Source organism: Haemaphysalis longicornis, unplaced genomic scaffold, assembly GCF_048455015.1.
Source record: "Haemaphysalis longicornis isolate Haplotype H1 unplaced genomic scaffold, Haemaphysalis longicornis Haplotype H1 scaffold_5, whole genome shotgun sequence".
Classification (NCBI taxonomy): Eukaryota; Metazoa; Arthropoda; class Arachnida; order Ixodida; family Ixodidae; genus Haemaphysalis; species Haemaphysalis longicornis.
Window position 1 is genome coordinate 14,531,869 of NW_027526385.1, and position 72,089 is coordinate 14,603,957.

The 72,089-nt window shown below is 48.8% G+C and overlaps 2 protein-coding genes across 2 annotated transcripts; both read left to right on the forward strand.

Moving 5' to 3' along the window:
• Positions 1–25,264: 25,264 nt before the first annotated feature.
• On the forward strand, positions 25,265–35,463 carry LOC144138999 (uncharacterized). Its single transcript, XM_077671500.1, has 4 exons — positions 25,265–26,160; positions 26,275–27,678; positions 34,370–34,469; positions 35,443–35,463. The coding sequence occupies exons 1-4, from the start codon at positions 25,265–25,267 to the stop codon at positions 35,461–35,463; spliced, it is 2,421 nt and encodes an 806-aa protein (XP_077527626.1).
• A 420-nt stretch (positions 35,464–35,883) lies between these two features.
• On the forward strand, positions 35,884–37,495 carry LOC144137898 (ubiquitin carboxyl-terminal hydrolase 22-like). The gene has a single exon (XM_077669915.1). The coding sequence runs from the start codon at positions 36,032–36,034 to the stop codon at positions 37,217–37,219; it is 1,188 nt and encodes a 395-aa protein (XP_077526041.1). The 5' UTR covers positions 35,884–36,031; the 3' UTR covers positions 37,220–37,495.
• The last annotated feature ends 34,594 nt before the right edge of the window (positions 37,496–72,089 follow it).

Genomic DNA, 72,089 nt, shown 5'->3' on the forward strand with positions numbered 1-72,089 from the left:
ATGAACCACCCAGTGGCTATGTGAAAATACTAGAATAAGTGTTACTTCAAAAGTAAGCGAAGCTTTGTGGGGGAGTTCATGGAATTTCATATTTGTCCGCCAGTTGCCCTGAATGTCTTCTCTCTCCACTTTGCTTCAGTGAAGATATAAGAGGTGAGAGAAGAGCAAAAAGACTGAGGAGAGTACAGACACATCCCCGTTATATATTGGAAGTACTTTTTGTTGTATACCATTGCAAGGGTACTAATCTTGACTCGGTTAATCTACTGACTCTGTTGACATTTTTAAACAATTGGAGTTTTAGCTCATGACCTTTCAAGCCATTTTGACCTTCTGGCATGGCTGAGGAAAGACAAAAGGTTCAATTGTGTAGTCGATTGCTGATGTGAGACTTCACGACTCACTGGACATCCGAACACGAATACCTGACAACACAAAATCAAGCAAAGGCTTTTTTTGCGTCACGGAATTGCGCCTTTTTTTATTGTGGTCAGAATCGTTTAATTGTTATATCGTTATCTTCCATTTTAAGGAGTGTGCTTAATCCTGCCGAGCAGCAAGAGAAAGTTTCGAGCCATATATTAGATGGTTTTTGAAGTATATCACTCCCGCAGAAGACTTTGTTCAAGTTATGTGCATATAACGTTATTTCAGAACTAATGCGTGAAACGTTCTAAAACGACAAACGCTTTAAAACTCTATAAAACCACGAACGAGTAAAACGACGAACGTTTGCGTAATTAAACGTCGTGAAACGCTGCAGAGTATCAGACAGGCGCTAAGATTTTCTGTGATAAATACCGTGTCTTGTCAGCTGTCTGATAAATGCATGCTGTTTTGTTAGTTGGAGAAAAATTATCCGTGCCTTATTCTGCACAGTTGGACCGCTCGTGGATCTCGAGTTTTTTGTGCTGGGAGCGAGACTATCTGTACCTTACTCTGCATAGTTGGGCCTGATGCCTTTGTTGATGCCTTCGATTTGCAGTGGATCTGAGTAGGCTGTTGTTGATAAAGATGATGCATGTAGTATCCACTCGGTTATTCAAAGATCTCATCTCTTCACAGAGCACGAAGGTTCTTCTCCCGAAGGATCTCGGGGTGAGTATATCAATCTCTGGTGGAAATAAAAGCCCTTGCTTTGAACTGTGTAAATGCAGTTCAAATGTCCTACTGGTGTGGTTGACAAATAGTATTATACCAAAATAATTCATCCCGATAGAAAGAAGGACAGAAAATAATGCAGAGATGGTGTAATGGGCCCTGCCAATTGGAAGGCAACCGTAGTCCGGGATTTCTTTGCTTAACATGGATATCCTCGCTTGGGGCACTAGGTATTCTGGTATTGGGGTCCTACCGGTCTAGTAAATCTTTCCGGTGCTGAGAGTAGGGATTGAGAGATGGATGAAATCTGGGGTGCGTTGGAACGCCAATACTTCATTCTATAGCGAGGCACGCTGGGGACAGTGGGTAAAAAAGTAATATTGTTAGGTTGGAAAGGGGAAGTGAAAACGGATGGCAACTGGGGTAGATGTTCTTAACCAGTCGCCGCCAAGTAGTAGGTTTCTGTTAACAGAGGCGCCAGTGTGGTGGTGGAAGGCTTCAGCGAATTCTTCGGTTACGCGAGTACCTTTGCTAAGGCACTCACGGATATCGTTGGTCCAATGAGGATGCAGATTCTTCTGCATCGGCATTGCCTCCATGCACCACGCAACGCCAACTGCAGCGTAAGCTGCTTCACCGTCGGGGATGGCGGCGCGTTTGAGAATGGCCAGATGATGCGGATGTCGGAGGTGGAGAGCTGCGATTGTGAATGCGGATGTCTAATGCGGAGATGAGGCCAGTGTGGTAGTTTCGGAAGGGATGAGATACAGTGAAAGTTTAGGAGCTCCTTGTGGGCGGTGATGGTCGCGTTCATGTAGCGTGAGCCAGCCACTGCACCACAGCCAATATGTAGTGTTTTCGCCCGATTCATGAAAAGGCGGCATAAGCATTGTAACGAATGCAGAACAGCTATCATTAAAGAACTGAGGAAAGTGCCGTTTATTTTACTTGTGAAATTTGGCTGATGTGGCTGTAATGTGAACAAGGACTGTGGAACGTTATAGCTAAAGTCTCTCTGTTTCTCTCGCTCAATGTTTTCACCTGCGCTTTTATTTACTTGTCTCATGTACATTACAAAGGGTAACTTCAAACCTGATAACCATAACGATAGCACTTTTTGGCTAAGACGACACAAACATAACTCTCTATGGATATGTAGTCGTGGTAAGCCTGGGGAGCGTTACAACGGATAATTTATGGACGCGGTAGCCAATCAGTTGCGCACTCAACCTTCGGGGGCAGATATCGGTTAGCACTCCTGCGTCGACGTTATGAAGGTGTTTGCACTTCGCTAAGGGCCCATGGCCTGAGGAAAATGTGTTTGAAACTGACCAGTGCATGACGATCAACCGGCAGTGCGTCAAGGGGTTTCATACAAACTCCCCATAGAAACGACTGTATGCCGGAGGTGTTGGTGCCCGTGGGCGAGCCGCTGGACGCAGTGTGGAGAAAGATGACAATTTTTTAGGCTATCTAATCACCTTAAAATTGCGGCATCTCTGTCTGTCTGGATGGCTGACTGAATGTCGCTCACTCAGTTCAACCACAACCCCCAAGAAAGAGATTATGTATCGCGAAGTAGACACAGGCAAGGCCACTCAAAATAAGTAAAACTCATGGTATAGGTCATGCAAGTCCTCTTTGTTTTGCTCAGATCAAACGTAAGGCACACATGACGTGAAGTGTCAGTTAATTACCACAGCAACCGCGTTCTTTTAATGGAGAATACACGTACGACTGGTTTTTTAAGATAACAAATAAAAAACGGGTTATAAAGGCCTCAGTACGGCGAAATGAACGGAACGTCAAAAAACAGGGTTAATAATTGGGTTGTTTCATGCAGAGCAAGGAGCAATAGATAAATTGATACATGCTGTCCCAACACATCTTCACCTCTTCTGTTTTCCATAAACGAGTGGAACGCACTAACCTCAATCATTGTCGTTATTACAGAACCCACCATTTTCCAATCTTTATTACCAACTTACTTAGAAGTCGGCAATAATTTGTAGCCACAATTGACATTTATTGTGTAACCTATGCGTAGAGAATGTTTATTGCTATTTCTTGAAATATGTTTCCTGTAATGGTGTACTGCTTACTGTGTTATTGATTGTGGGCTTTAACGCTCCCACGCAACGGAGGCGATGAGGTGCGCCGTAGTGGAGGGCCCCGGATTAATTTGGCCGCCTGGAGATCTTTGACGTGCGCCGAAATCTCGTACGCACAGGCGCTTTTTGCTTTTCGCCTCCCTCAGAAACACGGCCGCCACGGCCGGGAACAGAGCTCGCGACCTCGTGCTCAGCAGCGCAACGCCTTAGCCATTGAGCCACCGCGGCGGGTACTGTGTTATTAGTTATGTTGCTTAGTTGATAGTAATTACTTACTGTGTTATTAGTAATGTTGCTTGTGCTACAGGCCACTTAGATAACAAGTATTACTTCCTGATTCTTTACTGATGCTGCAGTAACCTCCTGTATGTATCCCCCTTATGTAATGCCTTCTGGTCTCTTAAGGTATTTAAATAAATAAATAAAAATTTATTTTTCCTAGAATGCGAAGGCAAGTAAATTCAACATGTGAAGAGGCAAGGAGGAGTTACGTAGCAGGGGCGGCGGATGGCGATCGCATTTCTACATTTGCAGCGAGGCGAGCCGAGATGCGGGAAATTTTCTTCATTTTGCGACAGATAATCCAGCGTGCATGCTAAAATAAAAGATTGAGAGAAATGACGGTTACGCAGTTTTGTATTCCGCCTTAAACACGTTCGAACATTCTTTTCGACTAAATGATGTGGACACACTTGGCAATGCCAGCACTTTTAGCAGGTCTGAGTGATGCTGCCGATATATGCTTTCGCTCAAGTACTTCTCTCCTTTTGAACGCGTTGGTAGTCGAAGCATGAACAGCCTCTAAAAGCACGTTGCACAGGTCAGAACAGACGGCATCACTTCAACAGATATCGTAGGAGATTTTATTGTTGTCATGGGAAACATGACATGAAGGATTGGTTCTGGAACTTCGTCAAAAGAGCTTTTGACTGGCGTGCTATAATGACAGATTGGTTCTTGAAATTTGTTAAAAAGAACTTTTTACTCGCGTGCTTTAACGACAGGAATTAAGCAAGCCTGGGTACATATATGGTTTGAATGTGGCTTTTTGGAAAGGGCCTTGATGGAGTCGTTTCAGAATTAATCACACAGTTTAATAGCGAGTACATTATTCTTAAGTGAGGGAATATTGCTGCCCTTATCAGCCGTTGTAGTGAATTTCAACCGCTTCGTTGAACATTTTCTTTGTTCTGGTATGGTGACTCAATTTTAACGCGGTAGCGTATTAGGCTTATTTTTCTATTTTGCCGTGCCTGGTAGCCGTCCGCTTCAGCTGTGCCCATCCAGTGTTCGTAGAAATACGTCATCGCTGCTATCCGCAAGACGCGAGGGAAACAGGCAGATGCGAAGGGTCGCCTCAATGTGGAATACGCGCAGCGCCAGCTGAAATGTTGAAAGAAGGAGTGATATAATCGCCAGCACCAACAAAAGGAACGGAATTGAGGAGGCGCCGCGCATGAGCAGTGAAAATAATTCTAAGCCCTGTCTGATTTTGGGATGCTCGGTAGGCTCTCGCCAGCCGCGCCCGCAATTGACGCTATTGCGCCAAAGCGGCTTTCCCATCGTATCTACTACCGGCAGCAATATTGTGTCACATAAAAAACATGGGCACAAGATCATCGAAAGGATCTGAAAAACCAAGGAAGGTCTAGATTATCAGCAGAAACGAACTAAAAGGCCTTGTAGTTATAATTAAAACTCAGTGCATAGCGCTTATTTACACTAATTTTAATTTATTTCTCGAATTTTCTATTGCTCTGTGACCGCTCCGAAGTGTGTAGGCCAAGGGAATTGTTGCACCACGTGGTGGAGATAAAAACACACTCAAAATATTTCAGCATGTCTTCCCAGAGAACACCAAAGTGAGAATCCATGGCATGGCTCTACTGTGAAGCTTCTGAGCTGGTCTCGCAGTCGCAAAAATACCGAACATGTGCAGATTTCCGGCTCATTGCAATTATTTCAGAAGTAGTTACTATGCTGTTATTTAGCGTAAATTAAAGAACTTTCGGACAGCTCATTCTGAGGGCGAAAGCATGCATTGTGCGGAGTTTGAAGTTCTGCGCTTACCTATTCAGTTACAGAGCAATGAAACTATCCCATTGAAATATATGGGCGGTAACCTTTGACTGCAAGTAAGATAAAACTATTTAGAGTCCTCGAAAGTTCTTTCACAGTGTTCATGTCCAAGTCGACTCTCTGCTCCATGGGAAATATTACTTTCCTCCTTGGTTTCAGTAGGTTTTTCTGCTTGGTTCAGTAGGTTCCAGTAGCGACGAAGCTGGGGATGTAACCTTTGACAAATTGGGCCAAATTGTAAAATGCATAACCAGAGAAACAGAGAGAGGGAAATAGTGAACGATAAGGCTCATGCAGGCACTGATTATGAGGCGTATATTGTGCAACCGGGCGTACCACAAACTTATCTTCACAAGAGAAAACCAAACTAACGTGTTCAGCGGGTCAGCATATACGGCAGCCCTCAACCTCCCAAATTTTTACGGTAGTCTAAAAAGTCCTGATATCAGGTCTTTAAAACACATTTGTGGACATTACGGAAGCGACACTCCTAGTGCCAAGAAAGCAGGTGTAAAAAAACAAATGTCGGGACGGGCTGTGGAACGCAAGCTATCCTTCCATCTAGCATGACGGCCATGTCAGCGATAAAGCGATTCCTCACAAAAACTTCCCAACCAAAATTTTTGTGTCCAAACCTAAACAAGCACAAGTGAGAAGCCAAGATCAAATTGAATTACAAAACCTTAAAAACCAGTCTGCACCTACCTTGAACGTACCAAAGTATTGAGGAGACAATCATCGCAGTGGACTACCCTGGAAATCTTTGTGGCTGCATGACCCTTTTTCGAATGCAAGAACGGAAGAAGCGGAGCTAGGAGACACGCTCCTCGCATTCGAACTAGCGAAGTTATCAAAGCGGAGCATAAATCTTATTAGGGACTTACTACAGCATTTCAAATATCATTAAAAACAGCTTACCTAAACGTTCCAGAAAGTTTCTCCTATCACCAAGCATAGATGTTTAAATACATGAACAACCGGACGCAAAGGTCTTGAAGGGACCGAAGTTGCAGACCAAGAAGCACGCGAACTCACATGCCACACTCTTTGAAACCACGGACCACGTCTGCAACAATCTACTCGCCTAAAAATACGGGAACGTTTCCTCGTTCTATACCTACGAACACAATGCTTCGCGTGCCACAGAAAGCCTCTAATGCTGAAAAATCGCGAACTCGGCGAAGGACAGAAACATATTCACAAATTCATTTGGGTGAAGATGCTTGGTAGGCAACATCCGACGGGAAATGAAAACCGTGCTGAATGCGTAGACATTCACCATATTCCACGCTACCCAGTTATTTCCATAGAAGATAAAAAATACAGATTGCACATTCAATTTCCTTGGAGAAATGGGAGGCTATCTGGGCCTGCTCGCCACCTCAAGATCAACTAAGGGTGCAGAGAATAAGCCATTTCATCGTGGACTGTGGACATCGGGTGCCCCTCTGCACAAAATCCCACTTTTGAAGAGCGAAGCTGTTTAGGAAATCGTAATTTTTTGTGTCCGCAGTTAAAATTACCAAAAAATTGTAGTGAGCGCGCACATTAGGCCGGGCCTCAAGGCTAACGCCCAGGTGTCAAAGCCCCGCAGCATTTTTGTCACGCCAAACATACCCACTTAGAGAGATTGGCCAAGATTGCCCCTACAAAAAAACAAAAAAAAAAACAACACGCGTAAACTTTCACGTCGCAGTCACACTGCTCAAGGCACTGGCTAGTTCCGGCCCAGGCTCACGTTCGTAACGTCGAACATACCCACTCAGAGAGATTGGCTGAGCCTGGTCCATAAAATTCCAGCGTAATTGCGGCAGCTCTTTCGCTAGCACTTACACTGCTTGCGTCACTAGATGGCTCCGCTCACTATATAGGGCTGTGCGTAAGTCATTCGCATGCGTCTGACAAGTGAGCCGGCTTAGGCACATGGACGGCTTACCCACGGGTTGTCTTCACCCCCAATGACAAGACCGCTCGTCTCGAGGCTCATAGCATTGATGATAGAAGACAGAAACGAGTCTAGAAAGTCAACACGGGCCATGTTGCAACAGAGAATGCTGCAAAGAGACGTCGGTGGTTCGAAAACACTCAATCCGTTTAACGCAAGTTGCCGAAGGAGCGTGAGCGGTGCTCTGCCGGCGACGTCTAGCCGATACCGCTCGTCAACAGCAGGAACGACCGTCTGCAACGGGAGCCGAGACTTGGTTCAACCATGATTGGTAAAACATGCTAATGCCCACACAAAGTTTAATGACCTATGATTATAACTTACAAAAATGGAGGAAGCAAACGCTTATGCCAACAAAGATTGAGCGAAGGTCGTTGCAGCAATGAACAAGCAAATCAGCTGCAATGCTGGACTTGACCATGATCGTCGTTATGGTGATGAAGGTTGCCAGAGCTCGCTACCTTCAAGACTTGCGCTTTAGTGTGAACTTCGCTGAATTTTTCTTACTGCAGAAAGGTGTTCTTTGAAACTCTTTCTAAGCAAAAACAAGAAATTTCAGATTGGCATGACATGAAAGATAACCATAAGCACTTTGAACTACTGATTGAACAGCGTCGCCTTTTGGCTGAAATTGTCCAACACCAAGCAGCCGCTGACTTCACGCCGACATATTGAAGCCCAGAAGCGTAGGTGGCGTTTGTCTCTCCAGTGCCACGGCGATTAAAAACACTTGAACCTAGTCTATCCCTCATGGTTGACCTTAGTGCTTGAAAAGTAGAGATCGTAAACGTAGCAAGTCCGTTCCTAAACGATCCTTCCGCGTCGGTGTAAGGCTATCCCATCGTACGTCATAAGATTTAATCTTACATTTCGTGCAACGTTTTTTCACGTCGTATCTGTCCAAACTGCCGCGGAAATGTTTCATCCAAAACAAACAGGGACTAAACCTCTATCTGGTACAGTTGTGGTTCCTCGAAGTGCCAGGGAAAAAAAAGTGCATGCCGCATTGACCGCTAATTCACTTAAATTTTGCAGTGGACCAGTCCGTGGATGAGACGGCCTCAGGTGAGTTTTCCGCTACAGCCGTAGTTCGAAATAAGATGGTTTGAATTCTGCTGGTTAGGGTATAGCTGAATGCTGTCGTCGGCGTGCTGTTTCGGTTAAAAGTGAAAAGAAAAAAGTAAGCTGCCGCCTGTGTGTTTTCTCCAAATGAGCTGAGGGAAGCTACGATGGCTACAGATCCGTTGACGCAGATCCAGCGGCGTTTTACTGTAGAACCTGTCTATCTTTCCTTGCTAACTTGCTGATGAAGTCAAACGCAACTTCGAATAGTTTTCTCAGACACGCCTCACTGGGTTACGATCCGGTAAGACGAGAACGGCACCTGATCGCAGATTACGCTACTCTACTAGAACAACGTCCTTGAGCTTTTTGCCGACCAAACACATCACGACACGCATCTGGAGTGTTTTGTCGACATTTTAAATTTCTATATCACCTGAGCTTCGGAGTTTCCGAATGCTGTAATAACGGTATGGGCTTTGTTTGTAGGGGAAACCAACGGGAACAAAACGGCAAATAACTATTGATCGGCATTGTTCGAGAAGAGCAGCTTGTCAGCGGTATCGCAAACCAGAGAATAAGTGTCTGTTGATTTTGGGCAACAGATGTCTGCGGAAGCTCGCCAACAATCGAGTGTTTCTGGTCAGACGTACGCTCTAACCGCGGTTTCTCTATTCTTTCAGATGACAGGAGTGACGAGTAAGCATTTTCTATTGCTAAGCGCTGTGCGCATACTTAATGTGTCTCGCTACTCGAAAAGACTAAAAGTACGAAGTTTCTACTATTTTGGGGATGATCGTCACTGACGCCGGCGATACCGTGAAGCTGCTTGACGAAGTAGATGGCCAAAAATGTAGTAAGCTTATACCAAGCTTATCGTGACACATGAAGGTAACGAAGTTGGGCACAACACTCAGGACCATGAAGACGGTTTAAGTCCACAATTGCAGCCCATTTGGTTTTTCTTCGGTGCCGCTATGGCCTTTACTTGATCATTAATGCTATGTGTGAGCTTTTTTGTGGAAGTGATAATTATTGGACATCCCCTTCGAGGGGCGTACGCTATGACGTATCTATCTTGTTTTAAGCGAGCGTTGCCACGGTTACGGCGAACGGTGGACTTTTTTGGCCAATCTTAGCCAATGGGGGTAATCTTGGCTTGAGACACGTTCACCGGGGACACTTGGCTGTGGCCGGGAGCTACTTACACACGAGCGCTCAGACATTTCGTGGGTTTTTTTAATTGCCGGTCGGTCGTGCGAGGCACGCACTCGCGTGCGCTCGCTCACGTGCGCTAGAAATTTCTTGGTATTTCAACTGTGGTCACGAAAGCCTAACAATTTGCTGAGCAGCTTGGTTGTTAAAAAGAGGGAAAACAAAAAAGCATGGAATTCTTGCGCAAGCATCAGGACAAGTTCAGGCGCAGTGCAGACTCTCTGTGAAGGTACTTTCAGCCACTCGCTTCCTATTCACACAGGCAGCTAACGCTATTGGCTACTGCGCGGGTATATGATGGTTGCTAAGGTGAATGGAAACGGGTTAAGATTGACTGGCGTGAAGACGAGGTTAAACAAGAGAACCCAAAGCCAACGCCGCTCTTTAAGCGCCTCTTTCTCGACTATTTTGTAATGATGATGATTCCGTTGGCGCGCAGTCTTTGTACTTTGACACCAAGATATCGCCCGGGACAATGATTCTGACGGAAAGACACAGAGAACGCTTGCGGAGGAAACGGTTGAAAGAAATGAAAGGACAATTCTACCGGCAGTCTCGTCCAATTCTGTCAAGGCGGTCACGCGCAGATCGGGAGCCAGTTTTCCCTATAACGGTGCTTCCAGGACCGATGTCGCTCAATAATACGGTCTTCTGTCGTAGACGCGACGATGGTTTAGCAGGAATGTTTTTGAGGAAGGTGTTGAACAGCATGCCAATCGAGGTGCTTCATTTTATCAATGTGATTGGGTTTGCTGGTGCCTCGACTGCCCCTTCCGTGCAGATCTGGACTTGGAACCATGTAATACCCAGAGGCGATCATCCAGAATGATTTAGATTGTAGTAGACGGGTGAAATCTGTAACTGCAGCTCCCACATTTAGCCTTATAAGTGCAATTCATACACTGAGATTCCCGATACCGCGGTTTTTGAGTCGGCTTGAAGTGTTGGTCTTCGCGTCGCGGTTTGACGTTAGAGGCACTTTAAAATACTGTTATTGTAGCGGTTGTAGGTGTCCATGAATATTGTTCCTCGTCACGTGATAACCTCTGAACTTGTCAAGCTCTTTTAGTTACCTTCGCAAGGTGCACGAACTTCGCGCAAAAAAACATTTATAAGTATTTGTGTGACTCTTGATAATTCAATTCAAATTATTCGAGTGCTAGGAGATCTCGGATTTGTCAGTAACCCTTAATTATGTTGTCGAGTTCTGGGTGAGAGATTTATGAATGATTTCAAGCGTACGTATTCTTGAAGTTTTTTAGTCCACAATGTTGTCTGTTGTTTTCATGACTGATTTATCTGCCCGGAATAGTTCCTCAGCTCTTTCAGTTGGCCCATGATCTTGAATTCTGTGTAAACTGAATATCGGCATGGATTGGGTTCTGGACGCGGTGTTGCAGCTGGACATATCCGGGATCCAGCTGATCGGATCGATGAGTCGAGCAGCCAACCGTGGCGGCGCCGTTCGAGGGCAAGGCTAGGAGCAGGGGAAGCAGTACGTTCCCACACGCAGCGTTAGAGGGTGCAATGATGTCTGCTCCGGCTACCTCGTAGTAACCAGATACAAGACCCACCGATAAAGGGTACATTGGTCTTGCCCCAGGAGGATTCACAGAAACTGGTTCTCTGAACCACCGATGGGGCTGGAGCGCTCTCATAGGGGCGGGTTTCTGTTCCGCTCGCGAGGGTGTGGAGACAGGAAGAATCTTTCCGCCCCTGAAAGTTAGCAGCGGATTCGTTTTAGCCAAGCGCAGTACTTGCGCGGCAGCCGCGCTGCCGTTTTTTGGTCGAGCGCCAACTCAACCTCAAGCCTACACAAGGGAGCCACAATTTGATGTTTCAGATTTCACTCTGGAAGGAACTTTTTGGAGTCTTTAGCGTAAGAGCTGGAGGTTTTCTCTTTTGCATGCGCGGTTGCGCTTGACGATAGCGCTGTAGTTTTGTTTCCTTGCTAAAGTCACTGCCCGAGCCGAGACCCGGCGGTCGCCGCGAGGCACGCACTCACGAGTGCTAACCATTTCCTCGCTACTCGGGGTCTTTGGCAGTTTTTGTAGCGTGAGCTACACTGGCCGAGGTTGAACAGTTTCACGTGGCTTCCGGAGAGCCGTAGTGCGCATGTGCGAGGAGCAGTGACGTCACACGGCGCATAGCACGTTGCTCTCTGCCCGGCGTCTCACACACCCCACACGCCAAACGTGTTCCCCGACCTCCGTTCCGCAGGTGGCGGCCCGGTCCGCTTGATGATCATGCGAGGGGTGGTCGGATGTGGAACCGATGGCTCGTGCGTCGCAGCAACACCGGCGTGCGCCTGTGGCACCAGCTTAGATATGGGGCCACTGGCGACGCTGCGACTGACGCGCTTGATAAATATAGACGTGCCACATGAAGCGTATACCGTACGTGTGTCACTGAAGCAGCCGTAAGCACCATAATCAAGCTAATCCTAGACAACCAGGAAAGCTAAGAATAACCAGCTGAATCTTAGCTCACGCTACGTATATTCTGGCATAGCCGAGCTAAGACACTGCTAATTTTTTTGCTAAAGCCACTGCGCGTGTAGCTTCGCTATTAAAAATGCTAAAAATGAATGCTGTCTTAAAAGCCTATAAAAAGTTGCGCCGCAACTTTACATTGGTTCGTGAGCCCGGTACAGTTTTTACTGTGATGCTGCGGACCTCACTTCGTTAACAAAACCTCTGAGGCGAGTGGCTCCGGAAGAGGAACCTAGCGTACTATCTTCGGTGTCGCCGATTTAGGACCTCATGGTCAGCGTCCAAAAATCCCGACGAGTCTGCGGCAACGAAGTGCACTGTTGAATTGCAGGTCGCCGGGGTGGATCCAGGAGATCCATGTCTTTATCCTGGTCGGAATCCTGGTCATCGGCGCTTTGATCAGCGTTTCTCTCATCCTACTGTTCGTTGGAGACGGTAAGGAGAATATAGGTCCTGCGATCTTGCCATGCCCGCACTGCACAGCCCTGTAAAAAAATCATAAGAAATTTCTTTCTTTCTTGGCGCGATAACGAGGTGCGACAGAATTTAGGTGGAAGGTATAAGCAGATTTATCCTGCCTTGAGTGTTGACCCTGGTCATCCCTAAGAAAGACGCCCACAGTCGCAGCAGTTTTCTGCTGAGTGTTCGCGGCAAGGTTGGCTTGGCCAGAAGGTTTGTTTGCAGACGCTGAAACAAAATACACGAAACCCTAGCCTATGTTTATATTGAACCCGCAGCACTTCATCCAGGAAGTTAGCTAGCCTGTATTGAAGAATTCTTGGTTTAGGTGTACCCTGCGGCGTCCCGACACTGCCCAGCGTCTTGGTAGGTAGCTGTATATCCCCGACGTTGATTGCCGTCGTGCGCTCGGTGAGGAAATCCCTGATGTAGGCGAACGTTCTCTGCCCCATGTCGAGGCGGGACACTTGCTCAAGGATAGCTGCATGCTTGACGCGATCAAATGCACTTTGTAAATCTAGGCCCAGGACCGCTCGGTTGTCTAGAGAGTGGGTCGCTTGGTCGATCACCTCCTGCTTAAGCAACAACATGGCGTCCTGAGTGCTAAGCTTAGCCCGGAAGCCCAGGATCGTATCGGGGTAGAGTCCTTCTTCCTCCAGGTACGACTGCCATCGGTTGAGAAGCACATGCTCTAGCACCTTGCCCACGCACGACGTAAGCGATATCGGACGCAAGTTGTCGATGTGAGGGGGCTTACCCGGTTTGGGGATGAGCACCGTCCTCGCCTCCTTCCATCGCTTGGGTAGCTTGCCGTTGCGCCAGCACTCGTTGTAGTACAGTGTGAGAGCCGAGATGGCCGCGTCGTTCAGGTTGCGGAGCGCCTTGTTCGTCGTTTTGTCGGGGATCGGTGATATCGCCTATTCTGTTCAACATGGTGATGATCGGGGTGGCCAACAGGCTCGCCGGCCTCCCGGACGTCAAGCACACGATCTACGCCGACGACATCACCCTGTGGATGACGGGAGGCAGTGACGGCCACATTGAGGCCGCACTGCAGCAGGCGATCGACGTTATCGAGAACCAGTTGCAGGGAACCGGGCTGATCTGCTCGCCTGCAAAGTCGGAGCTCCTAATTCTGCCACCCAACGGAAGGTGCAAGGGTACAACACCGGACATCACCCTGAGAACGCGGGACGGCACGGCCATCCCACACGTTAAGACCCTGAGGGTCCTCGGCCTCCACATAGACGCGCTCAGGCACAACGGCCTCGCAATCAGGAAGCTGGAAACTAAGATGGAAACGGCCACTAGACTCATCCGGAGAGTGTCCACCAGGCATGCGGGGATGAAGGAAGCAAGTCTGCTCCGGCTCGTCCAGTCATTCGCAGTCAGTCACGTAGCCTATGTAGCGGCTTTCCACAACTGGAAGGCGGCGGAGCGCAAAAAGCTTGACGCCATCATCCGCAAGGCGTATTAGGCGGCACTCGGGCTATACACGCACACCAGCACGGACAAGCTCCTCGAGCTGGGAGTTCACAACACTCTCGACGAGATAGCCGAGGCCCAGCGCACGGCACAGCTAACAAGACTAAGGCAAACGAGAGCGGGACGCGCGATCCTACAGCGGCTCGGGCACCAGGGACAAGGAACGCAGGACGGCGCGGAACGAGCCTCGCTCCCGCGGGACCTGCTCCGCAACCTCCACGTGCCACCCATCCCCCGGCACATGCATCCTGAGCACAATCAGGAACGACGGCTTGCCAGAGCCAAGGCACTCACGGCGACACACGCGATGGACACCGGAGCATACTACGTGGACGTAGCCAAGTACCCGGACCGGCCCAACACGTACGCCGCGGCGGTGGTAGCAGCCACCACCGGGGCGCTGTACACGGCTGGCAGCGTCAGGGCCAAGAGCACGGACCAGGCCGAAGAGATGGCGATCGCCTTAGCCCTTACGAACCCAGAGTGCACCACAGTCATCAGTGACGCTAGACAGGCGATCTCGCACTACGCTACGAATAGTGTCTCCCTCAGTGTTGTGAGGGTGTGCGGGGCCCTACTCCCCAGACGATCATCGGTGACTATTAAGTGGTTCCCGGCGCACGCCGGCCCGTTGAGCACGGGCGAGAACCGCAACGAGGAGGCGGACCGGGCGGCACGCGCGTTCACCAGCCGCGGCGCGAGCCCGAGCCCCCAACTTGCGGTGGAGGAAGACGACGAGGTGGTGCCACTCACCACCTACAAGGACACCCTGGAGTGGTACCGGACTAACCGCCGGACGCTACCCCCACCCCACCCTAAGCTGACGCGACGCGAAGCAGTGGTGTTTAGGCAGCTGCAAACACGTGCGCTGATGACTCCAGTAATAGCTAAACACATATGCCCGGAGGTGTACCCCAGTGATGTGTGTGTGATGTGCAAGAAGGACAGGGCCACGGCGGCCCACATCCTGTGGGACTGCAGAAGACACCCGAGCGAGGCCAGTGCAGCAGAGACGTTCCCGCCGTACCTTGTCAGTGCGGCGGCGTGCAAAGACTACGTCATACAACACATGGCCGTCCAGCAAGTGTCGGACGCCCTCGAGCTTCAACGCCCGAAAGTGTCACCCCCACCCGGGGGTAGGCATGAGTAGGTGACGGAAGCCGATTGGCCGGCTGACACGACGTGAGGCCGCGTCACGTTTGCAGGACAAATAAAGATGTTTTCTCTCTCTCTCTCTTGGTTTAGGTGTATACGGCATGTGTTCCTCGCGAGCCCAGCTCTACAGCTCCTTTTATGCAGAATACAAGCATTCTGGTGTGTTCAATGGCTGTTCGCATTTACATCATATGGCCTTTGTAACAGCAGAGAACAAATACCGGCATGTGCGTTCTTAAAGCGAAGCCTTCTGTGTGACACAATGGTGGCGTATATTGCGTCGAGAATGCACTGCAGGAAAGGCAACTTTTTTAGACGATGATGATAATTGTGGGGGACCTAAAAGAAACAAACGCTTCCCTTGGTTGTAATAGAACCTGGGTGCTCCACATTGTGAAGCCGATGGTAATCTAATTGCGTCATTGTTGCTCGGTCGAAGCAGTTTGGGTTTGAAGCAGGGTTTATGGACGAGCACAAAAGACAAAAATGATGCATCGTCCGTCTAACGACGGCAATAGATGAACGCCGACTATTCTTTGTGCGAAAAGTAATGGCGGAAGGTCAAAGTTCATGCCGCGGCGATCAAAAATCCAAATTGCGTGTGAGTCAAAGTCAATGCTCACCGTGACAAAACCCAAAGAGTCTGCGAGTGAAAGTCCAGACTCAGATGACAGCCAGGGAATTGCTGAAGGGAAAGCTTCGCGTCCAACCATTGTCTTCGTCAGAGGAAGGGTTGCACGTTTTTTTATCGCTTTTCGTGATATAGCCTGCTACGCGATTTTAAACGACTGACGCCTCGAAGACACGTGATGCATCGGAAGTTCTTGTTCGCAGATGCAAAATATACCCGAAATCGTAGCCGTATGAACTTTGCTCAATACGGGAATGTAAACTGACCCAATGTATTGGGTCTGTGTGCGTGCTCATGACCTGCGCAGTCTTTGACTTCCAGTGTCGGTCATTTTAGAGACGATAGGGTTTCTTGGGCCACTTCAACTGGAAAAATTTGGTCTGTCTGTCTGTATGTTTGTCTGCCTGTGTCTATCACTCGATTCACCCAGGTGGAAAAACTGAGCACATGCTGCACAACGTTCTTGTGTACTCACAGCCAAATCTGAACGTCTGAGTCCGGTGTAACTTTGTTGAACAAGAACAAGACATTACGCAAATATTCGGCAGAAAATGAAAACACGAGTAATATTTACAGTGTTCCTTTATCAAAAAATAAGGAGTGCTTGCTTGTGCGATATAAAAATAAAATACTACATCAACTGCAGAAAACCGTCGTCTGCTGATGCCTGGCGGAACTAAAAAAATCAAACGGCGACAGCACGAAAGGTTCCACTAGACGTTCCGCGTTCCCCTTGAACTGCTCGTGTAGTTAGGCAATGTTGTTCTAACTTTTTAGTCGGGTGCCTCGATTCATGCGGGTCTCCACCATACGGCAGGGCTGGCATCTTTGGCACATAACTTTTAGCAGTGGAACGCGGTAAATGAAAATTCACTTGAGCAGACCTGCAGCGTGTTGTCTTGGAAGGAACGAGACCGGAGAGGAACAGCATGAGAGGGTATCGGGAAAGAGAAGGAATGCATTTACTTTCCAGGGGCGCCAGTCGACTATCGTCTTGCGTCGACATTTGCAACAAAAGGAGCAGATCCCCGGCCAGTTTTTTAACTTGAATGATGATAGCCATTGTTGCGCTACTCAACCAAAAGTGTTTGGCCTGTCTATCTGCCTGCCAGTTAGTCTGTCCCTCGATTCAGCCGCCCCGACAGAAGCGAAAATGAATTTTTGAGCCAAGTGTTTTTACTGGTGACACGTTTTAAATTCAGTACATCTAGGAATATTCCTTATATTTGATGACACTGTGAGAAAAAAAGATGCGTGCTTGATTTTATGCGAGAGCAACTAAGAACATTAAAGTAGTTCTCAACATGAAAGCTGTCCGAAGTCCAAAGCAGTGATACTCCATACGGGCTGTTGCGCCTTTTTTTGCTGTTTTCTACCAATCCTCACACTCTTTCGCTCACTGCCTCAGTCTTCTATTGATGAATTGATTAATTGATTGTAGGGTTTAAGGCGCCGATGCAACGCAGGTGATGAGGCGTGCCATAGTGGAGGGCTACGGATTAATTTTGATCACCTGGGGATGTTTAACGTGCCCCGAAATCTCGTATACACGGGCGAGATTTCGGGGCACGTTGCTTTTCTCCTCTATCAAAAAAGCGGCCTCTGCGGCTGGGAATCTAACCCGCGACCTCGTGCTCAGCAGCGCTACGCCTTAGCCACTGAGCCACTGGGGCGGGTAATTGACGAATTCAATAGAAATTTGTTGGACTAATTTAATTTTCGCGGCTTCGCAGTGCTTCCGCACTTTCTTCTGGGACAGCTCGAATCCTTTTAGGCACGGAGTACCTTAGAACTGTACAATGTCCGCCCGCGTCCGTGCGCATAGCATTTACAATAGCAAAAAATCACACAGGCACTGGCACAGGCACAGGCACAGGCACGGGCAGGATTCGAGCCTGTGTCGGGTGACCAGACAGAGTTCGCGTCAATCGTTTTACCCATTGGGCTACGACCGAGAGTTAGTACCCGAGAGTTGAATGGTGTAATCCCTCGCCTATAATGGTGCGGAGTACCTCAGGACCTCCCAATGTCCGTCCGCGTCCATCCGTGCGCACACCACCATCAAGGGAAAATCAAGCGAAATTCGATTTTAGCCGTGCGTTGCAGTTTCATTGAGAGAATAATCAAGGTGGAACTCACGACTCAAATCGAATGACGGTCGGGGCGCGAATAGGATGTCAGTCGGGGCGCAACTTGGATGTCATTTCGGCAACCCGTACTCCGCACCGTCGCCATCATCCACGGAGTGGAGATTCTGCCATTTTTTTATATTTTTGTTTCTTCTGCCTGCAGCGGCACAAGCGGAGGTTCTGTTCTTGCGCTTTCTTTTATCTCGCCCGTGCAGGAGACTTTGCGCGCCATTTTCAACGCGTGTTTTTTTTTCTGGGGCCTATTTTTTTCCTTTCTGTCGCAAAAACCAACCCAGCCGGCATTCCTGACTAAATGAACGAAAGGACTGCCTGTTATTTAAATATATTATGCATGAGAGGTTCCTGCGCTTTGCGCTAAATAATGGGGGCATGTACGACAAGTTATAGTGGTTCCAAGAGTTTCTAATGGGTATGCTTATGTAAGCACCTTGATAAAGTATTCTTTTTTGTCTTGCTCAGAAGGATGAATCGAGGCACAAGCGGGTGTCTTTTCGAAGCCCCTGTTTGGGTGCAAGACGCTCTTTGTTTGGGTCCGCCCCGCGGCGTGACTGCGGTGGCTAGATAGCCTGGCCATGGACTAGCTACGTCGAAAAGCTGGGTTTTACAGTGCACTGTACTGAAAGCGCATTGAAAAGAATATTTTAACTGCAAAACACAAACGAGGTTGGTGACCAAGGCTCGCCCACTATCCTCGTGCTCTAATTTCAAACCGCCCGAAAAGATGGCGCAGCAGCATGCGAACACGATAAAATTGAATTCCTCGAGTCTTCAATGGGTGGACACAGGGAGGGACGGCAACAGCATGAAGAGTGTGCTGATGTGACCAGAGCGACACTTACGTGGCTGACGCGATCAAAGACTATCCGCCTTTGCAGGAAAGCCGACTTGCTTTGGCAAGTAAATGCATCTCTTCTCTTTCCCGCCCACCTCTCGTGCTGTTCTTGACCGTTCTCGTTCTTTCCAAAAGAACCCTCGAGATGTTTGCTCAAGTCAATTTAAATTTACCGCGTTCCACTGCTCCAGGTCGGGTGCCTCGATGCCAGCGCTGCCGTACGGTGGATACGCGCTTGAATCGAGGCATCCGACAGCAATGTTTATAAAACCACGTTGCCCTACTCCACGAGCGCTCCAGTTTGGTAGTGAGCAGGGTTACATACAGTATGCCCTATCAGAACATGAACCTTTCCGACGAGCAACAGGCCCAAATAATTAAAAAAGCGTACAAAACGGCGTTAAGGCTACCGATATTCACGTCAACCGAAAAGCTACTGGACTTGGGGTTCCCAACACATTCCAAGAACACAAACAAGCCCAGCTCAAAGCCCAGACTGAGAGGCTGATGCAGACCCTGACGGGTAGGACGCTCCTGCTTCAGGTGGGCTGCACCAAACAAACCAGAGAAGTGTACAAGACAACAGACATTCCTGATGACATCCGCTGGAAATTCCACGTGGCCCCCATATCTAGAAACATGGGCCCCAATCTGATCAAGGTAGGCGCAGAGCACGAGTGGATTACATACGCCGTACGTTCTCCCACAAGAACAACACAGTGTACGTTGACGCCGCCACACAAGATCCAAGGAAGGGACGAAGGGCGGCTGTAGTCACTGACCCAGACCTCGGTATCATCACCTGTGGGTCGCTACGTCATTGTACCGTGACAGACGCCGAGCAGCTAGCTGTCGCTCTGGCTGCGGCGGAAGGCTTCTTGACGGGCCGGTCATTTAGAATAACTTTCTACTCGCAAGAGGCCGGTCGGAACTTTTTTAAGGAACGAGTAAGCCACTACGCACTCCGTGTACTCCTCCAGGCTCAAGGTGACGCACCTGAACACCCTGAGCTGCCACCAAAGATTCAACGCATGATCCTGTGGGCCCCGGCGAGCTCGGGAATAGAGGAAAACACAGAGACGTACAGGGTAGCTCGAGGCTATACCACCAACCGAGCACCCGATGATTTCGATCTCGAAGAACCCACCACGCCACTCCCCCCGAAATACTCGGCCATATTGGCATACTACAGGGTTATCAGGAAGAGGTACCCTCCGCCACACGAATATCTGACGAGGGCAGAAGCCGCCGACTGGAGACAGCTGCAGACAGGCACTTTCCGGAACCTGAACCTGCTGAGTAAAATTTATCCAACTCCATATGCAGACTCATGACCATTGTGCCATCAAGAAAAACGCACCCTCGTTCACACCACATGAGAATGCCAAAGCACAACGGCTGTCCCCAAAATCAGAAACCCTGATGCGGAACAATGGTTGGCACTTGCGGCGAGCGCCTGCTGTAAAGACCAGATCGGTCTGAATTAGTGGGCACGCAAAGCAGCAGAGGCCGTTGGAGCCCTGAACCAAGAGTACCACCCCTGCTGACCCCGTTGGGAACTGTCGCTAGTGGCACGAGCCCTCGGTGGAGTGCCGCCCAACCACTAAAAAATGCAAATAAACGTTTTTCCTCCTCCGCGGAATGTCTAGTGGAACCTTTCGTTGCTGCTGCCATCTGATTGTTTTGAATTCCGCCAGGTAGCGCGGGCAACAGCAGGCGACGCTTTTCTGCAGTTAATGTAGCATTTTATTTGCTATCGCAAAAAGCAAGCACTCGTAATTTTTTAATAAAGGAACAATGAAAAGAATACGTATGTATTGACTTTCTGCCCTATATTTGCGTCAGCAATGTTTACAAGTTTGAACATTAACACCGCACATAGAAGTGTTTGATTTGGCTGTGGGTATACAAGACAATTCCGGAGCACTTGCGTCACTTTGGCCAGCTGACTGAATCGAGTAACACAAATTCATACAGAGCGACAGACCAACATTTTGTTGTTCAAGCAGCCCAAGAAAGACTGTCGTGTTTAAAAACCCTTCCTGTGGCTGCAATCGAACCTGAGGCGCCCGCGTTATGCAGCCGACGTCTATCCGATTCCTCCCATTCGAAATGGCCGAAGTGGTGGGCAAGCAGCCGGTACTGATTCGTGCCGTACACCCCAAACCCAAGCGTTGTGCCTATCGAGTGCACACCAGAGAGATGCTGCCGGTATTCGAGAAACGTGGTGCGTACCTACAGGGTAGCACATACTGGAGGAGTGGGATTAGCCACCAAACGAATCCGAAACGAGAAAGCTCCGCGTTTAACCATGGTCGTCATTAGACGGAGGGAGCATGATTTTTCTTTGTCTCTCGCCGTTTGTGTAACGAACAAGCCAGAAATGTAATAAACCTGCTCACTACTGTCTAACTGACACACTGAAAACAGGTGGGTTTTTGTTGAGGGGTGAGAAAGATAGAAGCCGAAAAGGAGGAGTGCAAGTGTGATAAAGACAGTGAGGGGATTGAAAGAGGATTCGAAGAGAGGGAAGTAGAAGGAAGCCGGGAGAGAAGGACTCTGAAGGAAATGGTGAAAGGGAGGAGAAGGGGGATTGGAGGGGGAGAATATATTGTAAAAAGGAAGAAGGGGCGGAAAAAGGAGAAGCGGCATTGTTGATGTAATTAGAGGAGGGTTCAGTGAAGAGCACAGGAGAGAAAGAGGAAAAGAAACCGGAATTGTGGGTGCAAGGACAACAGAGAAGGGATGTAAAACTCGCCCTAAGTCGATGACGGAAAGGAAGAAAGGGGTTAAGAAATGGTGTGTCACGGGGTGGGGGGTAGAGAAATTCCGGGATGGAAGTCTTGGTGGTATTGAATGGAATGAAGTGGTAGGGGAGGATCGCAATTTGAGGGGCGGAATGAGGGCAAGGGGAGACGTGAAGAGGAAATGGTGATGGTGAAAGGACGAAAAATTAGACTGGAGAGCGAGGAGTGTAGCGGAAAGGGGAATGGGAGGATAAAGAAGGGGATGGGCACAGAAGCAGAGACGACAAATGTACAGCAGAGAAATGAGAAAAAGGGGGTAGCAAAATGAACGTGAAAAGGGTTAGAGCCGGGTACCAGAACGTTGAGGTAGGGTTGTCGTAGTGCAAATGGGACTTGCCCGCTAGGTGGCCGACCGATGTGGGCCTGCTTCACATCGGCTCCGTCAAAGACCGCCCCAAAGACCCACCAACGGCCTGCACTGCGACGAAACTATCACCGGTCGACAGAGCATCGTCAGCGCGTTCCCCGGATACCAAGCATACGTCAGGCAAGCCACTAATTTTCATCTGACAACGCCGAGAAATTTCGAAGCGGCGACCGCCACGCTAACCCTAAATGGAGGGTTAGCTGCGCTGACGTGGTGGCTCGCCTCGGCAAGCTTGCCACCTCGCTCGAGCTTGCTCGCAACAAAGCCGCCGCTGCTACCGGCACAACGAACAAGTAGCTGCGGTCGCCTCCCTACCCTTCTTCACGTGCTCTTCGTTCACCACTCGCTCCGAAGACGGGGCACACGCTCACGCGACGCACTGAACTGCTCTTGAACTGCTTCGGGCCGTCGTCACACATCTTGAGATAGCAGCGGAGCGGACCAGCCAGGCCTGCGTTAGGCCTAGCCCGTCCCCGACCCCGCGCGCACGCCATGGCGGCTGCGCCCGTGGTACCTCACGACGAGATGAACACCCACGGAGAGGCCCCAGCGATTATGGACTACGAGGGCGACGACGTCACCACCGAATTCGAGACCAACGAACGGACTCTACCTCAACAACGCGAGCACGACCGGACGCACGAGACGGAGACGGAGAACGACGACGGCTGGATCACCGCCGGCAGAAGGCTTCGACGCCGCGCCGCAGCACCCCTCGGTAAGCCGGCTCCTCCTTCTTCTCCTGCAGCCTCGCAGCCTCGAGGCAGCGATAGCTTCGCTAAGAAAGTGACTGCCAGACTTAGCAGAGCGGCGCGCATGCCCGTGGCGCTACCGAGACACGAGACCAAAATTATCATACGTCCGCGCGGCGGGCTTAACGTAGCGAAAACGGAGGCCACGCGCCTCATGTCAGCCATTTTCGCAGCAGCCGGGGTTACCATGCACGAATCCAGAATGGACACTATTTGTACGAATCCGACTCAGAACATCATAGTGATCAGCACGCCCGACGAGGGTCGCGCTCGTAGCTACGTGCAAATTAGGCAGCTTCGCATAGGCAATGCCGAGTACGAGACCTTCGCGTACGTGTCCGCCCCGGACGGCACAGTAAAGGGAATCATTAGAGGCATAGACACTACGGAGACGCATCAGGATCTACAGAACAACATCGTAAACCAAACCAACCCCTTGGCACTAGAGGCCCACCGAATGGGAAACACCACCACGGTTATCGTGGCGTTCGAGGGATCTAGAGTACCTAATTCGATCAAGTACGGGGCCATGATAGTGCGGTGTAGCCTGTACAGGCAGCACCACGAGTTCTGTCGGTGCTGCGGGAAACTAGGGCATCGCGCGGACGTTTGTCCGAACCCGGAGACTAAAGTGTGCCTTGCGTGTGGGAGACGCGAGCCGGAGCCAAACCACGAGGCCACGTGTAAGCCTCGTTGCAAGCTCTGCAACGGGGCTCACGCAACGGGAGCCACGGGCTGCCTCAACCGATTCAAGGTGCCCCACGTGGTACTCCAAAGGCGAGGGGCAAAAGAGCAACAGCCGAAAGAGGCCAAGCAGCAGCCGCCTCAAAAGACAGTGGAAACCTTCCCACAGCTGCAATCGAGAGTACACGCCCCCGTTGCGGCGCCGCGGACGAAAGTAGGCGGGTCCGTTAAGGCGCCGGCGTCAGCGGCAGTGGGCGGGGCAAAGAACAACAGAAACGGCCAGGCGCAGCCAGCGACGGGCGTGACGTGGGCCAGGGTGACAGCTGGCGCGACGAGACGCGGCAACCCCGCACTCGAGCGAGAGCTGCAAGACGTTCGCCACGAAAACATGCATCTGAGAGCGCAAATGGAGAGGCAAGAAGAGATAATACTCGCGCTAAATCGCAAGCTGGACTTGCTACTCGCAGGCAAGATACCGCAAGAGCTCCCACCGCGAACCCCAACGGTTTCAAGGGACTCGCCACAATCGCCGCCCCCTCCACCGATTCGGATCCCGCTAGAGCCCGAGGAGGTTGAAGAGACCTCCGAAAGCAACAACCCAACGCCTGAAAACGTCGCGGCGAATTGCAGCGACGCTCCACGGGAAGAAATGGACACGGACAGCGAACCGACCAAGAAGAGACGGGCACTGAAGTCAAAGATCCGCGAGCAACAATACGTGACCAAAGAAGAATTCCACAGTTTTCAAGACGCGTGCGCCAAGCAATTCGAGACGGTCAACACGCGCCTATCGGCCCTCGAGGCCACGCAGGCAGACATGTCGGCTAGACTGGCCAACCTAGAGACCCGCTTCACCAACATGGAGCAAATGATGACAACAATCTACAAGAAGCTCACGGCGAAGCCGCAGCCAATACCGCTTCCTGAAGCACAGCCGTAATGACAATAAAGACAGCGGAGAAGACACACGAACTCATCATCTGGCAGTGGAACGCGAACGGGTTCCGGGGAAGGAGAGCGACATTCTTGCAGCACATTGCACGCGCGGAGAAGAGACCGGACATCATCCTCGTCCAAGAAACGCACTGTGAGCACGCCCCGAAAATCCCGGGATACCGCTCCTACGCCTTTGCACTTCCCAAGACTCCAGAGAAGGGGGCCCGCGTGCGCGGCGGCATCTGCACTTTCGTGAAGAAGGGCATGGTCAGCCTCGAACACAGCCTCCTGCACGCCACGAACGTGGAACACCTTACGATAGAAGTGGTGATCGGAGCCAAGACCCGAGCCAGAAAGGAGCACGTGTACATCATGAACGCGTACAGGAAACCCAAATACGCGAAACAACGCTACGGCACGCTGATCAGCAAGATCAAGCGGCTGGCAGGGGACCAAACAACGCTGCTCTGCGGTGATTTCAACGCCCCGCACACGGCGTGGGGCTACCAATACGACACGGCGAAGGGTCGCAGCCTCCTGGCAGAGACTCAGGCGGCAGGGTACCACCTCGCCAACGACATCATGGTCCCCACCAGACAGGACATATCGACGGTGCGCCGAGATAACAACCCGGACCTCACCTTCAGCAACAACGAGAAGGTGAGGTGGCGAAACACCCTGGAGACGCTCGGCAGCGATCACTGTATCCTAGAGGTCACCGTTCCCCTCAGAAGTCGAGCGAGCCCGCATCGCAAACAAAGAATCACGGACTGGGACAAGTTTCGTGCCAACCTCGGCACCGTGCCCGAGAACATCGAGAACATTGAGGCATGGACGGCGCGGTGCTACAAGAATCGAAGCGGGCCACCACCGAGTTCGAGACGGAGGAGGACGCACCCGACGTCGACAGCAGGCTAGCACACCTCATCGAGGCGCGCAACTCCCTCAAACGCCGGTGGAACGGCCAGCGGCACAAGCGCACGCTGCGCAAGAGGGTGGCGATGCTAAACAGAGAAATCGAGAAGCACTGCGAGACGCTGAATCGCCAGCGCTGGCACGCCGTCTGCCAGGAGGCCGACGGGCAAATCCACAAGAGCCGAACTTGGAAGTTGCTCCGACACCTGCTCGACGACACCAAGACCAAGAGCACGCAACAGCACGTCTTGGCGCGAACCCTCCTCAAGGCCCGCCGAGAGCTCGGCGACGACGAAGTCCGGCGCCGGCTCGACGCCAAGTACCTACCGGCCACGCCACCCTCGCCCCTTCCGAGCTACGAGGGCGACGTCAACCCAGAACTCGACGCGGACATCGAGGAGTGGGAAGTTCGCGCGGTTCTGCAAAAGATCAACGGAAAGTCGGCGGCCGGCCCCGACGGCGTGTCGAACAAGGAGCTGCGCAACCTCAGCGACGGCGCAATCGCGTCTCTCACGCGGTACTACAACAACTGCTGGCGCAGTGGCGTCCTGCCCCGCAAGTGGAAGGAGACGCGCACGGTGCTCATCCCGAAGCCCGGGAAACTGCCAGACATCGAAAACCTGCGCCCGATATCGCTGACGTCGTGTGTGGGCAAGGTCCTAGAACACGTGCTTCTAAATCGGTGGCAACGGTATCTGGAGGAGAACGAGCTATACCCCAACACCATGCTCGGATTTCGGGCGGGACTGAGCACCCAGGACGCGATGCTCCTCCTAAGGCACGAAATTATAGACCGGACGACCAAGAGATCCGGAGACACAGCGGCCATCCTCGGCCTCGACTTATTAGGAGCGTTCGACAACGTACAGCACTCGGCAATACTGCGGCAGATGTCGCGCCTGAACATGGGCGAGCGATCCTTCCAATACGTCAAGGATTTCCTCACGGAGCGAACCGCGACCATCGTGGCGGGAGACCTGGAGTTACCGATGAAGACGCTTGGCAGTAGGGGCACGCCGCAGGGAGCGGTGATCTCGCCGACGCTGTTCAACCTCGTTATGATCGGGGTGGCCGAACGCCTCGGCTCCCTCCCAAGGGTACGACACACCATATACGCCGATGACGTCACCATCTGGACCACGGGCGGCAGCGACGACGAGATCGAAGAATCGCTCCAGCAGGCCGTCGAAGCGGTCGAAGAACAACTTCAAGGAACAGGCCTCCAATGCTCCCCGGCCAAGTCGGAGCTGCTGCTGCTGCGGCCGCCTCGAAGTAACAAGACCGACAACGACGAGCCGAACATCAACGTGCGCACGAGCGACGGTATCACCATTCCCAAGGTCGACACCCTGCGCGTCTTGGGACTGCACATCGAGAGCACGCGCCGTAACGGTTACACGATACAACAGCTCCAAACCAAGGTACACAGGGCGATGGGGCTCATCAAGAAGATATCCACCAAGTACGCCGGCATGCGCGAGCGCAACACACTCAAACTGACACAATCCTTCGCCGTCAGTCACCTGGCCTACGTCGCCGCCTTCCACACCTGGAACGCCGCCGAGCGTAACAAGCTGAACGCTCTCATACGCAAGGCACACAAGGTCGCGCTAGGTCTATACACGCACACTAACACGGAAAGGATGTTAGAGCTAGGAATACATAACACTATAGAAGAGATCGCAGAAGCGCAGCAAACAGCGCAGACGGCTCGCCTCGAGCAAACGCGCACGGGCAGGGCGATCCTAGAACGATTAGGACACAGGCCGCGGCTGCAGGAGGGTAGGGACCGGCTGCCGCTTCCGCGGGTCCTGCTCGAGAAACTGCAGGTCCCACCGCTCCCGCAGCACATGGACCCACAAGAGAACAAGGAACGACGGCTGGCCAGAGCCCGAGCGCTCACCGGCACGTACTCCAACCACACCGGCGCCGTGTACGCGGACGTGGCCCGATACCCGGGCCGACGACACGCGTATGTGGCCGCAGCAGTCAGAGCAACGACGGGCGAGCTCGTCACGGCCGGCAGTGTGCGGGCCAGGTCGGCGGAGCAGGCGGAGGAGTTGGCCATCGCGCTGGCCCTCTCGATCCCGGAATGCACGACAGTACTGAGCGACTCCCGAGCGGCAGTCACCAACTTTGCAAGAAATCAAGTGTGCGCGAGTGCGGTGAGGGCGTGCGGGGCCCCAGACCCAATGCGCGCGCCGATAACGGTACGGTGGTTCCCGGCCCACATGGGCGCAGTGGGACCCGAGCCCAACCGGAACGAGGACGCGGACAGGGCGGCGAAAGCGCTGACAGGACGCCCAGCCGACCCGCGACCCGCTGTGCCTCGAACGACCGAAACCGGCAACGACGGAATCGACGACGACGACGGCGAGGACGTCGACGGCGACGATACGGAGGCGGAGGAGCCCGCCCCGGTGACCACGTACGGAGGGGTCCTGGAGTGGTACCGGGAGCGTCGCAGACGCTACCCGGGGCCGCACCCCGACCTCACCAGGCAGGAGGCGGTGCTCCTCCGCCAACTGCAAGTGAGAGCAACGTGGACTCCCGTGTGGGCCGTACACGCGAGCCCGGAGCTCTACGAAACCGATGTGTGTGCGGTGTGCGGGGCCGCGAGGGCCACCCTAGCCCACATGATGTGGAACTGCGACGTGAACCCTGACTCATCCGAGGCGCTCCCGCCTCACCTCGCCCGTGCGGTGGGCGAAAGAGATCTGGACTCACAACGGGCCGCCGCGCAGTTTGCGCTGAGGGCGGTCCAACGCCAGCAAGCGCGGGTAGTTGCCCCCTCCTAAGAGGGGGATAGCTCCTGCAGCCGAAAAGCAGGCAAATAAAGATGTTACACCCCCCCCGTAGTGCAAATGGACCATCTGAATACATGAAGGGAGGAGGAAGATGGAAGGAAATGTGTGGTTGGCATGGGAATTTCAATGGAGAACAGAAGGAAGGGAAGAAAGGAGAGGAAGTAGGAAGGTGGGGCGAGAATTAAAAAAAAAGAGAATAAATTATTTTATAAGAAGGTGAGGGGATGATCCAAGACAGGGGAACGGAAATACAAGAGCAGAATGGGGATGGAAGAGGGAGTAAATTATATAAGTCAAAATCGTCGTCATCATCAGCCTGGTTGTGTCCACTGCAGCACACAAGATATGAGTGGTATGTATTAAATCTCCGAAAGATTATGCGGTACGCTTCCCGGCTATTTGTGAGAGAAAATGAAAATCAAAGACAATGTGGGTAGGGCGTCGCTCCCGTAAGGTTTTTGCGGCGATCCAGAGTTTTAGCGTAGCGGCTAACGTAAGCTACGCTACCCCCATGGCGTGCCTGGACTCGACTGGGCATGTGCGCATTAGTTCCGGTTTCCGACCCCCGTGCCACTGCAATTCGTTTTGGCAAGAGGCGGCTTTCCTCGCCGGGGCCGCGCGTGCATGCGCAGTCTGGTTCCCGCAGGTAGAGCAGCGTAGGCTAGCCGCTATGCTATAACTAATGATGCGAAAGTGAAACTACCGCCTATGAGGCAGTCGGAAAGATTCAGTGCTGTGTCAGCTCTCCTCTCAGTAGTATACAATGTAAGAGGGTAGTTCTTACAAACAAGGCACGTTTGTATATAGAGTGACACAGCCGGGGTTTTTGGTTTCGGGATCTATGAAATATCCCCAGCGAGGGGAAACTCATCTTGCGGAAATCTGCGCGTGGCTTTCTGTGTGCGTGTGCGTATGCGCGTGCGTGTGTGCGTGCGTGTGATGCGTGGGCGTGTGCGTGTGTGTGCGTGCATGCGTGTGTGTGTGTGCATGTGCATGTGAGTGTATGTGTGTGTGTGTGCTGCAGACGTTTCGCGTTCTATTGTCCAATGAAAAAAATAATTTGTGGGCAACTATTTGTGAGAGTGTACGTTACCGGAGAAAGTGACGCTTTTCTGGCAACACGTTCACGGGTGGCGAAAGGTTAAAGCCATCTAAAAGCCATCCTTTTGTCGTGATCTCAATTGCTCCAGGCGCGGATGATCCAACTACTGCGCAAGTTCCCGCCAAGGACGAGGCGGACAATGCGACGGCGCTTGCCAAAACAACGGAGGAGGTGGAGATCACGCGTACAACAGCCCCACCGACTGTCGGTGCCACTCCCATCCAGCCGTCCTCCCAAGGCATTTCACCGACAAAAACACCGCCGTCTACAAGGATGTCTTCAACGTCCCAAACAACCACCCCTGATACGTCACGTACGTGTTTTTTGCAACACGCTTCACCGACAAAAAAATACAAGCCTAATAATAGAAACACACATGAAATCACCTGATTATCAGCCGAAGGTAATGCGGAATAAGGTTGTAATATCACTGTATACAAGCCACATTAGCTATACCGAACGTGAATATCATTTTCCCATTTGCTTTTTACGTCACTCGTTTCCAAACTAAGTGTACAAAAAGTCTCCATTCAAGCGAGGGACATACTCTGTAAACGAAGTGTCGGCTGTGCATATTGTAGTAAAGGGTTATAATGCAAGGTTTAGAGCGCGGCGCAACAACGTTGGCACAGGTCTAAATAGCATCTCAGGGACGTAGAGCAGTGATATATAAATAAATAAATAAATAAATAAATAAATACATAAATAAATATATATATATACGTCAGAAGATGATGCAATGGGCCCGGTGAAAATACCGTAGAGCGAACAGACGAACGGGTAACAAACAAACTTTATTGACGTTTCGGCCTGGGACAGACCTTCGACAGACCTTCGACCTTCGTCTGACGAAGGTCTGTCCCAGGCCGAAACGTCAATAAAGTTTGTTTGTTACCCGTTCGTCTGTTCGCGCTACGGTATATATATATATATATATATATATATATATATATATATATATATATATATATATATATATATATATATAGGAGAAGGGCTGTCTTTGGTTGCCGTAGCAAATAGTAAAAAATGGGTATAGCTTCTAACAAAACTGTTTATTGGTCGACGTTTCGATCGGATGCCGATCTTTCTCAAGATCGGCATCCGATCGCAACGTCGACCAATAGACAGTTTGGTTAGAAGTTATACCCATTTTTTACTATATATATATATATCTAGCGAATCAGAATAGGAAATGAGGGACTCGTAGAAATAACACGGAACTAAGGGTTGGTAGTCAAGAAAACCTCGCGAAGCAAAGGGGAGGTTGTGGTAGCTCATTGAAACAGATAAAGAATTTGCAAAGAAATGAAGAAAGCGAAGAAAAAACGCCCGCCAGGTGGGATCCGAACCCACGACCTCCAGAATACCGGTCTGGTGCGATAACCACTACGCTACCGGCGGAGCGATTTTCTCCCCCGCTTTCCGGGGTATTTATGTCAATGTAATTTTGTTCTGGGAGTGGTAGCCAGCGCCACTCTGACTTCCCGGGGTGAAGGGGACCTTCTTTTAATTCCCCGCTCCGTGACTCGAGTGTCTACGACATGTCGAGAGTGGTCAACCAGCGTTGAATCCTCTTAAGCTCCCTATGGCACCAAGACTGCCAGAACAGAGGCCCTCGTTATGCATGTAGCGAATCAGAATAGGAAATGAGGGACTCGTAGAAATAACACAGAACTAAGGGTTGGCAGTCAAGAAAATTTCGGAAAGCAAAGGGGAGGTTGTGGTAGCTCACTGAAACAAATAAAGAATTTGGAAAGAAAGAAAGAAAGCAAAGAAAAAATACCCGCCAGGTGGGATCCGAACCCACGACCTCCGGAATACCGGTCTGGTGCGATAACCACTACGCTACCGGAGGGGCGATTTTCTCCCCCGCTTTCTGGGGTATTTATCTCAATGTAATTTTGTTCCTGTGCTTGGGGGTGGTAGCCAGCGCCACTCTGATTTATCGGGGTGAAGGGGACCTTCTTTGTAATACCCGCGCCGTGACTCGAGTGTCTACGACATGTCGAGAGTGGTCAACCAGCGTTGAACCCTCTTAAGCTCCATATGGCACCAAGACTGCCAGAAAAGAGGCCCTCGCTATGTATGTAGCGAATCAGAATAGGAAATGAGGGACTCGTAGAAATTACACAGAAATAAGGGTTGGCAGTCAAGAAAACCTCGGAAAGCAAAGGGGAGGTTGTGGTAGCTCATTGAAACAGATAAAGAATTTGGAATTCTGTGTTATTTCTACGAGTCCCTCATTTACTATTCTGATTCGCTACATGCATAGCGAGGGCCTCTGTTCTGGCAGTCTTGGTGCCATAGGGAGCTTAAGAGGGTTCAACGCTGGTTGACCACTCTCGACATGTCGTAGACACTCGAGTCACGGCGCGGGGATTAAAAAGGTCCCCTTCACCCCGAGAAGTCAGAGTGGCGCTGGCTACCACCCCCAAGCACAGGAACAAAATTACATTGACATAAATACCCCAGAAAGGGGGGGAGAAAATCGCCCCGCCGGTAGCGTAGTGGTTATCGCACTAGACCGGTATTCTGGAGGTCGTGGGTTAAGATCCCACCTGGCGGGCATTTTTTCTTTGCTTTCTTTCTTTCTTTCCAAATTCTTTATCTGTTTCAATGAGCTACCACAACCTGCCCTTTGCTTTCCGAGGTTTTCTTGACTGCCAACCCGTATTTCTGTATATATATATATATATATATATATATATTTATAGCGAATCAGTATAGGAAATGAGGGGCTCGTAGAACTAACACAGAAATAAGGGTTGGCAGCCAACAAAACCTCGGGAAGCAAAGGGGAGGTTGTGGTAGGTATTGAAACAGATAAAGAATTTGTAAAGAAAGAAAGAAAGCGGAAAAAAAATGCCCGCCAGGTGGGATCGGAACCCACGGCCTCCAGAATACCAGTCATGGGTTCGGATCCCTCCTGGCGGGCATTTTTTCTCCGCTTTCTTTCTTTCTTTCCAAATTCTTTATCTGTTTCAATGACCTACCACAACGTTTCCTTTGCTTTCCGAGGTTTTCTTGGTTGCCAACCCTTATTTCTGTGTTATATATATATATATATATATATATATATATATATATATATACGGGGTGTTCCAGCTATCATGCACCAAGATTTAAAAAAAGAGTAATGGCGTATCTCGAAGAAAACCTAGTGCATAATGTTTGCGGTACTGTGGAGATGCGGGCAGCATTTTTTCGTTAATGAGACTTAACCAATTAATTGTATTTAATTATCTAACTCGAGGAGTACTGTCCTAATAACTAAAGGGCCAATGAGGCACTTGTAGTTACCCACGAGGGGCATTTAACTGCGGTATTTTCAGCGACGAACTAATTGCGTACTCATTTATTCTGACTGATACAGAAAACCCGCGAAATATGAAAAATACCACGTCACGGCGCTTCCGCGCGCGTGAGCGCGCTTCGTAAAGCAATGCCCTCAAACAGGCTGAGTCTGTGTTAGCCAGAACGAAATAAACAAAAGAAAGAAAGAAGAAATCACGACCGCGTTTGTGCCTTATCTGCACACGCGACCCGCGAATCTTGCTGTTGCTGCTCCTTCCATGCATGCCATTATCAAGTTGATACGCTGTCTCTTCGGGCGGGTGATAAGTGAAGTAGTTGTTTTCAACCAACTTATTTGGGGGCGCTGCTTTACGATACGCGCGGGAGCGTCGTCACTTGGTATTTTTCATATTTCGCGGGTTTTATTTATCAGCCAGAATAAATGAGTACGCAAATAGTTCTTCGCTGAAAATACCGCAGTTAGATGCCCCTCGCGGGTACCTACAAGTGCCTCATTGACCCTTTGGGGATCAGGACAGTAATTACCGAGTTAGATAATTAATTACAATTATTTAATTAACTATATTTAACGAAAAAATACTGTACACTTCTCCACAGAACCGCAAACATTATGCACTAGGTTTTCTTCGAGTAAGTCCATCGCTCTTTTTTTAAATCTTGGTGCATGATAGCTGGGACACCCTGTATATATACATCAAGGTTGCAGTCGTCATTGCCAGTGCTATTCGGCATTTTCCGTAACACATAGTAGTGCCGAATAACGTGTGTTTGTCATGTTTTTTTGATACCGTGATAAATAAGCGAAAATATAAGTCGAGAAAAATCTGCCGTTTTTTTTCGGGAGCGGTAGTCGAACCCACATCTCCGCATAACGCGTGCGGTGCACTGACCAATTATGCTATCCCGCAGCGGCTCCTCTCTGGACTTTACCGGGGGGGTTTATATTTACAAGTGCTCTGAGGACGGTCAACTATTGCCGCCCCTCGACTACCGCGGGAGACGTAGAACGTGTTTTTTCCCAGCGGCCGCCACGTAAGACGTGGTCGGAGGTCGGGGTTAGCAATTCACATATCCAAACTGCTGGAGCCAGAGCCCGCGTAATGCACGTAGCAGAACCGAAAGATACGGTACGAGGGACTCGGTAAGGACACATATCAAGGTTTATGTACTAATTTATCTACGGTTAAAGAAGACAAGTGTTTGCTGACGTTTCGACTGGAGGACAAGTCTTAATCGTAGTAACGTGCAACATAGAAACACGCACGTTTATACAGGTGCCGAAGGTGAGTTATAGTGCACCCTTGTTAAGAACCTACGTTTGCGGTTTGGGGTGAGGGAACAAAGAAAGAAAGGGCACTGTACATGTGGGTACAAAGTTTCGTGAGGTTGGGCTCCTGAAAAATCTCCCCAGGAAAAAAAATAGAGAAAGTTCCATAGCAATAGCAGATGCGGTCCCACGGGGGCAAGCAACAAAATCTTTTTAATAAGCAAAGTAATTACCAAGTTTATTTCATGAAAAAAACAGAGAGGGTGGGAAGCTGGTTAAAACAGACAGTACACGTATGAAATGCAGGAAAAACAAATGGTACAGCGAATGACGACAATAAAGATGTCCAGATGCAGTTATCAGACTGATCGTTCTACAAACCACTCGGAGATGATCCTACAGCCTATTTTAAAGAAACCGTTAGAAAACACCTCTGTTGAAAATTATCATCGCCACGCTTCTCCGATGCATGAAGAGGACGAAGAATAAACCTAGATGCGACGGAGATGGTGAGGGATAGCTCGCGCTCAGAGCTCGCTCTCGCGGCTCGAGGCTGGCTTCTCGAGGAATCGAACGACGAAGACACGACTGGGTGCCACGAAAATAAACCCTCTGCTTCTGCTTGGAGAGCTTCATTTTTCGACTCCCGCCACGCCTTGGCTCAACATTTTTGGTGCCGACGACCCGGGACCCACAGCGGGACCTACCGAGAGCATCGAGGCAGCGGAGCCACCATGGAGAAGCTCAAATGCAAGAGGACATCGAGGCGGGCGCAGAACACAAGGATCATCAACGAGGCAAGTGTGCCATGGCCGATCCTTGCGCTACGGCCGACCAGCTAGCGTCGCTTTACGAGAGACTCAAGGCTAATAACGACGAGCTAAATAAGATCAACGAAGAGCTCGAAGCTCATATTCAGGATCAGGGGGCATTTGAGGCCGAATATGCGGGCGTGATCGAGTATCAAGATAACGCGACACGCGGCCTCGCTGAGCTAAAAAGCAAGAGCAACCGCCTTTCCTAGTCAGCTGCACCTATGACAGGACCCGTAGCGAACGTCACGCCCCCAGTCGCTGCTACGACTTCGGAGAGAACCGGGCCAAGCTTACCCAAACTCACAATCACTCCTTTCTATGGGGACCTGTGCCGATGGAATGAATTTTGGGAGCAATTCGACCAAATGATAAACAAGAATAGCGGCCTTTCAGTTTGCGAGAAATTCCACTACCTACGACTCTTTCTGAAAGGAGATGCTGCTTCGGCAATCGGAGGGCTACCTACGACGGAGGCTTGCTACCAGGATGCTCTTGCAATGCTGAAGAAGCGTTTCGGCGATCGCACGCGACTCGAGCAAGAGTATTTCGCCAGGCTCCGAATGATCAACCCGATCAGGTCCTCAAGTAACACAAGTGGCCTTCGCAAGCTCAACGACCAGGTTTTGGTCAATATCCGTGGCCTCGAAACCCTCGGCGTGAAACGGTCCTCCTTTTCGTCGATGCTCTCAGACATCCTGTTGCGAGCCCTTCCGCACGACATCGTGCTCCAGTACCACTGCACGCGCACTGCTGAAACACCTACACCGCAAGCGGATGCACCTGAGGATTTGCCGACAGACCTAGACCGTCTTCTGAAGTTCCTCAGCACGGAGCTGGAGAACCTTGAAAAGAGTGATTTCAGGGGTCAGAGAGGACAAGACAGCAGGCCTGAATATGAGGCAGAGAAAAGCATCCGCCCTAGAGACTCTAAGCCCACGTCGTGTGTTCTCTCCAGCACTTCAGCGACGTCCGGTGAGGGGTGTGCATTCTGCAAGTCAGAAGGTCACATTACGGAGTCTTGTCCTGCGGACATACCTTCGGAAAAGAAGAAGCAAATTTTGTCGAAGGAGATGCGATGCTTTCGCTGCACGCTGAAAGGACACCGAGCACGTGACTGTCGCCGCAAGATTACCTGCAATGCGTGCGCCGGTAGACATGCATCAAGCGTCTGTAGCCCGAGAAAGAACAACGCACAGGATTCTCGTTCTGAAGGAAGTCCGAACCCACGCACGACGGTCTGCGCATCAGTCGGAAAGAAGTCAGGAGTTGACACAAGTGGATGCGTTCTCCTCCAAACTTTTCGAGCCTGGGCAGTGAGTGACAACGCTTGCCACATACCGGGACCCAGGCTACATGCGTGTCTTCAATGTGTCTACTTTGGCTGCTATGGGAATCGGCATATTCACGAACATGCAGAGGCCAACCAGCAGTTACTAGCGGCCGATGTCTCATACGGAGTGGTGTTCTGTTTTGCCTGTGATGATTATGTGTACGACGGGGAGCTTGGAGCGGTGGCCCGGGTCCATCGCCGCAAGTGTGCCCGGATGATGGGCCTGCAGGAGTTGTACCACCACTGGGAGCCCACCAGCCTGGAAATGGAGCTGTTGCGGCGGAACCCACGCAGGAAGCGGATCACAAACAACTCCTACATAGGTCTCCGGGGCCTCATCAACCTGGGCAACACGTGCTTCATGAACTGCATCGTCCAGGCGCTCACGCACACGCCCCTGCTGCGCGACTACTTCCTGGCTGACCGGCACGTGTGCCAGTTCCGCGACGACCCCGCCATGTGCCTCGTGTGCGAGATGGCGCGCCTCTTCCAGGAGTTCTACAGCGGCAAGTCCAGCCCCCACATTCCCTACCGCCTGCTGCACCTGGTGTGGACGCACGCTCGCCACCTGGCCGGCTACGAGCAGCAGGAGGCCCACGAGTTCTTCATCGCCACCCTGGACGTGCTGCACCGGCACTGCAAGGGCACCAACGGGATGTCCAGCACCAACCCGCACCACTGCAACTGCATCATTGATCAAATCTTCACTGGCGGGCTCCAGTCTGATGTGGTGTGCCAGTCCTGCAAGGGTGTGTCGACGACCATTGACCCGTTCTGGGACATCTCTCTAGACCTGGGACCCTGTACCCACTTGCAGCAGCACCCTTCCTCGGAGGCTGAGGATTCTGAACCAACCTCGCTTCTGGACTGTCTAGAGAGGTTCACCCGGCCAGAGCACCTGGGCAGCTCGGCCAAGATCCGGTGTGGGCGGTGCGAGAGCTACCAGGAGTCGACCAAGCAGCTCACCATGAAGCAGCTGCCGGTGGTGTGCAGCTTCCACCTGAAGCGCTCCGAGCACTCGTCGCGCTTCCACAAGAAGATCTCCTCGCTCATCAGCTTCCCCCAGTACCTGGACATGAGCCCCTTCATGTCGGGTACACGGGCACCCTCCTCCTCCTCCTCTTCCTCGTCCTCCCCCGCCTCCTCATCCTCTTCCTCGTCCTCCGGCAAGGCCACCTCCGCCGTTCCACAGCCGTGCCACGACAACAAGTACTGCCTCTTTGCGGTGGTGAACCACAGTGGCACCATCGAGACGGGTCACTACACGGCCTATGTGCGGCAGCACCGGGACCACTGGTTCAAGTGCGACGACCACCTCATTGCCCGGGCCAGCCTGCAGGACGTCCTAGACTCGGAAGGCTACTTACTGTTCTACCACAAGCAAATCCTGGAGTACGAATGAGCGAGGGGCGCACATTCCCCCCTCCACCTCTCCTCGACGTCTGCTCTATCCATTCTCCTCACCGTCTGTGTTGGAAGGTTCCCGGGAGAGCAAAGAACTGCTGCGGTGTGCGTGCGTTTGGCGGAAAGGAAGTCCGAAAATGTGCATTTATGTGCGTGTGTATCCGTCTGCAGGGACATGTCTTTGAAAGGAAGTCCGTAAATGTGCATTTATGTGCGTCTGTATCCGTCTGCAGGGACATGTCTTCAAATGTGTGTTTGTTTTTCTCTTGTCACAACTTCAACACCTCACTGTATTCCTGAATGATGCAGTAACGTACAAAAAAAAAATAGACTATTCACTTGTTCTGCTGAATCCTGTAGCTGGAAGGTTTTATGTCTGCCAAAAATCCTAAAAAAAGATAATCCAGGCCGTCAAATCGCCGCTGAGGTAGGCACCGTCACACAACACCCACCGCGGTATGTGAACTGAATAATCAGCATTATACCGCCTAGATTTCCCTCCTACATTGAAGATACCAACCGCTTTCTTTCGGACATTTAGATTTTGATAATTCCCTTCTTTGATTATTCCCTTCTGATAACAGTGGATGTTTCGTCGCTGTACTGTAATATTCCGCACGGTGATGGAATCAGGCCAGTACTTAACGCCTAAAGTGAAGCGACCTACGACAAACTTGCTGATAGCTCTACACTAAGCACTGTTCTTGAGCTGACTCTAGAACTTAGCAATTTTGAGTTTGATGGAAAACACTACGTCCAAATAAGTGGCACATCTATGGGAACACGCGTAGGGCAAAACTAAGCCAATATATTTATGGGGTTTCTAGAGGGAGAATTTTAAATAGCCAGAGCTTAAAGCCACTCTATTATAAACGTTTCATTGATGAAGTATTCGTGATTTGGACATGCGGATAGGTGAACCTACTAACCTTCATAGACACGTTTAACTCTGCGCATCTTTCCATTCCTTATTCTTTACAATACTCCGCGTCAACTGTTAATTTTCTTGACGTAAGCGCCACCGTCTCAGAGGGGAAAACGATCACTAAACTGTACCGAAGACCGACCCACAAGCAACAGTACCCACATTTTCAAAGCAATCACTTCAAACATTGCATAACCGGAATTACGCCAGCTCAAATGAAGGAGCTTTGAATTGTAGTTCTTAAGAGCACGCAGCGCGCTCATTTGAAACAACATTACCCCGTAAAAATAAGTGACACCGGCATACAAAAAGCACAAAACCTGAACTGCTCAGACCTTCTCAAAGGCACCAAAACCTCTCACGACACCATCCAAACGCAGTTAGTCTAACACACTTCGAATGTGTTCCCAAAGTTTCGTCTACACTAAAAAACAGTATAAAAGTTCTAGAACGTATTTTTGCGGTGCCCCACGGGCGGTGCACAGGAAAAGCAAAAGTATCCGGGATAGCCTGACCTCACCGAAAATAAGGACTCAAACGAGAGGTGGATGGAGCCCTTGCAGGAAGCCTCGATGCCAAATGCACACACCCATTACCACCATTTCCTCTCTCTCTCCTCTCGCGATGAACTCATTGGAGGTTTGTTTATTCAGTTCGATTTTTCCGCCTTCGCACTGCACCCGGGCCATTTCGTAGTGCAGCGCGCTTATATTTGTTTCTCTTTTAGGGGCGAAGCACCATAGGTGCTGGAGCTGTTGGCGTCTCGTGTCATCGTTGTCGTCGTCGTAATCGTTGTTTCATGTAGTCACGGTCTTAAAACACCGGGGAACTCATTTACGCCTGGAACACGCCTGGAAAGAAACACTTGAACACTCCTTCAAGCATCGCGCTAGACATGTTCGTTCTTAAAAGACAAGAGACTTTTACAGCTAAGCTGTGTATACCTGTACCTCCCAACTGCGGTCTTTACTCCTCTCCAGGTTTCGCGTTAGTGGAGATGGTCCGCGACTGTTTATTGTTCTGCCCGATAGAGCACATGCGGGAACTTTGTTCTTTTAAAGACCCGCCGCGGTGGCTCAGTGGCTAAGGCGTTGCGCTGCTGAGCACGAGGTCGCGGGTTCGATTCCCGGCCGCGGCGGCCGCTTTTCTGATGGAGGCGAAAAGCAAAAACGCCCGTGTGTACGAGATTTCGGCGCACGTTAAAGAACCCCAGGTGGTCAAAATTAATCTGGAGCCCTCCACTACGGCGCGCCTCATAGCCGGCGTTGCGTCGGCGCGTTAAACTCAACAATCAATCAATGTTCTTTTAAAGACAGTAGCCTTCATTGAGCTATTAACAAAAATTTGGTCTGCGTGCCTGTCTGTCCTCAACACATCAACCGGGCCAAAATTCTTCAAAGACACTCGTACGCATAGAGTTTCTCACTAACTCACCTAGAGTGGAATCTGGCGCTAGCGCCAACGTGATTCGGCGAAGGCGCTCTACGCTTCCATGAGTGCCGCCATAGTGTGTAGTTCGGCTGGAAGTTCGGCGTGGCATGGCTGGCAACAAGTTTGTCGCTACGCAAATTGAGTTTTTGTTTAAAAAATGGCTGCCAGAACTGCCGCGGTTAACAAATTTTATTTTGTATAAGACCTGTTAGAGGGTTTAGAGGGCTGATGTTTCAAAACAAATTTGGGGGTTACAAAAAAAAAAGCAGAAGTCCTGCCTTTGGTTCACGCCGGGAGATACAGCGGGCCGTGCCGGATATATTTTCAAATTATACATACTCCAAACTGGGGGAGGTTTTCTTTGATTTTATGTTGTATTAAGCTGAAAAAAATTGTTTAGACTGTCTTTAACTATGTCCTTGCTTTCTCTCAATCCAGCATTATTATCGTATGCTACGCGTTTTGGCAGGCGAAGCAGATGCAGCGTAGAGATGCAAGAATGATGTAATCAGGTCGTATTTATTTGTTTTGTCCAAGGAAATGTAAATAAACCCAGAGGCGAAGCCTATTGCCGCAAGTAAGTCTTCAAGCACGCGAGCAAAGCTTTATGAAATTGCATGAATGTTTTAAATGACAAATAAGTACGGGCTTGTCGAGTAGCTATGTATGTTGCCTCATTGCGTCTGCCCAAGTCAGTGCATGCTTCAAGGAGTAAGTAAACGCAGCGGCGGCGACGAGCGACGCTAAAATCTTAACTGAATGTGTGCAGAAAACGGATAGTGTGGCCTAGCTTAGCCTGTTTAGTGGCTGTAGTGTTGGCGGCGGCGGCAAGCGGTATGAAGCGGTATAACAGGCCGCTGGGACCCTCGTTCGCTTTTGCCGGCCAGAAGCAGCCCACAAGCGAGCGGCAGCGGTGATACAGTGAACTGTAGCGACGGGCGATGACGACAGATGACATTGGCGGCAGTGTATTAATTTTTTTCGCTTGTCGCTGTCACCAAGTCCACTCTGCTGTTGTACCTTTTGAGTTACGAGTTACGTTGAGTTACCTTTTGAGTTACGCTGTCACTGCATGTGGTCACCCCTTCATCTTTAGAAACTCGCTGCTAACGCGAGCACATGCATGAAGTGCTAATCACGCTGGTATTTAGACATATCTGTGATAGCCATTAAATGCCAGAAACAGGCATCCCGCAAACGGAAAAGCATGCCGAAAACAGAACTAACAAGCACTTCAGATCCGAGAAGCCTAATTCCTAGCCCTTTGTACTAGCCACTTGCTGGCAATTCGATTTCCACAGTACCCACAATTCCCATGGCGGTGTGCGATCGCAGCGACACTTTCTGCTCTAGATGATATTGAGAAACGCTATGTTCGTACGTAAGCAATACATGTGAAAGATAATAAATTTTGAAACAACTTGTCAACATTGTTCAACAAAAAAAGAACATGCAGGGCGGAGGTGACACGTAAGCACAAAGCGAGATGGGGCAGTTTTCCTCGAATAAAAATGGACAAGGGCGTACTTTTTTGCCCTTGGTTTCATTTAGGAGGAGCTGGAGTACTTCTCGTCATTTCTACCGCGTTATTCCTCACTTGCTCTCATAGAAGCCAACCCATCGTGAATTAATAACTATAACAACGCCGGCGCTATGTAGACACAGTTTGCCGGAATGAAATGTCACAAGTGTCAGGATTCTTGAAGGATGAGGACATGTGCGAGTAACACAAGCTGATTAAGTATTTTGGGTTGTTTCCGGCTGCGTAAACGTGTTGCTGAGAATTATTTCATCTTGTAGCCGCAAGGCTAGCTCGAGAACAGACAGACAGACAGACAGACAGACAGACAGACAGACAGACAGACAGACAGACAGACAGACAGACAGCAAATGTTCTTTTGTGATATCCCAAGAACAACAATATTCACCAAAACTGCTGCAAGCTGCGTTTGCATCGTAGTAGCCTAAGAGGATAGTAATAAAAAAACTACTCGCGCTGATTGTTGGCATTGAAAACACATTTATTGACATAAATAGGCTGGTCAGGTGGTAACCAGCCTGAGTGGCAAAAGCGAAATTGAAGCGATCTGACAAAATTGATTGACCGTCAGTTTTCAATTGCAGGAGCGAAGCCTCTCCCACCAACATTCTTGGTGTGCACAGTCAACGGGGAAGGACCGTCGCTGAAGAAGTTCAGGCCACCTGCCATGAAAGTGTGCAGCATCACTTTCTTCGACTCTGTTTATAAGGAGGTGCGAGAGGAGGATAAAGCAAACTTCACCAAGAACAAAAACGCCTTTTTAAAATTACCTAAAAAACATTCTGCGGAAGAATTTGGGGTTTCCTTTTCTCTTTGGTGAGTATCTGGCAGGCCAAACACAAAAATCACGCATCCTTCCATTTAAAGACGACAATGGGTAATCGAGAAGCTTTCTCGGAATGGATTCTGTAGTTAGCCAATCCCACACGGCGAGTACGTACTACTCTATAGGTACGCACCACTTTTGTAGAATACGCATAGAAGCAATCGGGTGTACACTCCGTAGGCCTAACGTTTGCGTTTGGGGTGTACGGCGCGAATCGGTACCTACTGCTTGGCGTTCGCCTTGACCATGTAGAAATGAAAAAATTCGGACAGACGACGGCCTAATAACGCAAGGGACGAAGCTTGAATTCCCGCCACGGAAAGCGTTTTTTCTTTGGCTTCACCCACGAGCATTCGTCGTCATATTCAGAGAAAGCTGGCTTTTCTGGAGTGCGTACTGGAGTACAACGGCATCAGGAACGACACAAGATTTGATTTAAATGGTGTGTTTGGTTGACTTCGTGCTTTTACATGTAGCAGCTGCTTCTCGGTTTCCTGCTCTTCCGGCGGTACGGGAGTGAGCAGTTGTGTGGCGTTGGGTTAACTTTATCTGCGAATAACGCCGTCTCCAAGTAAACACTACACATGCAACGGACATCAACTAACCAATGTATTTTCACAAAAAAACTATGCCCGGCATTTTAAAACCATTTCCGTGATCCCTTTCAAGGTGCTGGCTGGGTGGTGACGACGACCAAAAAAAGCCGCCCGCCCGCATCTTCCCACGGGGGGAACTCGAGTAAATGCGTCGCATAGGTGTGGTTCTATTGCGTGAAAGTTGCGTAATTGGGTAGTTTGTGGTTACCGTTTGGATGTGGGGAGGGTTTGGAATGCTTAACTTGTTGACGGTACTGTTGCTTCCATCGCTTATACTTCACCTGGAGCCAAACGAAATGCAAGCAAATACGCACTTGACTGAAGTTCGAACGCGCGCTCCGCCGCTTATATACACTGCGCGCGCTGTCGAGGGAGAGGGGTATGGGGGAGAGACGCGCATGCGCGCACTTCCGTACACAAGCGCGCGACCTTTCCACGCCCCCCACCACGCTGTTGTCACGCAGCTGTCACGCCGCTAGCACGCCGCTATCACGTGTACACCTGCCGCTGTTGCTGCTGCCGCGACGGAGCGCACGGGGTAACTACTGCGCATGCACGCGCAGACGCGTTCCCCCCGCACCGCCGCAGCTGTTGTTGAGAGCGAGGAGGGTACAGGGGAGAGGCGCGAACCTGCGCCTCGACGTGACGTCATGAGCTGCGGACGCCTATGGACGGAGGAGTTGGCGAGCCTAAGAAATGCTCCGCATTTAAAAGAGAACTGCACCTATGTGGTAGAAGGTTTGTACTCCCACAAAATGCCTTGTGATGAATTTATTGTGGTTGTACACTGTAAAAGCAATGGTGTTAAAGCGAAGCTTTCCGCCTCTCACTCATGATGTGCGTTGGGGGATCCGTCGACACCCAAGGACGATACTCGAGCAAGAAGGGGGAGAGGAGCGGCCGTCCAGGTCTATGTTTAAGGAATGAAAAGAAGAAGCAGTGCTTGCACTCGGAAAGCACGAGACATGACGACGATGCCAGCAGCGGGAGATTGACCTCAGCTCATCACAGACAATGGCTGGTCGCACCAGGCCTATGGTAGTTGATGGCGATGTGGCTGTGGCCTCTTCAAAGAGATTCTACATCTCCCGGCGCCCAACGATTTGGAGAAAGTCTGCATCTAAAGATATAGGCGTTGAGCGTGCAGCCATGGTACAAATACCTGCAAAGTGGGTGCGTACAGTCTGGCATACCCGACGGCAGGATGCAATGCAGTGTAGTTTTCGCACAATGTTTTCAAAACTCATGTCGGGGTCCAAATTGAGGATAATGGCATTTGTATTAGCGGAATAAAAAATGACGTGGGAGCGCTTGTTCGAAGATGGCGTCTTGAAGAAACGTGGTCCTTTCAAGCCGTTTATTCCGTAGTGCTCTCTTAGCAAACTTTTCCCAGTGGTCGGGAGCCCGCTGATTCTTCCCTCATTCCGAAGGTTGCAGACAAATCAACACGACCGCGTTAGTAGGGTGTGGGTTTGTAGTAGGCAGCTCAATGCGTTAATGTCCACCGGATTCGAGGTACATATCTTAAGTGTGGAAATCTGTGGCCTCGTTTCCTCAATTATTTGCTGTGGCTGCATGGGGAAATTCTTCGGCTCGTGGGGTGAGTTGGGCATGGAAGAGATCGGTGAGGGTCCTTCCCACGACATGGAATGTATCAGTGGCTGGCTTCCCGTTTTCCTCGATAGGTTCTCATTTGAGTTGTCGCTTCCTAGGAAAAAAGTTTTGGTCGTGGTTCTTGACCAAGTTACCGGGTTTTTTGTTTGCTACTTCAGAATTGTCACCTAGGTCAGTTGCCTGTATGGAAGGACCAGCAAGTTCGTAACATGCGCCTATAAAGTACGGGTTTTTCTCTAGCTCTCCTAAGCCTTCGTTGCACATTGATAAGGAAACAGGTTTAAGTCAATCAATGTGCCCGCAGGTGGTTGATAAGGAAACAGGTTTAAGTCAATCAATGTGCCCGCAGGTGGTTGATAAGGAAACAGGTTTAAGTCAATCAATGTGCCCGCAGGTGGTTTCCGGCAAAAAGAGTCTGGTCGCCGAAGCGCTTCCGGAGTATTTCTATTGCGTCGTTGTAGCACTGATCTGTAATGGGGAGTCCAGAGACTGCTGAAGCGGCCGAGCCGGTGAGTAGGTTGCTCAAATAATAAAAATTTTCTGTCGCTCGCAGTTCCGAATTGTGTACAGCATGCTCGAACTGACTCTAGAATCTGGTCCAGTTATGACGGTCTCTGTCAAACTTCGTGAGCTCTATGGTGTATAGCTTTGCTCTAGTGGTTGCGGGCTCGCTATGGGGTGGTCTCGTCACAGGAGGCAAAACGAGAGACTCGCCAGCTTGTTCTCGAGATCTGTAGCGAAGCTCCGCCATGATGTCCACCACCTTGTTACTGAACGAAGTCGCGCTGGAGGTCTCTTCTATGACCATTTCCTCAGTCGCCTCCAGAAAAGTATCATCGTCCAGCTACTGGATCGGTCGATGCATGGACTCGATCCTCTCCAAGGATATCGCTGCGTCCATCGCTGTAGTCAAGGTGCAATTTCGGAGGCTGTCTTCTATATCAGTCAAGACGGTGGAAAGCTTGTCCCGAAGGGCAGTTCGTGGGAGCAGATTTCGCTTGACAGATGTCATTCTTGTTCCTTAGAGGAAGGTGCACAGGTCTCCCAAGCGGAATTCGTCGAAGAAAGGGTATCGGTCCTGCGTGTCGGTGTCGCCCTGGCAGACACGAGTCCCGGGTTTCGGCACCAAGTTGTGGGATCCGTCGATCCCAAGGACAAGACTCGAGCGTCAACAGGGAGAGGAGCAACCTCCCAGTACTATTTTTAAAGGAACGTCATGCGGTAATATGTACACGAAGAGGCAATGCGTGCGCTCTATAAGAACGAGACTTGACGACCATCCCAGCGGAGGGTGATTGACCTCGGTTTAATACAGGAAATGGCGGGCCGAAACCAGGCCGATGGTGGTCGATGGCGATGGAGCTCTGACCTCTTCAAAGAGATTCCACAACTGTAGAAGAAAATGCAAGGCAGGAAAGCCAAGTTTTTTTGACGATGATGATAATTAGGGCTGAGCATTTGACAAACTAAAGCACTTCCCTGTTAAGCTGCGGGACAGCTCTGTTAGGCCCTGTCTACTAAATGTTGTTGTGTAAGCAGAGAGAGGAGGGGATGCAGGGGTGCGACGGTGCTACGTATGCAGACCTAACGCCATGTTCTGAGATGGCCGTCGAAAGCCGTTACCCACAGGTGGACGTACGACGAGGACATTTTTTGCGTGCTGCAAGGGTGTTAGGCGCACAACGCAAGGCGTAGCGTCGCATTTTAAGGTTTAGTACATTAGACCTATTCCTTTAGTACGTTAGACCGAGGCACATTTTTTTTAAATTTAACACAATGAACCGGCTACCACTCGAAAAACTACTCAGTGTACGCCACGCACAACGTACCGATTCACGCCGTAGACCCCGAACCAAAAACTATGCCTACGGAAGGCATACCAGAGAGTTTCTGCGGATATTCTCAGAGTGGTGCATACCACCAGCACATTGACCAATAAAGGAATCCACCACGAGAACGCTTCTTCACGTAAACATGGTCATCGTTAAAGAGGTGGGTGCTTGATTTTTTAAGATAAATGGCTTGATTCGTGTCTAATAGCAGCTTTAGAAGCGGCCGTTACCTGTCAGTCATTACCTACCAAATACGAAGTATTAGGTGCGGAGTACTTTAGGACCACACAATGTCCGTTCGCGTCCGGGCGCATAACATTTACAATCGCAAAATATAAAAGGCACCGGTAGGATTCTAGCTTGTGTCTGATAGACCAGACATAATTAGTGTCAGTCGTCTTACCCATTGGGTTACGACCGTGAGTTAGTACCTGAGAGTAAAACGGCTTACTCCTACGCCTGTAATGGTGCGGAGTACCTTAGGACCTCCCAATGTCGGTCCGCGTCCATTCGTGCGCACACCACCATCAAGCGAAAATCAAGCGAAATTTGAACTGCGCCGTGAGTTGCAGTTTCATTTAGAGAATGATCAAGGTGAAACTCGCTGCTCAAATAGGATGACGGTCGGGGCGCAAATCGGATATCACTCGTGGTCCAACTTGAATGTCAGTACGAGTCCCCGTACTTCGCACCCCAGCCATCATCATCGGAGTGGAGATGCTGCCATTTTTTGAAAACGCTTGTGAACTGTCACGTTCATAGAGTTAGTAGAGGCTTACTGACGTCACCGAAAAATCGCATGATGCTGTGCCTTTCACAGCTGTTTCAGAGGACGTTGTCTTCTGAACATTATTGTCTTCTTGACTGTGCACTAGGTTCAGCGGGAGAAGGCCGGTCGCTCCCAACGTGAACGAAGCTGAATCAAGACAGACGCCTCGTTGTTGGCCCAATGCGCCATTTCCTATATTTTTATAGTGGGTGTGGAGAGAGAGAGAAGAAATTTTATTGAGCAAAAATAAATTGTGGGGATTGGCTTCCTAGTCCGATAGTCCATTGGCAGTCCAGGCTCTGCCTGCTTGGTCAACCAAGACCATCTGGTCGTCGAGGCTCGAGCTGGACAACATGCTCTCCCACTGCTCACTGGAAGGGTTGGGAATGCGGGGAACGTCGGCGTTTCGTGTTATTTTTCTCGCCAAAGCGCAGGAGTACGATTACTGGGAAGCCAGAAAAAGAACTTCGCTTGACAACAAAGCCCAAAGAATAGACTTGCATTAACTACGTTTTTCTGGCAACACCCTGATGCCCAGATGTTTGGATGTCTATTGGGTTCTCTTGGTGTCCGTCCCGTTCGAGAGTTAGCAGATTTAAGACAAAAAGACAAATGTGAAATTGAATTAGTTGTGCGAGACTGCTTAAATCAATTATCTCATTAGAGCAAACACATTAGATTGTTGTGTCGTAGCAAAATAGTGTAATTTAAAAATTATCGCCTCAATCACTTAATGCCATTTTTCATGCACGTGTTTTACAGGTTTAAGATGACCCAGCTTCTTTAAATGTCTCAATGTTTGCTTGGGAACCCTTAAGGTTTCTGTTACGCTTTTGCGCTGTAGCCGTTATGTACCCCAGTATTGCAAAATCAAAAACATACTAGAAAAATACGCAATACAGCAGTGTACTATATCCAGAATTTCAGTTCCTGGTTTCCTTTGTCGGAATGAGCCAAAAGCCTAAATTTTCTTGTGGCGTTACTAGGCAACTGAAAAATAGAAGCACAATATAAAAATTGCAAGTAGTGAATAAAAGGAAGAAAGTTGGGTCAGTGAGGGAACTCGCCGAGAAGAACAGATATAGTGCCGCTCGTTTATATAGCTTAAAATGGTCTTGTGGAATTTATGTTCCTACGTAGTCATGTATTCCTTTCTATACGTCACGTTAAATACTGCGTATAGAAAAATCACGAACCACAAAAGTAAGTCCAGTGCAAAGAAGTAGCTTGTCGATAGCTACATGTACATGTGTTTACTGTGTTGTACAGCTAATTTATAGTTGTTTCCGTTAAAGTATTGCGGTTTATATTTTGACAAGGCGATTTAGCATTGAGCGAAGGTGCATGCTCATTGAGAGGACCTGTTTGGAGCATTATACCACCAATTTGACGCTTAACTGTTACTTAGAGTGAGAGCAAACTACGTCGCCTGTATCGTTTCCTTCTGCAGGAAAGAGGAGCTTAAAAAAGACCTCCAGTCCTCCAAATTTGAGTCTACCATAAAGAAGATGTATAGGGCACGCGTCCGACATTATGCCGTCATCAACATTTATGGGGACAGTGTGACAGAGGACAACTTCAGGGTTGCTCTCAATGCTCTCAAGGTAAGCCTTGTACTACCACGCATAATAAGGGCAAGAAATCGCAAGAAGCTCATTACATAGTTGTAGTACGAAGGCAAGTTTATCAAAGGACGGGCATGAGGCGAGAGAAGTGATGGCGGACTTTGCTTGGATGCCGCTGTGCAAGATGGTGTTAAACACGCTTTCCCATTTGCTTCCGCTATTCGTGACGAAAGTAATCGAATGTATAGGACGCTTTCAGGAGACGTGTAACATTATGCAACGTGTTGGCCTCAGTGCACCGCAGAGTGGTCAGGATTGTTCTAGGCGATCCGGAAGACAGCAGCCGCACACAAAACTATCGACCACGTGCCCTTTCCAGTGGGACATTGGACATTTCGCAAATAGGCATTTCGCTTCCTTATCAGCTTCCTTCGGGAGACACAACATGTGGACCCACGATTGAGGAGGTATATATTTAACACATCCGGAGCCACTCGGATGGAGCGATTGCCGTATATCATGCTAGACTGCTGCTGCCGCTGCCCCCGCTGCCGAAGGTGCAGTGATCGAGTAATGTCTGACCCGGTTTGCTGTGGAAGCTTTGTAATGTATTCTTCAAGGTAGTAGTAGGAGCATCTTTATTGGTAAGCAGCGCCAATGACCGCTCTGGGAAACAGGAATGGGAGTCCGGGTGGAGACCGCAGTGTGTTTTACATGGGCGTGGAAGGTTTGCGGAGGCCAGAGGCGACCCCTGCTGCACTGCACCAGCTAGGCCACTTTTGATAGAACATAGCCCTATCTTGTGAGGTATTGATATATAATATAGAATATAGAGTATAGAATATAGTCCATAATACGATAGTCCGGTGGAGTGCCTGTGGGTGCGTGGAAAGATGTAATAATGTCTCAACGAGGGTGTGAAAAGGAGGAATCCTGAAGGAGATGCATCGCGTCGGCATGCATGAGTGTATAGCAGAACGTACATTCAAAACGAAGGTTTTGTAAGAGCCATTTTCGGCTAAGGTGCGAAGTGCAGGTGACCTTTGCTATGAGCTTCTTGAGAAGTACCTCGCCGGCTTGTTTCAGGTTTTGTAAGAGCCATTTTCGGCTACGGTGCGAAGTGCAGGTGACCTTTGCTATGAGCTTCTTGAGAAGTACCTCGCCGGCTTGTTTCAGGGGAGATATGCCGGTTAGGTATTCTTGATGGGTGGCAGCTACGTAGCGGTTACTCTTGTGTCTATGTCGAAGTAACTTCAGGAAAGGACGTGGCAGTGATGGAGGCGGCGTGCTTGAAACCAACAGGCTTAATGATACTGCTGTAATATTCCGGACATTGGGCGGCCCGCTTATTCGCGCAAGCTGTCTCGTGGTTAGGGAACCCCATCAGTCCGTACAGACAGCCCGTTGCAATGGAGTAGGGTACCAAGGGTCAGGATTTGTTTGGTCAGGAGGTTTAGAGATTATAGAAGAAGAAGAAGAAGACTATTTTTCAGCAGACGTTGTTACAATCCCTGCTGAAGGGGCAGGAGCTAAAGGCATTGTGTGCCTGACGAGGGCTCCTGACCCTCTGGCGCCTACATTCTCTAATTACGCCGAAGGAGTCCGTGATGATGTGAATGTGGAATGGGGGCATCTACGAGACGTCAGAGGTTGAAGGTACCGATGACGGTGTGGAGTTCAGCCTCCAACGGCGTGATGCCGGCAAGATAGAGGCTAGCTGTACCGCTTGGATCTGCGTTCTTCTAACAGTGCCAAGCCAGACTAACGGTGTGGTTCCTGACAATGGCATCCGTATAATTGTCAGTCTCCCGGGGCTGGCGGCAGCGGCTTAGCTTTTGAAGGCGCTTTTTACGTAGCATGGAGTGACCGCCTGGGACTGGTTTTGGATGTGTGATGGGGGCAGCATCCGGGAGAGCCCATGGAGCTATTGGGCTTTGCATATCGTGCACTTGGATGGGCCGTTGGTTGTCCGAATCTGAGAGCGCCAGCCCTTGTAGTGTAAGAGTCTGCTTGAAGTTTTTCTTTCATTATCAACTCGATGAGGGAAAAGTACGCTCGAGTCCACACCAGTTTCTTTCATTATCAAATTGATAAAGGAAAGCAGAACTGCTTGTTGCAGTGCCGCAATTCTCGTATGCCGACGTAGGCAGGTAGTGGTTCGGAGTGGGACTCTATGCGTGGTATTGAGGAACTTGAGATTAGTCTTTCTGAAGGTGTATATGGGAGTACCATATGAGAGGGCACCTATGGCCCCAGCACGGGCACTAGCAACGCATGAACGTTGTTGTGCACCACTGTACCTGTTAGGCAGCCGATTACTACGGTGTAGCGTCGGGGTCTATTGCTTTTTTAATGTGTTAGCCAGATCTTTGGACTGTTGTGACTGCTAACGGAATGCCAGGCAGCCCAATGTGGCCAGAAGTCGCGAGGACAGTATTATTTGAGATGTGGAGGGCTGATGGTTTCGTAGAAGCCGAGGAACTGGTACCGTGGGCAAGGACGGGCGTCATCGTAAGCCCGAGTTGGGGCAGACGGTTTTCAAGGCTTGCGACAGCCGACGAATGTTTATCAATCATACTGACCGTGTTGTTGATTTCATTTCTTATTATCATCCGCGTAGATGACGAAACGAGCTGATGCGTCGTGCTAGAGTTCCGTCCGGGTCCTCGCCAGATTAAAGAAGAATGGTCTGAAGATAGACCCTTGAGGCACCCCTCTGTCCGTCTGACCACCCCTCTGACTACCCCGGATGGGTACCGTTAAGTCATTGGAGAAAGTGGAGCCCTCAGTCTTGAGTTTTGTGGCTGCAATGCTCTTGGGCCAATTCCTCCAGAATGGTGCTTTGACTGACTTGGTAGAATTCCTTGAGGATGTCGACGGCTAAAACGTAGTTTGGTAGGCCGCGGTGCTTTGCAGCGCAATTTATAACACCTCCAAGAAGCCACATGCAGCTGTGTGTGTACCGAGATAAGGGCCACAGCCGGTTTGGGATGGGTGAACCCAAGGTTGAGAGCATTCAAGGTATATTGTAGACCGGTATGGATGAGATGTTCTATTAGTGTACACAGAGTAGGAGTAGGTGCAATTGGCGGCACATTTGCGATGACCTTTGGGTATTTGGTTGGTTAGGGAATCGGGTGGACGAGGGTGCGTTTCAGGTACTCAGGGAGCTCGCTCATCTACCATAGGTAGCTCACGCGGGCAAGTAGTCCAGTCAGGGTAAAATAGTCCATTTTTCAAATTTATTACAAGCCAATGCAATCATACCGAGCTACAGAGCTTACTTTTACGGCATTATGGCCACCCGGAGTTCTTCCAGAGTGAACGAAGGGTATAGGTCCTCGTGTGAATCGGGGACCTGGATTTCTGGAAGTGCGTGGGGCTGGGTGAGTGATGCCATGTGGAAGAATTATTCATAAGTAGTGACTATACTGTGGCTAGATCGTCCGGCAGTGCAAAGTTGGAGTTCAGTAGTTGGCGTTTTTTTTTTATTTTTCGGCGAGGCCTCTGTAAGTTCGCCATAGCTTAGAGAGGCCACACTCCTTGCTAAGTGACGGGCAGAAGTAATTTCAATGGCCAATCATTAATTCTTTCCGATATGATTTAATCAGTTTGTACTGATGCTTGATCCCCATAAGGTCCTGATGGCGATGACCATTATAACGTTAGCGGTGGGTGAGCTGCTCCACTCGCTTCCACAAATTGGACGAATGCCCGTCAGTGCTAGGGGCGTCTTAAAACAGCTGACTTGTTCATAAGCCATGTGCGAGGCTTGTTGGACGCCGGCGAATAATTCGGAAAGATTTTTTCCTCATGTGCATTGAAAGCTTGCCTAAAAACAAACCAGACTGTGAGTGATCTTTTTCGTCATGCGTAGTCGTTTTCTAAGTCATGTAATGGATATAGTATAGTGGTCACTACTCTACGTCGGGATCTACGTGGACCCATTACGAATGAAGCCTGGAGTGAACCAAGTAAGGTCAGGAGTGGTGTCTTGTTGAGTCGAATGAAGCCTCACGCTTGTTGCGCAAGCAAGGTCATTAACAAGGGGTAGTTTGCATACGTCAGCAGTTGAGCACGTCAGTGGGTGTCTCGCCGGTACCTCAAAAGCCGCCCCTCTCTTGTCTCTACTGCAATAGCCCCACGCATCTTTTGCAATAACGTTGCCTGCAATAACAATATTTGCGCAGGGAAATTGCGACGCCAGTTGACTCCTCCTAATAAAACCGACTTAACAGAGAGTTCTTGTAATTGTCTTTCAGTAGGCAAAGGAAACCACTATGGGTTTTCCACTGGGTCTTAGAGCATGAGCGACCGCGACTTCATACTGAATAGACGTGAGGCGTGGCTTAATGACTTGTCGGCTACACAGGTTTGCACGGACTAGTACGGCCGCATTGCCCAGGTGAGGGTTGGTCTGTTGAGTGACGATGCGGTTTCCAGGAAATGCATGGGCTGGTCTAGGTCACGCAATGGCGAACGGTCGCAGGTGTGCGAGTTTTTCATAGCAACAGTAATGGCGGTAGAATTTCTGTTACGGGCTGTAACAATTTAAGATGATTCTGCTGATAGTTGTGGCAATTACACTTTAGAATAGAAGGAGTGGCCACTATTGATGAAGATTAGGCGATGGTCCCTCAAGAGGACTGTCGCGTGATGGTGGTGGGTATCTCGGCCAGATTAGAGAAATGGACGCGGGTTAGCCGTTGACCGGTTTTTAACAAAGCACATATTTAATTCACACAACCGGAGAACGCTAAAGCAAACCACTGAAGCAATACACAGCTCAAAACCGCTCTATATAAATCAATGACTATATCGTAAGACATTCCCAGAAACGTCGCAGTCCGGGAAGATATATGTGGGATGCAATCAAACGAAAGATGATGTGGGATGCAATCAAACGAAAGGTTCCTACAACGAAGTTTCTACACGGTAAGAACCAACACCACCTAAATTTCCGTTACTTAACCATTATGTACTTGGTGCTGACCCTACAACTAGTCCCTAGCGGTGTCCTATATCACGTGTCTCTACTGGACTGGCCTACTCTGGTCTTCAAAGCTCACTTGTCGCAAACTTGCGTGGCCGCGAGGCGGTGGTAGAAATCGTCGTCTTGTGGTGATGCGACCGTCGCTACACGCGGTCGCCGTGTGGACGGCGATGGCACCGAGTGTATGGAAGTGGTTCCTCTGTGGCTGCCCCCGCTGGTTCTTTATCGCTGGAGGTCCCCAGGAGGACGCCGAACGTAGCCTTTAATGGCCGTGGAATCGCAAGTGGCTGGAGCATGTACGGTGGACGCAGGAGCCCAACCGTCACCGCTGGGCCCACGAATATGCAGGTTCGTGGTGCGACTAGGATGCCACAGGCGACGCGAAGTCACCTGTGGCCAAAGAGGCGGCCTACTCCTGGTCAGGCTTGGCAGGCACGGTTGGTGGCCTGGCTGCGTTCCCCTGGCTCGTTCCGTGAAGATCACGTGCTCCTTCCGCCTCCTGGTTTCTTCAACCTGCCCTTCTGCTCGTTCTGCTTCTCGCCTATAATTCCCCTGTGCTCCGCGCGGCACACTAATTGACTGTGAGGTTTTGTAGCGAAAGCTACACTACGCTTCCTCGTGTGCTCTTCGCGAGGTGGCCAGTTTTGACGTCGAGAGCTAGAAGTCAAACCACACCCTTTTCCTCAAGCGCCCCCACGGAGCAGCGGCCCAATGGCGGGGAAATAGGCGGCAGTGGGGAGATTATTCTTATTAGGTGTGGAGTGCCTTAGGACCGCACAATGTATAATCAAGCGAAATAGATACTTCAAATGCATCCGAAATGCTTCTTCATTTCAGGTGGTGCGCCAAATGTTTTCGAGGTCTAAAAACCAGCCATACTTAGTCCTGGGAGCGGCCATAGACGACCCGACCAAGCACGGACTAGTGCGGCTAATGAAGTAAGAATCTGAGCGTGATGTCTTAGCATGACACATGGCGTATGCGAGGAGTCCCCCGTGCCTTGACACAAAAAAACATTTTAAGTGACAAAGAAATCATGTAACGTTGCACCGAAGGAAACCGAATGTACAGCCGGGCATCATTTGTCTATACCAGTAAGGACCTATATCTTCCCCGCTGAACTCTAACTCCTCAGGCCAGTACAGTTTTGCAGGCTGGGTGGGCCACAGGAACGGAGAATTTGAATAGAATTTCTGGTACGTTCATTTTTGACAAGGGTTCCCGCCTTTATTAGGTAAAAACCAGTGGTCCTGGTTTCCTTAGCTAGGAAGGTCATTTGCTTTTCTAAGCGAGCATTATTTTTGCCACATTCGCTCTTCCCGTGCGACATCTGTCGATCAGCAGGAATCTTTACCTTCTGTTTGCTGTTTTGCATTGAAAAGTACCAACAGAAAATTTTTTAGAAGGAATAGTCGTTCTTGGTCTACAGTAGCCGGCTGAATTCTCGGAACCGGCTGAAGAAGTCGCAAGAAGACTGAAGAAGTCGCGAATGGTTCACGACAAACCTGATGATGATGTTGCTTATAAGTCAGCATCACCTGGTGCCTAAAAAAGTGGTTTATTAAAAAACTGGTTTTTGAGATTGATTCCGTCGGAGACTACATGAAAAAATATGGCTTGGAAGATCAAAGTTTGTTCCCCGGCATTATTCAAGCAGATTCCTATGGAATCTGAAGCTTGACAGGTTCAGTTCAGTTCAGTTTCAGTTTTTTAATCGTAAAAAAATATACAATGTGTGACAAAATATTATACAGAAAGAGGTACCAGTGTTTAGCACTGGAATGGCACCCCTTGTAGTATAACCCGTAGAAAAATATTTCTCAGCAGTAGCGAAAGCTAGGAACAGTGTTATTGTGAGAACGCAGTGAAGTAATACAACAGTAATTATAGAAAAAATAACAGAGAAAGTCACCGTAAAATATTGTTACAATAGTTAGCGTAGTTAGTGCTAAAGCAAATTTAATTCACATAAAAATGGCAAAACACTGGGAATAAGGAGGGAAGGAGGGGAAGCGTTTCAATTCAAAACATACTGCATACACCGATGTAAATGAATGTCTAGGACTCTAACGCTTCAAAATGTACATAAAGGAATTTAAACGGCATATGATTGTTCAGATATGTATTACTGCAGTAATGTTTTGAAACGTGGACGCGATAGCGCAGTTTTTACATTGAGGGGCAAAGTGTTCCAAAATTTTATGATAGTGAATTGCACAGTCTGTAAGCCGCAAATTGTGCGCCATTTTGGCCGCGAGAAGTTACTCTGTAGTGAAAACCGCGTAACATTTAGGGTAGTTAAATGATCGATGCCAATCACATATCAGAAACTAGGAGTTTTAATTAAATTATATGCAGTGATTCCCAAGGTGTACTTGCTGAATTCGCCTATGCGTAAAAGATTTAGCTGCAAGAAAGGTTGTGTAACTTGAGCGTATTAGAAACTGCGTGTCATGATTAGGACAGCTTGATTTTGTAGATGCTGCAGAGGAGTTACATGAGAGCGGTAAGTTAATCCCCAAGACACCATACTGTAATTGAAGTGACTGTGGATGAAGGCTTAGTACAGTGTGAGGAGAGTTGGTGGCGGAAAGTAATGGCGGGCTCTTATTAGGACCCTGGTACCATATGCGGTCTTGTTTTTTAGCGAGTTTATGTGAAGAGTGAAGTTGAGGAACGGGTCTAATTAAACACCTAAAGTGCTGCAGCGTTGTGTTGGGTAGATGGCATGTGTGTTAACGTAAACCGGAGAAATGGTACACCGCACTCTTTTAGGGGAGCTGAATACCATGTAATACGTTTTCTGTGGACTAATGCATATTTTTTTTTCGCAACAGTCGATGATATTTTTGAGGTCATTATTGCGCTGTGAGGTTACTACATCTAGTTTTACATCAGAATCGAAAACTGGTGTCATCAGAGTATGAGGCAATTATTTATGGATGATAAACAGTTGGAAAAATTATTAATGTGAAGGAGAAATAAAATTGGCCCTGGAATAGACCCTTGCGGAACGCCAACTCTTCAAAGGGAAAGCACGGACGATATACGAACTCTCTGCTCCCAATCATGTAAGTAACTGAGAAGGAACTCTAATGGAGGTCCAGTAATGCCATAAAATGTTTATTTCCGGAAAAGTATGATGTGGTCAATGGTATGAAATGCTTTAGTGAAATCTATAACAACCTATCCAACAAATTTCCCCTCGTCCATTTTAGATTTTAGCATGCCTGTTATAGCAATTAAAGCAAGGTTAGTTGAATATCCAGGTCCAAAATGAAACTGTCGCGGGGATAGTAGATTAAAATTTTGAAGGTAACTGAAAATATACTTTTCTATTACTTTTTCTATGACTTTACTGAAAAAAGGCAGAATGGAGATTGGTCGGTAGTTGGTTATTATTGTCTTATTGCGTTTTTTTAAAAACCTGAACAATTTCACTTCTATTTAATTCTTTTTAAAAAAAGTATGGTCTTGAAAACTGAGTTAATAATATGCGCAAAAGCATCGACTGTGTAGTCAAGTATTTATTTGATGTGATACAATGAAATATTATCAATACCAGGACTAGTGTTTTTGATATTCTGGATTGTGCTGCGCGCTTCGCTTGGTGGCGTGGGGGAAGATAGATACTGCGAAATGTGTCGATTGTTGTCAAGGCGACGGGTGGTTGATAGGTTAGGATGAACAGAAAAGAATCTGCGGAAGGCATTTGCAATATCGGCACGGTTAGTAAAACTATATTCACTGTAGCGTATTTCAGTAATAGTGCCTTAATTTGTGTTATTATTCAAGATAGAATTTATTATGCGCCATTGCCTGCCAATATTTTTGTCAGTTTGCGCTATCTGTTTTTTGTAGTATTCACGTTTGGCTTTTTTTAACAGTACGCCAAGCACGTAGCAGTATTTTTTAGCGAGCTTTAAGGGTAACAATAAATGGCTGTTTTTTTTTGTTTTTCTATGCAGGTTATCCTTGCTGCGCGTGCTCTTTAGCAGAGATTGTGTTAATCAAGGGTTCTACGGCGAGCAATATTCCTGTCGGCATGATATGACTGATGTAGAGGAGGATAAGCATGTGGTAATAATGTGGTGCACGCTACTTCGGCGTCCTTGATTGACATTACAGGCGACCACTCAGAGTTAGCTATTAGGTCCAGAAATTGCTCTTTGTTTAAGACGGTTTTTGTGAATTTCTTAGTACGATATGACGTAGGGCAATTAAAGCTCAGTGCAATATTGTAGTGGTCGGTAATGTCTGCGCATATAATGAAAGGATCGGGTGGGCACAGTACGTTAAGGCATGATCAATAATTTTTCCTCTATTGTTTACACAAAGGGTTGGTCGGTTAATCAGTCGTTCAAACCCATACCCGTTAAAGCAGGTAATGTATTCTTGAACTTGCGAACATGTGTCATCCAGAAGAGCAATGTAAACTCTCCCGTTATTATCACGTTTTTGGTTTCAAGAGAGATTTAAGGAAGAATGATTTGTAGCTGCACGCAAAAATTAGAAACCGAAGAACTTGAAGGGCGGTGGATACTAATATTGTGTTTATTATTAACACCAAAACTACCGGTGTGTAATTCTACCCATACGGACTCACAATCTACAACGTTTAAATTCAAATCAACCCTTCGCTTGTACTCGACGCTTGGCAAAACTAAAATTGCTGCTCCCCCGTAAATGGTTGAAATGCGGTGAGAGTATTCCGGACAATATGATCGAAACAAGAACACGTTCTTGTCGTACGTGTTCAGCCACGTTTCGGAAACACAGATAGCTACGAATGGATAAGGAATGGATGTTAAAAGGGAATAGAACTCGTCATGGTGCTTTAGAAGACTCTGTGCGTTGAAATGAGCACCAGAACAAATAGTAGATGAAGTCAATGATTGAAGTTCATTAGTTTCGATGTATGCCATTTCCGATTTGAGGGAATGTAATTTCAGTTGGTGAATATTCCGAGGTATGGCTCATCTCGAATACACAACACTATGCTGTCCTGTTTTTTTCTTGCCGTTATTAAGCAGTCGTCAGTATATAGGAACTGCCATTCGCTTTCCTTTTATCATTTTTAGTGCTTTTGCGAACAACCTTTTGTTTTCAGGCGTGAGGTGCTCATGGACCTAGACAGGGCGGGGGATAACTTCGTGCATACCTAGGTCTTTTATTTGGAGGAGAGGTTTTCGATCCTTGCTTAGGAACTCCGCTTTTTTGGCGCGTGAGTAGAACCGAACGATGACGTCAGATGTGTCAGCCATGGATGGTAGGCTGTGAACAATATCCAGATCACTCTCGCTCACTGGCATTGGAACTTGTTGCCTATAGTTTGAACTATGGCACCACAGCTTTAACCATTTGTTGACGGGACACCCTTTATCTCGACATTGTCCTTGCGCGAATACTGCTCCATTTCAGAGAGTCGTTTTTCTAGTACCGAGTTTCGTGAAGTGGGGGATTGTTTAGTTGTCTTGATGGTGTCATTTTGTGCAGATTTTCGACCATTTCATTCATGAAAGAAAGGGTACGACAGAATTCCTCAATTTCTGTTTTCATACTTGCATCTTCCGAACATGCTTCACCGGCAGTCCTCTCCCGAACAGCTGACGCCACCTTGTTGACAACGTCAATCAATTTTTCCTCAAAAGCGCTTTCGAGAAGCTCAACTCGCTTACACAGCTCGGCGTGAGTAGGCATGACAGAAATTCAAGCACAGATCAGCAGCAGCAGCAAAAGCGGCGGTGGCAAAAGGCACGTAAGTGAAAAAAAAAACAAAACAAAAACAAAACAAACATTTCGCACCTGTGTGATGGAAATAGATGCTTATGATGGGTTTCCTTGGGCCGCAAACTGGTGCTGCTAAGTGGCGATTTGATGGCACTGCTGTTCCTTTTATAGCCGGTGTCGATTTCTGAGTTTACGTCTCGATGCGCAGTGGATCTCCTGCGTCTTGGTAATCTGGCAGCCGTTCCCCCGCGCAGGTGCAGAGGTATTCAACTGCATAACTGATCCAACCAGGCGAGGAATCTGTGTGATTGAAATAGATGCCTATAGTGGGCTTCCTTGCGCCGAACTGCTGCTACTTAGGATACAAAAGAGCTTAGGATACACAGGTGGCTTAGGATACAAGGCACCTCAGGATACAAAATAGCGACGTCCAGAAGTCGCACCATGGCTCTGTGGGGAAAACGTTGTCCACAATATTGAACTTTCGGCTTTATTTTGCCCGAAATATCCGTTGTTTATATACATTACTCATATAGGGCAACTGGTGGTTCCTATAAAAAGTATGGAATGACCAGCAAGTCGAAATTTTTGGAGTCCGAAAAAATGGTAGGCTATTGTATATAAACGCGAGGATTCACATCGATCTGTCTGTCTGTCTGTCTGTCTGAATGTATGTCTGTCTGTCTGTCTGTCTGTCTGTCTGTCTGTCTGTCTGTCTGTCTGTCTGTCAATTATTACAGATGCCCCAGCACCAAAAGCTACAACAATTGCTTAGCGGGATGCTCAGTCAGGCAAAAAAAAAAAAAAATTCTAAATATAAACACCCGCCGCGGTGGCTCAGTGGCTAAGGCGTTGCGCTGCTGAGCACGAGGTCGCGGGTTCGATTCCCGGCCGCGGCGGCCGCTTTTCTGATGGAGGCGAAAAGCAAAAACGCCCGTGTGTACGAGATTTCGGCGCACGTTAAAGATCCCCAGGTGGTCAAAATTAATCCGGAGCCCTCCACTACGGCGCGCCTCATCGCCTGCGTTGCGTCGGCGCGTTAAACCCTACAATCAATCAATCAATCAATCTCAATATAAACATGGTAATAGACTTGGTTTAACATTTGCTCAAAGGCCGAATCGAACTGCAGAAAGAGGGATAGACAAGGATACAGGCAGACAGACAGACTGACTGACCAAGCTTTTTGCGTTTATTAGCCTAAAGAAGTCCATCGTGTAAAAAATTGGCCATGTACAGTCATCAGCAAAAGTTCGCGGGATGTGCAGCGCGTGGCGGAGCGGCGCAAAACTGCATTGCTGCGCCATCTGCAACAAGCAAGCGCCGGGTCGAGGCTGAAGGAGCTGGCGTGTTAGGCGCGCTTTGCGCATGCCTGTCCTTTATTTGTTACCGGGCATCTCTGATCGCTCGCTTGCCCGTGACATGCTTTCGATATTTGCGGCAGCCGCGGTGGCGCCGCGTGACCATCGCCGTCGTTGTGCTATCACTGGTGCTACAAAATACGCAGCCCGCGGCCGCCGTTTGCGCGGCGCGCAACGTTGAATAAATCTTAGGCTATGTTCAGACTATCGACGCAAAAGCCATATCATGATATATGGACGTAAAAAGACGGCATGTCACGCTGTTCGGTGGATTGAGACATGAAATGACGTCATTCTTTAAAGTTAGTTACGACAGTTTCGGACAGTCTGAACCCGGCCTTATCTTTCAAGAGGCAGTGGTGGTTCAATAGGAACTACTTTTATTTTATTTTTAACCTAAGCACCGATAAACTGTCAGCTGACCCAAAATTGGCGTTGTAGTCGTCTCAGGGGCTAATTATCACAAACTTTTATTTGGGGTAGTTCGAACAAAACAAGAGTTAAGGCCGTTTTCTGTAACTGTACGTCCTCCTTAGTCTGTCATGTATTGAATGCTGTATCGTTTACGGCTTCCCTAAAAACTAATTATGGCAAGTAAATGTGATTCGGCGTAATGCTAACGGTCGTCCTCGCGGCCAATTCCAGTATGATGTTTACATGAGACCTACATTACATTGAGAGCTCGATCTTTCCCCAGAAACTTTGCCTTGCCGCAAGAATAAATTTGGCGACGCGACTTTTTTCTAAGCACCACATCGAGGTACGCAGTTTTCAACAGGTAGCCTTTATAAGCTCCTGTAAAATAAATTTAGTCGTAGACCATTACATCACTTGGAAGATAAGATTTATTGAATGCTGCGCGCCGCGCAAACGGCAGCCGCGGGCTGCGTATTTTGTAGCACCAGTGATAGCAGAACGACAGCGATGGTCACGCGGCGCCACCGCGGCTGCCGCGAATATCGAGAGCATGTCACGGGCAAGCGAGTGAACACAGATGCCCGGTAACAAATAAAGGACAGGCATGCGCAAAGCGCGCCTAGCCCGCCAGTTCCTTGAGCCTCGACCTGGCGCTCGCTGGCTGCAGATGGCGCAGCAATGCAGTTTTGCGCCGCTCGGCTACGCGCCGCACATCCCGCAAACTTTTGCTGGCGACTGTACCTTCTATGCAGCAAATATAGCGAGAAGTCGACAGTATTGGGCCGACCTTTGCCACGTCCAGCTTCTTCTCTGCCCTCCCACCTTGCAAGGTTTTTCTCTCCGGTATCGCATCGCCCACGACGAACCCCGTTGCGTATTTACAAACGCTTCGCTACACAGAGCACCCACGTGACATGTCTGTTGGCGCGATGCAGAACAGTAATTAAACGCCATAATTGGCGGTGCTCTATACCTAAAGCGAGCTAAAACATACCAAATCACTATTATTAACAGAACAAAACACGTAGATATGGGTATAGAAAAAAATAAAAAAGGTAAACAATAAGAAAATTTCAGACAGACCTGCTGGGGCTTGCACCCACGTTGTCAGCGACAGTGTGAGTTACTCTAAATCGAGGCCACAGAGCCCGAACAGTTAGGCTCCTTTTAGCAGGCGCTCACAAGAATAGCACGCGGAGTGACATCACACATGTCACGTGGATGCTCTGTGCAGCGAAGCGTTTGGGAACACGAAACCTGGTTGAGATTTGCTGATGTTGATTCACTTTTCCCGTATTGGCACTGGTGGAGTGCAATTTATCAGGACCTTTCGATAGCGTTGAACTTCGAATGCCAACTCAAAGTCAGTTCTGCAGCTCGAGCATCTTCGTGCTCATAGGCCAAGCATTACTATTGATGCTTTTCTTACATTTTCTCTCGAAATGCTTGAGCACACAGCAATTATACAACGAACAATGCGAGTACCACTTATTTATTGATGAATTGACTCCAACGTCCGTAATGTTTTCTTTTTGATAAACAATGTTTCCAAATGCGAAGTATGCTTCAAGACTTGGTGGTTTGCATATGTACTGCCCATTGAAGTTTGTTGTTTAAGAATCATTTTCACTTTTCACCGGCCATAAATCAAAGGACGGACAGACACACAATAAAAAAATTTTGGGTCTGAGTAGCACAAGAAAAATTTATCGTTTTTAAAAATTACATTATTTCTGGTGTTCTCCTTCTGGCTGGTTTGGTTAAAAAAACACACCTACTCAAGCTCGTGGTGAGAAATGATTCTGAATCACAGCATTCTTGCCAGCCAGGGATCACTAATGTAAATAATATTTTAAAAGCGAAGCTGCAAATGGCTACGGTTACTTTATTTTTATGGTCCGTCAAAAACACAAGGCTGTGTTTCTGAGAAAGAGCGTGCCATAAGGTAGCCCTAATTTTGTCGGTTAGTTCATGTCTGTAGCGAACTTGGGAAATTCTTATCACGTCGAAAGCGCTCTGTAAATGCCATGGGGCCGTGAAGTCTCAGCCCCCGTCAGTTCCTTCAGTTTCTTGCGGATAGAGCTCTGGCGGGCTCGTGGCCGTCACAGGCCTCGACTGCTAGTGGGAAGCAGTGCCTTGCTATAGCATCTACCTACTGAAGGCGGGCGCTGCGAAAGCTTGTTTCTTATATTCATAATACCAGCTAGCAAAATCTAGGTGTCTCCCCTAGAGATTTGTCCCCTCATTGAGCGAATGATAGACAATTTTACTGCAGAGGGTCCGAAGAAAACCGCCTTAACTCTTATTTTATCAACACTTTCACCGATATAATTATATCACACCTATCTCATGAAAGGACTATGTCTATACGGGGTGTCCAGTTTAAATTTGTAATTTTTATCCTCCGTAAAGTAGCAAAGTTGCGTATTCCCGTCTTCGATCAATACATGACCACCCACGGGAGGGACACAAGCAGCCTTTGGCTGCGAGAATACAACTTCAGTGCTTCCAAGTTTCCATAATCTCATAGGTTTCCATAAACGTAATCTCAAAGCCATAGTCATGAATATTGAATAAGTGTATATTATCTATTGATGTGTGTGATGTGTATTTTAGATACTTCACTGGCCATCCACCTTGGCGGAGCCGAACGTCTGCTAATTTTTTTCGTTAAAGCACGCACGCTTGGAGATGTCGCCTAAGAAGGGACTCAAAAAATTTCGGTTGTGGAATAGCAAAACAGGTTAATAATAATTAGTACGGGTTCGTCCCTCCCCCAGGGTGTATACTATTACCTATCGTGTATATCTTAATGTTACTGGCACGTGCACGCAATGTGTGGGTTACTAAGTTTGGTGTGACTGCCTCTGCGTGAAAGGCAAAATAGAATCTGTCGTTGAGCGCAATTTTGCTCCTTACGTATAAAATATTTGTGCCTAATATTCCCCCAATTTCTCCTGTGTGTATTTTTCTCTCACTGGAATTTTCCTCATGCAGGGACATTTTCGTACCCTCGCTGTTTATATTTGTCGCCCACGGCTCGTACGACGACAGGTCACGTCCTGACTGCCGCATCCTTCCACCAACATGGCTCTCGATCCCAGAGAACTTCCAGCCGGCGGAATTCAAATATGGACGCCCACTGGTGAGGGGAAAAGTGCCACATATTTGTTGCTGATCGCAAGCAAGTCTTGCATCTTAATTCATATACCAGTTGAATTCTAGGCGCAGGACACTTTGTGCTGGAAATTGCTGGCTCACTAAGCACTCAAAGACGGTAATATGGGAACATTGGAATCACGTAGAACACTGCCAGGCTGTAATGTATGGCCCGGGACAGGCCCGAGCACGCTTTATGAAGCCCGAGCCCGACCCGTGCCCGTAACACCTAGCCCGTCCCGGGCCGTGGAGTCCGTGAGCCTGGCCCGGGCCCGCCCTAGGCCCATCGCCTAAGGCCCAGGATTGTGCATTTATTTTTAAGCATACGAAGGTCCAGTGTGTGTTTGACCAGGTCGGGGCTTAGACGTGAAAAAAATTTGTGTGTTATATTTCGTTCAGTGTCTTCATAGAAGGCATATGTATGTACGTGGGTTTGTCTGTACAAGCCCGTCAGGAACTGATATGCAAAAAATTGCGCCCACCTCCCCTCGCGGGAACCCTGGTGTGATGCGACGCTGAAGGGGGTTCCATTGTGCGTTTCCGTTGGGTCGATTACTCGAATTGCGTGAGCAATCGTCGGGTAATGCGAGAGACAGAGGGACAGAGAGAGAGAGAGAGCAAACGTAGCGCGGACGACCGTCGACTGAGAGACCAGCCGGAGCGCGGCACTCCGCTTATATGCGCAGCTCACCCGAAGGAGAGGAGACCGTGGAGAGAGAGGGCGCTGCACATGCGCACAGCGCGCTTGCGCCGCCCACCGGCGGAGTGAGAGTGCGCTGCGCCACGCGCCCACAGATGTTGGGCGAGACTGTTCTCTATCGGAGAGAGGAGAGCGGGTGAGCGGAGGAGAGACACAGCTGTGCGGACGCGGATGACGACGACGCAGGAAGGACAGGGCCGCCGGAAAGAGATGCACGTGTTTTAGCTTATACCTGTGCTATACGAGTGTTCTAAAGGACAGTTGAATGAAATTGCCTTGGAAGATTAGAATGCCATTCGAACTGGAGGGATATTCGCCCATCTACACAACAATTTCGCCCATCTACACGCCATGCTTTGGTTTTACCACTGCTACCTAGTATGGTTCCAAAATAATCACTGAAAGTTCAGAGTTAAAATGAAACAAAAAATACAAATAATAGGCTAAATATAATTATAACCTACACGCACGAAAAAGACATGCACAGCGTATGCATTTGTTTTGCACCGCCACTTTTGAAAGTACCAAGATACTTCGAAATTGTAGACCAAGTGATAGTGAACAAAAACAAAAAAAGCGATTAACAACGAGCTTTTTATAAACCAATTTTTACTCGTAAATATATGTTTTTGTAAATATGGCAGGCAGAATAGCTTGGGAGAGTACAAGTGTTCGCCTTTCGAACGCTTTTGAGATTTCCGAAGGTCGGTTATCGTGAGCTTGTGACTAAAACAGGATTTCAATCTTTTGCCTTCGAAAAACTTTATGTGTAAGCTCAAAGTCAAAGATGGCATTTTGGTCGAATGCCATTCCGCTCAAAGGCCTTCTAAACGCCCGTGTTGTACCGGTGCTACACCGTCTGCCGTTCACGTCACATCGGCGTAATAGGAGTGCCACGAGGCCAAAGACGACGCAGTTGTTTTGAATCAAAACACGTTCATTGGAGCGAACTTGTGCTCCCCTAACAACTCATAGAATACACACGCGGCTAAACAGCTGGCAAGCAGAGTGACGCGCGCAGACTAGGGTCGCCGAATCGAATGCCGCGGCGTGTGCTCCGCGGTCATTTATCTCTCGGCGCGACGGCTTCGCGAACTGTCGAATTGCACTCAGAACACTGCAGATCATAGAAGATAATTCTAGGCTGGTGACGTTGGTTCGCGACACTCTCTCTATCAAACAAGATAACACGTGCGGCATGAAGAATAAAACATGTGCTTCACTTGTACGACAGATAACAGATACCCTGGCGCAGGCGGTCGGCAAAAACAAAACATAAACAAACAAACCCAAAACATGGTACGCGGAAATAGCTTGTATTCTAACATCACCTTTGTAGACAAATTCTTCGAAACTTCACGTGTTTGTATCGGCCTCGAGTACGAATTGCTGAATTTTTTCGCTCCTCGTTTAAATCCATGATATGTGCAGTCTTTGTCAGGATTTTCCAGGCCAAGCTAAAAGTTCGAAGGCTGCAAAAAATATATTATACAAGATTACATCCCAAGCGAGGCGGAAACGTTTTATCACACAGATCTTGAGAAAACGCCTTCCTTTGTTACTGTTACAGAATATATTTTTAGCATTTAAAGATAAAGCTCATCTTTTGAATTCTTTATGGTCGAGAAGGATTGCAATTGACCTAGTGAATTTTGACAAAGCGTGTACGTGCCGTGATATATTTTGCCTCAGGTGGTTGCTCAGCGGTGGTATTCCTCTAGCATGCGAGTTTCCCCTTCACAGCAGCCTTCACGAATTCCCCTTCACAAATTCCCCTTCACAGCAGCTGCATTTCGATGGGTGCGACAAATTCGCTCGGCTAAAAGGAACAACACGCTCGTTACGCCGACGAAATAACAATCTGGCACACAGAATCGATCCTTGTGGAAATGGAGGATCGCCTTCAAAGTGCTGCCGGAATTGTCAAAAGCTATGCTAACAAGTGCGGCCTCTAATGTGCACCTACGAAGTCAGGGATTTTGCACGTTAAAGCGAACCTCAAAGACTACACAAGGCTTTATACCTCTTTAACAGGTGGGTTTATCGGAGAAGGGGAAGAAATCAGAATCCTGGGTCTGCTTATTCACAACACACTTAGCCCAGAGACCGCCATTTGTAAACTGAAGCGCATAGGTGAACAGGTCCGACGTATGAAGCACCGCGTATCTAACAAGCGCAGCGGGTTACGAGGGAGGGACGCGCTCCAGCTCACGCATTTATTTGTAATCAGTGGAATCCTTTTCTCTGTACCCTAGCAACGTTCAACCAAACAACGCGAAAATGGCGTTGATATCATTATAAAGGCCAAAAGACCAGCGCTTGATCTCCCGGCGACTACCCCCAACACCAGGTATTCGGCGGTGGGAATGCTCAATTCATATCAAGAGCTGAAACAGGCCCACTTCGCAAATCAATACACAATACTCGCATAGGCGGTGTCAGGGCGCCACTTGCTCGTTCGCGTACAAATCAAACACGAGTGCCCTCCAGAGGAGACATGAAAACTGGTAAAGGTGTGGCTCGCGGCACAGGCTCTGGGAGCATCCACTTCCTCGTAACATGGAAAAGCGCACACACGGAGGCAGGCGGGAAGCACGCGCTCGGACCCTTGACAGGAAATATGGAAATAAACGAGGTACGTTCTATGTTAATGTGGCAGGACAGTCGCCCCTGGGTTTTTTCCCTGCCGCTGTAATTCACAGAGACCTGCAAGTCGATGAGCTCCCCTACCCGGCTTTTAACTCACCCAACCCAAAGCGATTGCCATAGCGCTAGCCACCTAGGACCTCAAGTCAAGGACTATAATCATGGACTCTCACCGGGCCTCTGCAAGCTATTTAGCCGGCAAGGTATCACTGTTGGTTTAGAGTATTTTAAAACGAATGGTGTGGCTCGACGTCCCCGCACCTAAAGAAATTGTGTGGCCTCCGGGGCATCAGTGCCTAAGAGGTAACGAGGCCGTGCACGAGCGCTCACCCACCGGACGCCTCACCCATGCTCTCCCGGCTCGCAAATGAGGAAACCGCTTCTGCGATTAAGAGAAGTCGTTAAACATTGCTGCGATAACCGCCGCCTTTTGCAAGCTCCTGCAGATGGTCTGAGCAGACCTGATGAGCGAATACTGCGGCACCTGCAGACGAACATATTTGTGTGTCCTGCAATAGCAAACATTTTGTGCCCTAAAACAGATGGGTGGTGACTGCACTGTCGGGAGGTTTCGTACACCTTCAACATGGTGTGGGCATGCCAGAGCAACCCTGCGTTATCCCCCAACATTTCCCCTACGAGAGCGGCATAAGAGGCAGCCCTGCTCAATTGCTCGTGCTGATGTCTCAAAAAGCTCTAACTGAACGGGCAAGAGCGGCGGTCCCAACCGATGGTTCCCAAGCCCTAACTATCTCTTATTCTTGAAAGTAAAGTTGTACTCCTGCTCCTCCCAGGCATGAGAGTTCAATTCCCAGTCACGGCACCCGCATCTTGATGGGTGCGACATCTAAAACACAATGTACAGGTGCGCCAAAAAGAAAACGTGGCGCGGGTTGGAGACTTTGAGAGGATTTCTCCACCGTTTGTCTAGCCACCAACTTCTAAGTGACTTGTCAAGAAAGTCATCTCAAAATACAATAGGGCCGGAGCTATTATATTGAGCTACCAGCCGCATAAAATATACATTCTAAATTCACGAAGCCGCGGTCCGTTTACTTTTGGGGGAACCTGTACGTAGACATAGCGATAGAGCGCCAGGAAGTCTGAATTATTCCGTTCCCCGCTACGGCATTCCTTGTAATCGTACTCTTGGTATGTTATACCCAAAATATAAAGTATTTATGCAGTGCATGAGATGCCATCAAAATTACAGTATAAAGAGTATCAGACCTAGAAAAACACGTTTTTAGAAGCGAGTAAAGAAGCGAGCAAAAATAAGTAATCAAGACACAAACAAGTGAGTAAAAATGAGCCAAAACATTATTTTCAGTGCTGTTTTTCCGATACTTTAAGTGGGAACTGTTAACGGGCGGGCTCATGAATTCAAGCCCGAGGCCGGCCCAGCCTGCAATCTGGGTTGTTCAGGGGCTTTGGGGTGAGTCCGGGCCCGTGCAGTTCTCTGGTCTCAGTGCTATAGGCTGCGGATATTAGTGAGGCGATCAGCCATTTAGTGACTCCTGTTTCGGATATCAATTAGCTTACAATTTTAAAGAGCTGTGCAATGTCACCTCGCAGTTGAAAATATTGGTTAGTTAATTTATACTGACTTTGTGCAACTGAAGACAAAAGCATAAAGACTGAGATTGACACTCTACGTTGTGTTTTTCGTCTTTTGTAGTGCGAATTTCACCATGAACGTGCATCAATCCCCCACTTTTCTGCACGAATCAATATTTGAATAACAATATAGCAACAAGTGAAACCAGACATGTCACTGAAAATCCTACAATCACAAACAAACATAATTTTAGTGATTATCAGTGAATAAGTATTCTGTATATTTGCACCAGACAGGAGGGCCCCTGGTGACGCTTGTTATCATTAAGCTCAAATTATCACGCAAAACCATGTCGTTTTGACGGGCAGAATTCTTGAATTCAGGAATTTCCGCCCTTTCCTAGGCGTCATACAGGCTTTGACGGTGCTTATTTTTGTTTGCGAAATATAGCATCCTTGCATTCTATAGCTACTTATGATGAGTAGGGTTGGAGAATTTACTAACGTATTTTGCTTTACAAGTTGGGGCATTTTGTATCCAGCCCCTGGTAGAAGTGACAAAATGCCACTAATGTATAAGCTCTAACTTCTGTTGGAAATACGGTACGTAATTCGAACTGACGTCACTTCGTTTCCAGGGGGTACATTTGCTATCGTGGGGCAAGTAAGGTCTCGTGCTACTCTTCTGAATTTCTTAAATACATTTTTCACGATAACCCCCCCCCTTCCCCCCCTTCCTCCCCTTGCAGAACCAGAGTTGCGACCTGCTGTCGGAGGTGGCCAGTGCTGGCGTCGAAGTTAGCGTGGCTATTTCGTTCTCCATGAGCGGCCGCGTGTACAAGCCTCGCTTTAGCGACCCTGCCTCACCGAAGCCTGAAGAGTACGAGCCGTTCCGACCATGCGAAGACTTTAAGGGAGCTCACTACATCAGCCCTAGCGAGGTGAGTTGGCTGCTGGATCTGGTAGTGACAACGATGACATGACAGCTGTTAATTCTACAAAAGAACGGATTTTGGTCGTTATGCCGCTGCAGCTATTTCTCGTCATGATAACATTTAAAGATAAGTACACTCGTCAAGTAAAGGCTCGCAACAGCAGGGCAAAACATGTACGTTAAGTGTGCTGCCGATAGAAGACGTTGCAGGCGACAAGTGCTTATTTGCACATCGGGCCGTTAATTGCATTTAGAAAATGAATGTCTACACTCGTATTGGCGCAGCTTCATCTCACGTTCAGCAAACAAATATTTGCTTGTGTGCCTAACGTGGTACTGCACTTACGTATTTACCTACGTCGCGGCACATCATAAACTGCAAAACCATCAGTAGAACCTCACTACAGGGTTCAATTAATTAGTTAATTCTTTGCATCACTGCTCGACCACTTCGTTGAAATACTAACAGCTCTAATTCAGACGCTGGGCTGTTTCTGTAAAAGTTGGTTATGATCTCTTTTACAGATATGCTTAAATGCGAACATGAACCAGAGTTCGCAAGAAATCCAGAACTCGGAATTCTCCTTCGCATTCGATCCCATTGCGCAACGCACAGTAACCTTTGACGACAAGGAGACCCTGCGTAAAAAGGTGAGCGCTCCACACACGAGGATGCAATATTGACGGAATTATCGTATTGTGACGCTCTCAGTTTCGTAGGCCTACCTTTTTGTTACGTGACGGTTGGACCGGTTGCCATTATCTCCTCTCTACAGCAGTTTCCCGTGCGTTTGCCGTGGTGGTGTCGCTTGGATGGCACCAGAACTCAAATGGTAAATTTGTAAGGTTCAATACATGCAAGTGGTAGCTGTCGTGTGAGAAGATTCCAAATTCCGCTCGTTTTATTTTCATTTCCATACTAGGCCCTAAATGTGGCCATGTAGATGGAAACGAATCTAATTTATTTGGAAAATACTTCTCATTGATAACCCGCTCTGCTCCTAGCCATAAACGCCTTTTTTTAAAGCAAAATCAGAATAACTATTATTAAACATTTTATATTTGTGCTAGAAGGACGTCAGCAATGACGCAGTGGTCGTAACTCCATATTATCACTGAACAGACACGAGGAAACGTAACTATACAGTCCATCTCAATCACGCAGTCACTTGTCTAGGCTTGAAAAGGGTGGCTGGCATTGCTTAGCTACTCTACGGCCTCCGCCACTGCTGCAGATCCTGCATTACCATAGTATTTCCAAACAAGTTTGGTAGTTGCCCAAACACTACTGAAATTATATGCTCCATAAAAATGAAATTCAAACTTGGTTTATAAAGGACTAGTTTGGTCTCAACAACCACCCTGACAATCATTTTGCCAAGCTCAGCAAATAATTGACGTATTAATGAGGCCCTTGATAGGCTCACAAAAACTGTTATTTCACGCGTGCAACCAAGAGAGTGGGTGTCAGAGACCACTTTCTCCAAATACCGTACCTCTGTGTATTGCAGGACCCCAGTAAACGGGCAAAAAAGACCTCATTTTGGTTCCCCGTGTACCTGGGAATCCCCGTCATTATTCGAACTAACATTACAATGTTATATTTACGTGACGGAAGCTGTGGCGGCGCTGAAGACAACATCGGTGCGGCTCCCATGAAATGGCGCAACCAGCCACCGTTTCCGGCTCCGGGGAAGTGGCTGGTCGTTGGAGAGGTTGGAGCGGCCGTCTGTGCGAGTGTCTCTCCGTACCGTCGTATCGTTGTAGGTACGCGTACCGATCTGGCCAACTTGTAGATATACCGTGTCGTTCAAATAAATCGATAGCGGAGAAAAGCATGAAGCGTCTTTCTGCGGAGGAAACGCTGCGCGCCCTAACGTAGGCGCCGTGAGCGCGTGAATAAACATTAAAAGCAGAAGCTAAAGCTATAGTTACTTTAGATTACCCTATTTAGAAAGTTAGTTTAGCTAAAACGTGTCGCCTCTCGCCGCAGCAGTACTATTACGGAATGTGAAGTTACATATCCGTGAAAACGGTTTGTAGTGCCGCGAAAAGTAGGGCTGGGGATCGCCGTCGGCCGGGAATGTCTGAATGAATACGGCGATTCTAAGCTTTCTCTACTTGAACCTGCCACTTAGGGACCTGCTCGGCGCAACAGCCCCATACGCGAAAAGTGCAAGCGCATCGCTAGTCATCAGTGGATATGCTTTGAAACCGTCGTAAGCAAACCTGCTATGTTTGGCGTGCCCTATACACTCGAAACGTTTGGTTCC

Bases quoted from the DNA above. Each gene is read 5' to 3' on its own strand.
- LOC144138999 (XM_077671500.1), top strand. From the start codon at position 25,265: ATGCTAAACAGAGAAATCGAGAAGCACTGCGAGACGCTGAATCGCCAG. The intron at 27,679-34,369 runs GCAGGAGGCGGT...CGGGACCCACAG, and splicing joins CCGCACCCCGACCTCACCAG to CGGGACCTACCGAGAGCATC. The intron at 34,470-35,442 runs GCAAGTGTGCCA...TGTTCTCTCCAG, and splicing joins ACACAAGGATCATCAACGAG to CACTTCAGCGACGTCCGGTG.
- LOC144137898 (XM_077669915.1), top strand. From the start codon at position 36,032: ATGATGGGCCTGCAGGAGTTGTACCACCACTGGGAGCCCACCAGCCTG.